The sequence below is a fragment of the Ursus arctos genome, chromosome Y, assembly GCF_023065955.2.
Source record: "Ursus arctos isolate Adak ecotype North America chromosome Y, UrsArc2.0, whole genome shotgun sequence".
Taxonomy (NCBI): Eukaryota; Metazoa; Chordata; class Mammalia; order Carnivora; family Ursidae; genus Ursus; species Ursus arctos.
In genome coordinates, this window is record NC_079874.1 from 27983749 (window position 1) to 28055837 (window position 72089).

General features: G+C 41.3%; 1 protein-coding gene across 2 annotated transcripts; it reads right to left on the reverse strand.

The window, feature by feature from the left end:
- Window positions 1-22388: 22388 nt before the first annotated feature.
- LOC113240768 (odorant-binding protein-like) lies at window positions 22389-31954 on the reverse strand. 2 transcript variants are annotated; one of them, XM_026478180.4, is made up of 7 exons: window positions 31810-31954; window positions 31192-31331; window positions 27185-27255; window positions 24966-25076; window positions 23975-24076; window positions 23502-23555; window positions 22389-22590 (listed from the first exon to the last, which is right to left on the reverse strand). In XM_026478180.4, the coding sequence occupies exons 1-6, from the start codon at window positions 31885-31887 to the stop codon at window positions 23536-23538; spliced, it is 522 nt and encodes a 173-aa protein (XP_026333965.1). In that variant the 5' UTR covers window positions 31888-31954; the 3' UTR covers window positions 22389-22590; window positions 23502-23535. The 2 variants fall into 2 exon arrangements, with proteins under 2 accessions (XP_026333965.1, XP_057171701.1); XM_057315718.1 differs by having other exon boundaries at window positions 22389-24076.
- Between the last annotated feature and the right edge of the window lie 40135 nt (window positions 31955-72089).

Consider the following 72089-nt stretch of genomic DNA (forward strand, 5'->3'; position numbering starts at 1 on the left):
GGCATATGCTTAACCAACTGAGCCACCAGGCGCCCCTCAGACTTTTTTTTTTAAGATACTTTTTATATTTTGATCTATGCCATTGCCCATTGTAAGGAAGCAGAAGGAAATGTTGGTGTCAGACAATGCTCCAACATTGATGAGACTCACTTCCTAAATTGACTGAAATTCAGCAGGAGATATTTTCACCATTCTTATCCGGGCCCTTGATGTGGTATTGTCCTGTTTGGTACATTTTCCAGAGATCTTACTAGGTTGACTCCACACATCATTTTCTATGCATGTTGCCCCAGGGCATCTCCAGCTATGGTGAATTTATCATCTCAACTACTAAAGCTTCCGATAATGCCTGTGGATCTCTTCCATCCTCCTCTACCAAATGGCTCCAGATTTCTGTAACCACCTAGTTTAGCTACTCTGAGATTCAATTGGAAATTCCTTATTAAAGTACAGCTGTATTTCTGGTTTTGATTCATGACACCATGTTGTCTTTCCAACAAGCTTTCATAGGGTCTCTTCACTCTGCTGGGCGAGCCTTCCTCAAGATGCACACGTGCCTGACTGTCCAACTGATTTTATGTTTCTGCTCAGAAGTCTTTACCATGTAAACCACTTCCCATAGAAAATTAATCCAGTATGCCCTGTTTTATTCCTCTAAATGGAGAATCTTGACCAACCAAGGTCTATTTCTCATGGAAATCATGTTCAAAAGGGGAAACACTAACTATTAATACATAAATATAATATGTGTCATGCCAATGTGTGTGTGCATGAAAAAATTTCAGAATTACTGGATGTAGAATTTCTAATGGATTTTCACTTTTATCAAATGTGTGTGAAGTGGAGTTAATAAGATGTGCTAAGAAAGCAAAGATCGTAAAGAACTTAGGGCTTCAGCTTCCTTAATATCGGTCAAGGAGCTCTTTGGTCATAGGACAGAGAGAGAAAGAGGAAATTCAATAAATAACATAAAAACTTACCAAAAAAAAAAAAAGAGAGAGAGATTTGCAAGGTCAGCGAAGCAGTATTGGAAATACATTAAAAGAGCTTAGCATGTGAAATAACTGGGATTGTACATTTGACTGTCCACATTTTTAAAAGTAGATTCTAGTTCAAATTATACCCTAAAATATCTTCAAGGTGATTTGAAAAGCTAAGGGTGAAAAACAGAATGATCATAATTCTTAGAAAATAGCAGATGTGCACCTTTTTGGGTTTCTTTAGAGACTTTTCACTCCTTAAAGCCACAAGCTGTAAAATAGAGTAAAAGTAATTAGATCGGGGCGCCTGGGTGGCACAGCGGTTAAGCGTCTGCCTTCGGCTCAGGGCGTGATCCCAGCGTTATGGGATCGAGCCCCACATCAGGCTCCTCCACTGTGAGCCTGCTTCTTCCTCTCCCACTCCCCCTGCTTGTGTTCCCTCTCTCGCTGGCTGTCTCTATCTCTGTGGAATAAATAAATAAAAATTAAAAAAAAAAAAGTAATTAGATCAAATTTTGGTATCAGAAAAGATACTCCAAACAAAATCATACTCCAAGCCAGCGACTTAAAGAAGATATTTCCTTACACTATTATCTGAAAAAAGTTATCTTCCCAAATTCATAAAATCCTATGAGTGGGTTATCTTAAGCTGTTACCAAACAGCAGCATGTCTATGATGCCTGTAATGTTTTGTACCTGCCCAGCATTCTTAGTGACATTCGGAAACACTCAGATGTCTTAGGGAGACAGACAGCCACCTTTCCTGTTTCCAAATGTGACGCCAGCTTGAAAACTTAATGAAAAATAATGAAGATGCTTCCATACTGTTTGGCTTGTATCTCCTCTCTGTCCATTACACCTGCTATCAACCCCTACTAAAACTGCCACAATGGTCCACTGATTCCATCTAGAAAAATTATAGATGCAATTATGCCAATTATAAGTTATGCCTATAATTTTTCTAGATATCTGTATATCAAGAGATACCAGTTTACCTTAAAAGGAGACAGCTTTTTGCATAAGCCCACATGTGTGGAGTGCATATTATATCAATTCATTTCAATTTTCAGTCACACTGAGCCGAAGAGGTCATTTGATCAGCAGAAATGACATGGCCTCAAACCATGGCTTTGGTGAAAACATAAGCAGTTTCTTCTCCATGTTAATAATTCTGATGTCAGGGAGACAATGACGTTGCAGTTCTCTTGAGTCATTATCACGCGTAAGCATGTGAACAAAATGGCAAAAAATATTAGATTGGCTGTCACCATGGCGGTCATGGGTAACGGTGAGAAAGAATGGTTTAAAGCTTGGGAGTCAGTGGGCATAATACCCTTTACCTCCATCCATGTTGTTGCAGATGGTAGGATCTCAGCTTTTTTTATGTGTAAACTTACATGTCCCCTTTTCTGAGGGAAATATACAAGAGTACAGTTGCTAGTTGATGAAATGTGTGTTGAAGTCTTTGCCCAGTTTCTGATTGGGTTTTTTTTTTTTTTTTTTGGACTTACCGAGTTTAGAGAATTCTTTATGTATTCAAGAGACGAGTGTTTGTCAGTTACATGATGGGCAAATATTTTCTCAAGCCTGTTGCTTCTTTTACATTCATTTAACAGTATCTTTCACATACCAAAAGTGTTAAATTTTTTTCCACATCTTTTGTAGAATATTTTTATACGTTGTGATTTTGGGTGTTAATTCTACAAACTCTGAATTGCCTTAGGTCGTAAGGTTTCCTTCCACGTTTCCTTATAAAAAGTTTCATAATTCTGTTTTACTACTATATGTATGACCTATATTGAGGTTATTTTTTATTTTTTTGCTTTTTCAAAATATTTAGTTGATGTATAGCTCACATACAGTACAGTAATCAGATGTGCGGCATCCTGATTCAGCAGTTACATAGAAGATGAAATTCAGCTTGCTTTTCAATGAGGTGTAAGGTTTGCATGGAGAAGAAATGTTTTTGCTCCAAACACTCCCCCTGAATTTGTTGAAAACGTCTGCTATTTTTTTCCTTTGCTCACTTCCTCAATAATAGTTGGGTATATTTGTGTGGGTATATTTTTACATTTCCTATTCTTTCCATCAATGTGTATGTCTATTTACCACAAAACCCTATTCTATTACTTAGTGTAGCTTTACAGAAAGTCTTGCTGTAGGCCGTGTGAGTCCTTCAACGTCATCCACCCTTTTCAACATGGCTCTTTGTCTAGTCTAGTTCTTTTGCTTTCTATATAAATTTTAGACAAACTTGTCTAGATGACCAAAAATCACTCTTGGCAACCCCATAAGAGACGACGTGTGTTGACTCCCAAGAGCAATTTGAAGAGAAGATCTCTCTACTATTTTGAGTCTTCCAGTCCACTGAACAGGATATGACTCTCCTTTTGTTTGGGTCTTCATGGAATTCTTTCATCAGGATTTTGTTGTTTTCAGCATACACTTCTTGTTCATGGTTTGTTAGACAAGTTCTTGTGTATTTTATCCTTTTGGACAAATGTGAATGGTACTCTGTTTGGTGGTGGTTCCTTTACTTACAGTTGTTGGTTGCTAGGATAAGGAGTAGGATGGATTTTTGTGTCAATCTTGAATTCTGCAACCTGCTAGAGTAAAACTCACTAGATCCAGGAGTCTGTTTTTTGGGAAATCAGTAGCATTTTTTGCTGATAGTATTGTTAGTAGTACTGTTGGTGATTGTGATAGTATTGATAGTACTGATTGTAGTACTGTTGGTGATAGTGATAGTATTGATAATATTGATTATAGTACTGTTGGTGATAGTGATTGTATTGATAGTACTGATTGTAGTACTGTTGGTGATAGTGATAGTATTGATAATATTGATTATAGTATTGTTGGTGATAGTGATAGTATTGATAGTACTGATTGTAGTACTGTTGGTGATTGTGATAGTATTGATAGTACTGATTGTAGTACTGTTGGTGATAGTGATAGTATTGATAACATTGATTATAGTATTGTTGGTGATAGTCATTGTTTTATCTTTTCCTTTTCAGCCTGCAATTTGTCTTTCTTATGTCAATGTTTTTATATTTATTTCATTCACTCTACTTTGGATTTATTTAGCTCTTTATTTTAATAGGTTTTTGGTGGTTGAAACAGATTATCTAATTGGGAACTTTCTTAATTTGTAATAAATATTTGGTTTTACACATATCTCTTTAAGCCACAATGTAGCTGCAATCCACAGATTTTGATATATTTCTGTTTTCACTTAGCTTTGTATTTTTTAAAATGTCCCTGAGATTTCTTCTTTTAAGCAGAGATTATTGTGACTGTGATTTTTAATTACCACATGTTTAGAGATTACCTGATGTTTTAATTTTTTAAAAAAGCCTTCTCAAAGATATTTTGTAGGTAAGAAAACTTGAACTTAAAAAATATATATATATATATGTATATATATATTCTTGTCATTCTTTTTACATATGAAATGAACTATGCATACTTTCAGGAAAAGTTGAAGTGACTTTTCCTATTTTGATGGCTTCTAAAATAGTATCTTTTCCTCAGTTCATGTCATCAAACCTTCTGTTTCTTATTCTTCCTATTTTCTTTGAATGCATTTTGCGTGGGATAAGGCAGTGGGTTGTCCATTAGAATCTTAAGACATTCCAGATAGTCAAGTGAGAACTGGGACAGTAGAAATCTGGTCTCAGGTGATATACTTTGGTAGAAACCAAATATTTAACATTTTCCCTTCTAACCATTGGTATTTTTCTGAGCCTAACGCACTGAGGAAATTAAAGACCACTTAAATCTCTGATATCGTGCTTTCTGACATGATTTCCAGGGTTCTAAGTTTGCACCAGGGACTTCATGAAGGATTGACTTTAGTTTTCAGATTTCTTTTTTTTTTTTTTTTTTAAAGATTTTATTTATTCACTTAACAGAGATAGAGACAGCCAGTGAGAGAGGGAACACAAGCAGGGGGAGTGGGAGAGGAAGAAGCAGGCTCATAGCGGAGGAGCCTGATGTGGGGCTCGAACCCAGAACGCCGGGATCACGCCCTGAGCCGAAGGCAGACGCTTAACCGCTGTGCCACCCAGGTGCCCCTAGTTTTCAGATTTCTTAACCCTGCCTCTGTTCTCTGACTACTGCTAGAATCCATTCGTGTCATGCTGTAAACCAGGTGACCTATTAGACAGTAAATAGACTATTTTACCAGGAATTATAATGGTCTCACTCATGGTGATGACAGAGGCATCCCCATGAGAGATGGAACTTGTCTCTGAACAATAAAATACCACGAGTTCACCACCACATGTGAAAACACTGAAATTCCTCACGGAAGAGCCAACTTACTGTTTCACAGTTCAGTGATTTAGAGCAAGGTATATATATGTATATCTTTGAGCCATTATGACAGGAAATCAGATGGCTCATTGTTATTTCTAGCAACAGAACCACTTTTAATCCCAGCATCAGTTAAATAATATAATTCACTCTCCTCTGTAATTCTGGTGTCCCAGTGGAATGATCCATGCAATAAATATACCTGACTGACTTAGAGTATATATTCGAATCTCCAGAACAAGTGTGTGTGTGTATATGTCTATATATATGTAATAACGTATACATGCATATACAAACATATACACATAAACACACAGATACACCTGTACACCCCCCCACACATATATGTGTATATATATATATTTTATATATAAATGTGTATGTATAAATACATGTATTTAGTTAATTATAAATTTATATATACTTCTAAATATATATTATTTATAAATTATATATTCTATATTTATAAATTATACTTATAGTTATTTATAATTATATGTACTTATATATAAACATTTAAAAGTTATATAACCATAATAGAGTTTATATATATAAACATATAACAACTTTTCAGAAAAACCTAACATGCCGTTGATCACTTATGCCACTTTTCTCAGAAGTCTACTTTCTAGGATTCTCTGTCAGCTAAACCAAAGCATGGCAGTTGCCTTGTGGGTACACATCTTGTTCCGTGGCCTCCTTCTTCACCAACGATGCCAGTCTGCACTAGTCTTGTTAGTAGTGGCACTGATACTGTAAACAGTGTCTGCTCCTCAAGGGATATCAAAGACCGTGGTTGCATGGATGTCCTTGCCTTCATTACCCACATCCAGTGCGTCTGTTTTGCAGACAGCATTTTCTGTTTGAATTAACACATGTTAGTTTGTGCCTAACCCCATAAGGAAAAGAAAATGCATTTTAGTTGACTTTATTCACTCCATATTAACTTTACCATGATTTTTATTTTTAACCCGTAATTATCACTATCTCCTAGTTCTTTGCATGACTCTCATTGCAAAAGAAATGTTGGAATTGATGATGAGAGCTGCTGAGCCAGGGAAGGACAGTCTCACTGCCAATCTCTTGCCCTGGTGAAGATTTCATATTAGAAAATCTTATCCCAAGTATTTCCATAATGTGCTTGCTAGTGTTGCTGAAACATCTATCAAGCAACATGAGCTATTTAGTTGTATGGAATATTACAGAACAAATTTTAAAATTGTTATCTAGTTGTATGAAATATTGCAAAATATATTTTTAGGGTGCCTGGGTGGCTCAGTCATTAAGCGTCTGCCTTCGGCTCAGGTCATGTCCCAGGGTCCTGGGATCGAGTCCCGCATCAGGCTCCCTGCTCAGCGGGGACCCTGTTTCTCCCTCTCCTCCCCACTCATGCTCTCTGTCGCTATCTCTGTCTCTCTCAAATAAAAAAATAAATTTTATATAGATATATATTTAATTCCTTGGTATGTTTCAATGGAAGTGCATGGACTTCAGTTTTAAGTTAGAACACCTCAGAATGTTGCTTATGTAATTGTGGAAGTATCCTTAGTTCCCAGTCTATTCTGGGTATCATTTTTGGATAATTTTTAATGTATTATTATACCTTATCCATGCGACAATCAAATCTTATTACATAACAGTCTTAATTCTACAGATCATAGGGCAGTGAGGTAATGAATCAATTTCACTAGTGAGAAAAGTGAATAGAGCCGAGACCATTGAAAGTAAGCTGATTTGTCAGCCTCGCTTCTGGTGATTGAAACACCATTCCATCTTTCTCGCAAATCTGTGACCATGTGTTTCGCCATGTTTCTGAATGGGGGCGCTAATAGGACTTTGGTAGAGTTCTAAACATCATGCCCTTCTTGAAGAGCTGAAGAATTCATAGGTGGTTGTCTTCTTTGCATTCCCAATTATGTCACATTTCATACCCAAAGTCAGGTGAATCTGCAGGGGGGCCATGGAAGACACAAACCCAAACAACTACTAGCTCTACTTACAACTTTGGTGCCAGGAGCGGTATTTTTCTGAAAGCAGATTCTCATAGGTTCAGGTTACCTGGTCTATGACTATTGTTTGGTGGGATGTATTAGTTTTGATTTTTTTTTAATCACAATGAAGAATTAAAATGACTTCGTATCACGTGGAACAGAGACCAGTATTGTCTCCTGCGCATTGTTCTCTCTCCTGCCTCCTGGTGTAGCAGGGTCCTGGTCTGTTGGATATTGTACCAGTCATCATAGTAGTTTGCTGTGCCCATGGCATCATACTCTGCAGACTAGCAGCTCAAGAGTGGACAGTGACATTGGAGGCTCTGTAAGACATATTCATTCTAGTGGCAGGGAGAATAAGCCCCCAAACCATTCATGGGCTTGCAAGCCCAATGATATTTTTATGGATACACATGTCTGGAGCATGTGAGAATATCCCCTCTAAATTAAGTGATAAATTATTGCATTCCACTGAAATTGTCCCCTTTCAAAATACGCCTTCTGCGGCCAATGTGTTCTTCAGTTCATTCATTACTTTGACCCACACAGCAACAGTTAAGGAAAGCTGCCTGGTTGAGTATAAAGACTGCAGAAGATCAGGCTGCCCTGCCAGGAACTTTGACATTTGAGTAATACGGCTTGGGGGTGGTAGTGGCATTCATGTTCTTTGTGTGGGAAAAGACTTGTGTGTAATCTACGCAAGCCCCAGTAGGAGAACCATCTCGTAAAATGTTGTGAATTAGGGTAAGCGCATTCCATCTGCCATGGAGAATTATGCACCTTCCAAAAAAAAATTACAGTTGACCTTTGAACAACACCGGGTTGAACTGCATGGGTGAACTTACAGGTGGGTTTTTTTTTTTTCCCCAATAAATAACACAGTCCTATAAATGTATTTTCTCTTCCTTATGATTTTCTTAATCATATTTTGTTTTCTCTATCTTACTTTTTAAATTATTTATTATTATTTTTTAGAGAGAGAGCTTGCATGCAAGCAGTGGGAGGAGGGGGGCAGAGGACGCGGGAGAGAGAGAATCCTAAGCAGGCTCCCCGCTCAGCACAAAGCCCAGCATGGGGCTCGATCTCACAACGCTGAGATCATGACCTGAGCTGAAATCAGAAGTCACACACTTAAACAACCAAGCCTCCCAGGCACCCCTCTAGCTTACTTTATTGTAAGAATACAGCATGTATTCTTCTCCCTACGACATGTGTTTGGATTGTGTTAATTGACTGTTTATGTAATTGGTAAGGCTTCCGGTCAACAGTAGGCTCTTCCTAGTTAATTTTGGGGGGGGGAGTCCAAAACTATTTGTGGATTTTCATGTGTGTGTGCATGGGTCCGTACTGCTAACCCCTGCATTTTTCGGTGTCCAACATGCTCCACTTTCCTTGTAGAGATTAAACAGCTGGGGTGGGGCATCAGGGAACCTTCTGTCCCCTCTGCTGTACGCCATGAGTTATATTCTGCCATATAACCCATGATATAGCTCAGAGGCTTGGACACAGCGCCTTTAACAATGGGATCACTTCCTGTTGGATGAGGAACACACCCTCGATTTATCCTCGTCTATTCTGAAGAACCAACCTTGGGACAATTGAATGGCGGCGACCTCAGATTCTGAGGTCCCTGTGGCACTGTCCCTGGTCCCTGTTATGACTGAATCCCAGGGAAGCTTCTCATTCTATTCAAACCTGCCTCTCTGAGTCACCCGGGCTCCCACTGTTGGCTTCAGAAATACCCAACAAACTTCCTGAATGCTAATCTTCATTGCAGACCATTCTTGGGAAAACCAACCTGGGACAGTCATCAATATCCAGTTCCTTTATATTTGCATCTTTCCTTAATTCCTTTTCTCATTAAAGGATCCTCCCACTTTCTCTTAGTTCCAGTGGCTTCTTGTTATTTTAAAATTTCCTAACTCTTTCTGTGTCCTTGATTGCCAGTCCTCACTGGCTACATACCTCGGTGTACAGCCTGGGTTGTTGTTTTTATTTTTTCTCAAATGTATATACCTTACCTTCAAAACCGCTGTTTCTCCCTCATTTGTGGTGGAGGTTAATATGATTTGCTCACAAGGGAGAGAGAAATAAAAGATATCATTACAATATGTTTTCTGGTGTCACTTAGGAAACGAGAGGCTCTTCTTTGAAGTAGTCTGACCATCCAGTCCCATCTGGTAAGCAACACTGGGGGTGGGTTTATATCAGATGATAAAAGTACCATCCATAATATCTTAGTTCCTATTTTCCCCTCTCACCTAGACACCCTTAGGGATTGTACAATTAGTCCTAAGCACAATTATGTCCTGGCTCATTCCTGATGCAATATTACGGATCAGTTTGTTCCAGCAACTACTTCTGTGCATTACAAATGTAATACCTTTCTTCACAGACACAGGTGTCTGTTTTAATGAATTATTTCATCATTTAGGAATCTAGTAACATCAAAAAGGATGTGGAAGGTGAGTGTAAGGAAGGTCATGAGGCCAAGAGCAGCACTTCAGGGACAGACGGAATTCTGAATTGAAAGGAAAGTACTTTAAAGTGGATAGTTCTGATGTGTTGGGATGATGATATTGCTTATACTCCTGACATCAACACCTTCTTCAAGATTGGAAAGAAAACATTAAAAAACGTAGCCGAGCAGATTGATATTAATGAAAAGTTACAGCTGAGAATGTGGAAGAAAAACAAAGCAATTTCTTGGGAACATAGTGAAGAATTCTCATGTAAGACTCATGTCACAGAACCCGATCTGTGTAGGAGATGCACCTGCGGGGTCTGTGTAGACTAGTCCACGGGATGTCTTGGAACCCAACTGTGTAGGAGATGCACCTGCAGGGTCTGTGTAGACTAGTCCACGGGATGTCATGGAACCTGATCTGTGTAGGAGATGCACCTGTGGGGTCTGTGTAGACTAGTCCACGGGATGTCATGGAACCCCATCTGTATAGGAGATGCACCTGCGGGTCTGTGTAGACTAGTCCACGGGATGTCATGGATCCCCATCTGTGTAGGAGATGCACCTGCGGGGTCTGTGTAGACTAGTCCATGGGATGTCATGGAACCCCATCTGTGTAGGAGATGCACCTGCGGAGTCTGTGTAGACTAGTCCACGGGATGTCATGGAACCCCATCTGTGTAGGAGATGCACCTGCGGGGTCTGTGTAGACTAGTCCACGGGATGTCTTGGAACCCCATCTGTGTAGGAGATGCACCTGTGGGGTCTGTGTAGACTAGTCCACGGGATGTCACGGAACCCCATCTGTGTAGGAGATGCACCTGTGGGGTCTGTGTAGACTAGTCCACGGGATGTCACGGAACCCCATCTGTGTAGGAGATGCACCTGCGGGGTCTGTGTGGACTAGTCCACGGGATGTCATGGAACTCCATCTGTATAGGAGATGCACCTGCGGGGTCTGTGTGGACTAGTCCACGGGATGTCATGGAACTCCATCTGTATAGGAGATGCACCTGCGGGGTCTGTGTAGACTAGTCCACGGGATGTCACGGAACCCCATCTGTGTAGGAGATGCACCTGCGGGGTCTGTGTAGACTAGTCCACGGGATGTCACGGAACCCCATCTGTGTAGGAGATGCACCTGCGGGGTCTGTGTAGACTAGTCCACGGGATGTCACAGAACCCCATCTGTGTAGGAGATGCACCTGCGGGTCTGTGTAGACTAGTCCATGGGATGTCACGGAACCCCATCTGTGTAGGAGATGCACCTGCAGGGTGTGTGTAGACTAGTCCACGGGATGTCTTGGAACCCCATCTGTGTAGGAGATGACCTGCGGGGTCTGTGTAGACTAGTCCACGGGATGTCATGGAACCCCATCTGTGTAGGAGATGACCTGCAGGGTCTGTGTAGACTAGTCCACGAGATGTCATGGAACCCGATCTGTAGAGGAGATGTACCTGTGGGGTCTGTGTAGACTAGTCCACGGGATGTCACGGAACCCCATTTGTGTAGGAGATGCACCTGCGGGGTCTGTGTGGACTAGTCCACGGGATGTCTGGGAACCCCATCTGTGTAGGAGATGACCTGCGGGGTCTGTGTAGACTAGTCCACGGGATGTCATGGAACCCCATCTGGGTAGGAGATGACCTGCAGGGTCTGTGTAGACTAGTCCACGGGATGTCTGGGAACCCCATCTGTGTAGGAGATGCACCTGTGGGGTCTGTGTAGACTAGTCCATGGGATGTCATGGAACCCGATCTGTGTAGGAGATGCACCTGCGGGGTCTGTGTAGACTAGTCCACGGGATGTCATGGAACCCCATCTGTGTAGGAGATGCACCTGTGGGGTCTGTGTAGACTAGTCCACGGGATGTCACGGAACCCCATCTGTGTAGGAGATGCACCTGTGGGGTCTGTGTAGACTAGTCCATGGGATGTCATGTATCCCCATCTGTGTAGGAGATGCACCTGTGGGGTCTGTGTGGACTAGTCCACGGGATGTCACGGAACCCCATCTGTAGAGGAGATGCACCTGCGGGGTCTATGTAGACTAGTCCATGGGATGTCATGGAACCCCATCTGTATAGGAGATGCACCTGCGGGGTCTGTGTAGACTAGTTCACGGGATGTCATGGAACCCGATCTGTGTAGGAGATGCACCTGTGGGGTCTGTGTAGACTAGTCCACGGGATGTCTGGGAACCCCATCTGTGTAGGAGATGCACCTGCGGGGTCTGTGTAGACTAGTCCACGGGATGTCTGAGAACCCCATCTGTATAGGAGATGCACCTGCGGGGTTTTCACGCAGTTAGCCAGATGTAAGCTTGACCACCTTGCAAACTGCATTTGGGGGGTTCAATATGACCCCTGTTTCCTTTGCATGGTGCGATGTGATCCACGTTTCCTTTGCGGGGTGTGACGTGGTCGTGCGTTTCCTTTGCGCAGTGCGATATGATTCTGTATTTACTCGCAGAGCAACACATGCACATCTTAGGTGCCATTTTAAAACCGTGATGCAATCAAGCAGTGTGCTTAAGGTGATTGCAGTCACAACTGGACATTGGTTTGTCTCTGCTGAATGCAAATTCTAAATCTGGACTCACTTAGGTCACAGAACCTGGCTATTCCAATGTGCGATATTCGGCAGTAACCTCAGGGGCCACCTTAGAGCATTTATTGGCTCTCCAGAATAGGTGTGTACCATTTTTAGGAAGGCCATTTGCTAGAGCCCATTATGGATGCCTTTCCTCATTTCTGGTAGACAACTTCCAGTATCTCTCACTCACTCAACCCGAACTCAAGACTCTCATGTGTGAATGCATTTATGCACTAGTCTTAGTAATAATGCATATACTTACTTCTCTCCTTAATATAAATAATATAGGTAATAGTAAACGTTTCATTTGCACAGAATAAGCTACAGTACACACCAAAGGCTTTAGCCATTTTGTCTTCTGGATCAACATGGACTTCCAGCATAAATTACCAATATGTAATTTGATTGAACAATAACTTGCATAGAAATTTTACCCAAGATTGTGATAGAAAAAGCAGCATTTTCTAAACTCAATATGATTCGCTGTATTTTATTTTTCACATTCCCTTCAGCAAGAATCTTTGTCTAACGAACCATCCTTGCAATGTGTGAGACTCCGTGAGGAGAGCTACTGAAGTGTAGGGAGCTGAACTTTGTACACATCTCTGTCTTCTTCAGATGATGTGTATTTACAGTCTTCCAAAACCACCAAAACGTGAGCAGGGTCCCCTCAACACGCACAGTTTGTCCGTGATAGCAGACTTCCTTCTTGTAGGACCTGCAGGCATACGACCGCCCTCTCAGACCTCCTCACGAGAGCCGATAGTGAAATTTTCAAGAATTGTGCAACCCCGTTGTCTAATAGAGGCATTATTAAAACCAATTATGTAAACTGACATGTAAATAAATCACATTAAAATCGTGAAGTCAGTACACAATCAAAACATGCCACGTCCTAGTACAAAGTCACAAGGGAGGTCCCACCGTGCCTGTTGACCAACGTTGAACATGGATATTCTGTAATTGTATTCCAACTCGGTCCTGTTGCTCCATATTGATACTTAAAAACACACTTGCCAGACCCTCATGAGAACACTACATTGTACATTGTTTTCCACAAAAATGAAACATTTGGGCATTTGGCCCCTGAAGAGCACAGCATTGGTGTTTGAGCATTATTTGTAGTTAGTTTAAACGATGCATATTGAATTCTGTTCCAACGCCCTCATTCTCTTCAACTAAAGCTCAAATTCTCTAGAAATGGGTTTGAAAGTTTTGCTCTTATTTTAACTAAGCTCATACTCATTCTCATACTCATACTCATTTCAAAGAATCAGGTCATACTTCTCCAACACTTTATCTCATAAAACAACGTTTAATATTTAAGAAATTTGTTTAAAGGCAGACTTGATTATGTTGGCCAAATAAACAACAGAAATATTTTGAAAGAATTGGTATAATTTTAAGCAGTGTTCAGTGCTTCTCCATGCCTGAGAAACTTATGAAGTCAATGCTCTAGGACTTGTTCTTACATACCATCAGTAGCAACATTCTAAACTTGGACCTTATGTCGATGTTGTGTGACAGAATGAACCTTTGGAAACTGAGATTTCTTGTCCAAGATTGCCTTTGTGTGTTCTAGGATCTGGGCATCTAGATGTCTTGGATAGAACTAAGATCATGAATTTGAACACATGCCTGCTCTTGACCACACACACTCATTTGAAGACATCATGCACTTACTATCCACTGTGTAAATATCATTTTCTTTCCTCGTTGCCAGTGCTGTGTGCATTGCGAACTCCCATTAATCCTTAATAACAGCAAACACACAAAACCTTCCTTAATCCCCATCCATTCCTTAACCCTTGAGGAATGGCAAAAGTTACGGTGCCTTGTCATTGCTAAAAATAATAGATGTTTTAAATCTTACACTCATTCCATCTCTGCATACTCTTTGGTGCTTTTATGACTCTATGAATAGGGATTCTCAACCTCAGCACTTATTGCTACATTGCATTGGATGACTCTAAGTTATGGGGACACAGTCCTGGGCACTATAAGAAGTGAAGCATCCCTGGTCTCCACCCACGAGATCCAGTAGCTCCTGACCTTCATCGGACAGCTCCTAAATGTGTCCAGACAGCCACTGGCGACAGACTATGGAATCTCAATCCACATTGAGGACTGCTGCTCTACTCCTTGGGTAAAAACAGTCCTACCTGTTCTTTCTCCTCTGTTCCACACTGGTTTTGAACTGTGCAGGATACAATGTGATTCTCCATTTCCCTTGTGGGATACAGTGTGATTCTGTGTTTCCTTTGCGGGATACAACGTGATTCTGCGTTTCCTTTGCGGGATACAATATGATTCTCCATTTCCTTTGCGGGATACAACGTGATTCTGCGTTTCCTTTGAGGGTTACAATATGATTCTGCATTTCCTTTGCAGGATACTGCGCCGGTCTACTTACACATGGATTTCTTTTTACCATACTGTAAATGTATTTTCCTTACCACTTTAATCACATTTTCTCATCGCTAGCTTACTTTGTTGCAGGAATGCAGTATATAGGATACATAGACACAAAATATGCTAGTCAATTGTCTATGTTACTGGTAAGGCTTCTGGTCAGTAGTAGGCTGCTAGTAGTTAAGTTTTGGGGGACTCAAAAGTTATACCCAGAGTTTCAACTGTGTTGAAGGATCAGCTGTACCTGGTGATAGAAATACAGGCAGAGTTAGACACAGACACAGACAGAAATAAACTTTATATATCCATACACCGTGCACAGATCTGGTGCTTAAAAATGCATTATTCACATTTCAAACGTATAGCTTACCCACAACATTATTATTATTTCTTTCAACACTTCATTTTCTGCACCTGGTATGTTATTCTCTGCATTGGTTTAGTGGTATTCTTATTTCTGCAGTTGGACCAGTTCAAACTTCAGCGTTGAATTTGAGAATTAAACTCTCTATTCATAGTCTAAATTTTTCTTAAAATGTTAATTTCACTCATTCCCATGACTACTTAATTCCATTGCTAAGATTCCCCAAAATTATCTCCCCGAATACAGTCTCTCCCATAGGAGTTCCTAGCGAACTGACAATTAGACAATGAATTTTAATATCCCCTTATTTTAAAACCTACATCCATGCTGATTTCCCACATGAGAGATATAAAATTAATATTTTTGACATACGGTATTCTCCCGAACAAAGCCTGAGTTTTTGCTTCATTTTCTGCATCCGACTTCCTACCCACAGTACCTGACCACACTGAAAATTCAACATTCCCTGAACTCACGATGACCTGTTACAAATCTGTGCCTTTGTGCACACTGATTCTTCTCTTTCTGCGATTCTCAGTTTAAAATTTTATTCAGTGTTCAGTGAGTAAATGCCCTCCCTGTGACGACTGTTTCTCACTCCCATGACTGACACAGGTGTTGAGTTATCCGTGCTTCCGCGTGACCTTTATCATTCATGATTTTTATTATTTCTTTAACTTAGATGTCCATGACCCTGAACTCAATTTTGAAGTGTCGAGGTGAGACATATTTTTTATATTTCTCATTTTTATAACATGTATTTAAGACAGTGCCTCCAATAGAATAAACATTCCATAAATGTTCAGTTATTTTTTTAAAAAGATTTTTATTTATATGAGAGAGAGAGAGACAGAGATAGCGAGAGAAAGCACAAGTAGGGAGGAGAAGGAGAAGCAGACTCCCTGCTGAGCAGGGAGCCTGATGCCGGACTCCATCCCAGGGCCCTGGGATCCTGACCTGAGCCGAAGGCAGACGCTTCACTGACTGAGCCACCCAAGTGCCCCCATAAATGTTTACTTCTTGCATACAAGTATTCATTTATTGATTGAAACTTGTCCTCAGAACGTCAGGGAAATAATATTTTCTGCTGGATTTCCTTTGTACTTTTTTTCGGATTATTACTACTTTTTTATTGACGTACAGTTGACATACAATGTTACATTAGTTTCAGGGGTACAACATAGTGATTCCACGACTCTACACATTATGTTCTGCTCACCACAACTGTAGCTACCAGAAAGATGGATTTTAAAAAATTTATTTAAATTCAATGTAGTTAACGTAGAGTATTATCCGTTTCAGGGGTAGAATTCAGCGATTCATCAGTTGCATATACCACCCAGTGCTTGTACTTTTGTTAAAGATCCATTGTATATTCTTGTCCATTCCCCCTCCCACACCCCCCACACCCCCCCACCCACCCCCGCCGAGAAGCTTGGTTTTCTGTTGTCCTTCCTATTGCCTTGCGTATGTTTGAGAAATATTAAATAAAAGGCAGTTAGGACATGAAGGTTATAGGACTTTCTTTACGAATAAAAGTAAGTAAGACTTAGGCTCCAAAGACCAACCAGTTGTAACAACCTCATAGAATGACTACTATTCCCTGTTCCAGACAGTTTTTAGATTTCCCAAGACCCCAGGCAAGCCACCCGTTCCTCTGAGATGACCATCGTATCAGCACCAAACATTTATCCCTGTCTTCCCCAAAGAAGACGCTTTCATTCTTTTTACTAAAAAGACCTTCCGTGTAAATGCCCAATGACTTCCTCAGAAAACATACCCACAGTTCATTTGCATTGTTCTGTTTTCCTAACAGCTTTTTAACGATCTGATCTTTAATATATGTATCCATTGGCTCAATCATGTCTTCAAACAAGGAAGAAATCATATAACCCTAATTCCCTGATTTTTGCAAGTTTGGAAGGAAGGAAACAAATTTCCTCCTATCTCTGGACATCTGGTGATTTTTCAGGGACATTGAAACAGCCACACAACCTCTTCTTTGGGGGGTTTTTTGGTCCACATTTCCATGTATGTTTACTTTCTTTCCTTAGAAATTTATCAGATAAATACCTTGAAGATATATTTTGTTCTTACCAGAAAAATGAATAGATAAGGGCACTCCTGGCGTCCATGTCATGGGAGTGAAAATGCTGCGAGAACTGACTCACTGCTGTCTGCTCCAGGGTCTTGGCTTGGCATCTGACCTTTAAGGAGAACATGGCTGAACCGAGTCCCCAGCGTGGGTGTCCGACTGGGCACTCGTCTTCATGCTCAGAGCAGAGCAACACTGTTCGTGCCATAGGATCGTCTCCTTTGCTTTCCACCCCCTTCTCTTCGGGTCCCAGGACCTTTATTTTTACTTCTTGCTTTCTTTCCCCTATTCCTCTGTCTAGTGTTCTTTATAACCTCCTGTTGTGGAAGCTTTGAAATAGTTTTCACGGCTCATAACATCCTGGCAAACTTTTCTCCATTGCCTCCCTGATTTGGATAATGATCCCGGCTAACGCTGCATTCCACCCATTACTACCCTCTGCAGCTGTTCTTCTGTATCTCTAATATTCCTGGTTGGTTTGCTTTTTTACTGGATCCTACCAACACGTGTTCCCTGGGAATGCAGCCTAAGATCACCCCATCTTAGGAAGCTCATTCTAACTGCCGATCAATGAGAAATTAAATAGCAGCAAAAGATGATTGCAACAGGTCGGTCTTGGGATCCTGTTAATCCTCTTATTTTCGTCTTAAAGGAAATCATTTGACATTTAGATCCCAACTGTCTTTCACTAATATTACTCAAAACGTAGGTAAGAGAATGATGAGTAGGAATAGAGCCTTCCTACACAAACACTCACACCTTATAACCCAGCAAGTAATGGTTAAGGTACCCTTTTTCTTCATATAGGCAATCTGTCTTCACTAAGAAGTATATTTCACCATGTCTGAGTCTTTGGCCTTTTGTGTTGGCTGCGTCCCCAGTGCCTACAACTGGTTAATGAATGAGTTTGTGTGTGTCCCCGGGGATTTGTTTTTGTTTGTTTGGGTACATTTGGGTCATACCGCTATATAGAAGAGGAGCATTTCTTGTTGAACAGAAATACCAAAGTACCTGTTAAGAACCTAGAACCCAGAGCCATGTCCAAGAGTCATTGGATTAAACTCACTGGAGTAGGCCTTCAGTAGAAGGGACTGTTACCAGCACAGTCAATTGGACAATGAAGCAAGGGTCTAGAAGACACGTCTGGAAGGAAGTAGGAGTCACACTGCATCCTCCACTCTGTGACTAGTTGTGCCTGAGACACACAGAGAAGGGGAAAGATAGTCATGCTGGGTTCAGTAAGACACACAGGAATGTACAGAAGGAAGAAAGACATACGAACTGCTGTCTGGGGAAGTCCCCACTTAACAACAGTTAACAGAGAACAGCAGTGCCTCTACTAAATAATTACCCAGGTGGTATATTTTAGCCTGTCTTCCCAGGCTGCCTCATAGTCTCACCCTGGAAAGCATCGCCAATTTCCCATGAAGGGTCATGCTGTTGGGAGACACTCTGAAGAGGAAAACAGCTCAGGCCAAGAACAGGTAAACACCAAGTGTGAGCCAGAGACAGGGTATCTAAACATTATCTCAGATTTTCTCACTAGAAATTCTCACCCCTTGGAGCACCCTTTAAGTCCATGCTTGCCATTGAGAATTCCTCAAACCCATCCATTTGGAGAAGAAAACATACATATTAAAAAAAAAAAAAAAATCCTGGAGTGCCAGACTGGCTCAGTTGGAAGAGCATGCAACTCTTGTTCTTGGGGCTGTGAGTTCAGTCCCCATGTTGGGTGTAAAGGTTACTTAAACAAACTTAAAAAAAAAATATGTGACATATTCCAAAACCTTCCTAATCCTTCTTTAAGCTTCTGGAAGCTTTAAATGTGCAAAGAGATATGGACAGGATTAGAATGATATTCTATAAATTTCAGAGAGGACAGCTTCCAGAAAGAAAGGTCCCTATTGTCTCTGTCTGCTGTTTACCTTTGCTTTTACATTCGTGTATGGGTGGTTTTCACTTGGTTTTTGTTTGTTCTTTGTCTTAATTTCATTGCATGTGTTTTACTAGATGATGGACATTTGATCCTCTGATGACATTTTACTCTGTCAGGTTCTGGACATAGTCTGTCATCAGAATGTTTAGTGTCAGCTAGGCAGGAATTGCTTTTATCCTCTCTCCCCACTGCCTGAGTTATTCGTGATTATGACCTATTACAATAGTCAAAGCAAAACCCGGTGTCAGCAACCGGGAATCACATACTAGCTCTTCTCAAGTTGTATGCACTCAGTCACAGAAGAAGAGTTGTTAGTTATCTGTGAAGTGACTTGATTTTTTTTGTTACCTTGCAGGAACATATCAGAAAATATAGTATAGTCCAATACACCATAAACTTTTTTTTAAAGATTTTATTTGTTTATTTGAGAGACAGAAAGCGAGTGAGTGAGAGGAGGAGCAGAGGGAGAGGGACAAGCAGACTCTGTGCTGAGTGCGGAGCCAGATGCAGGGCTCAATCCCATGATCCAGAGATCACGACCTGAGCCAAAACCAAGAGTCAGAGCTTAACTGACTGAGCCACCTAGGCTCCCCTCTAGTGTAACCTTTTATCCAAGTTTGCATTATAAAAAATGTGTCTTCTGTACGATTCCTCCTATCCAGTGTTTGAGTGTGTTCAGGAAATATTGATTAGTGTATGTGATGTGCCAACAATGGCCCAAACCTCAAAATTCAGCAGGAATCAGACAGACTCTGCTCGTGATCCAGTGAGTCATCCTCCTGTGAAAGGAGAGAGAACAGAAATAAGCTAAAGCAGCAATTATCAAATATATAACCCGTTCCTAAGTTACAGGATGAAAAATAAAGACAGGCAGGCACATGGAGTGTGCTGGGGTCTTATTTCAGTAGGAGACATTGTTCCCTAGGGAAGGGTTTGAAGCAAAGCTCTGACGGTAGTTGGAAGAGTAAGTTAAATGTTTATCTGTGGAAAGAACATGCTGGGAACTGACAATAGAAAATGCAAAGGTGTTTTGAGAGGTTAACTTGGTTGAATGCATCAAAATTCTAAATGTGCACTCACTTTGGTGAGGCATTCCCATTTGTAGAAAGTTTTAAATTATTGATACACATAAAAATTGTTCACTGCTTTGTTGTTCGTAATGTTGAAACATTAAAAATAAATTTAACAGTGTGATGGCTATGACACATTCAAAATGGAAAATGTAAGAAATTAAAAATAATAACTTAGATCTCAGTGAATCAATCTATGGATAAATCTCTAAAAAACTCCCTGGAAAAAAAAAAGAAGGATAATATTCTTTATATCTTCTCATGTTTTCTATGTGTAAAACAAAGACTGCATTCCAATATATTAGTATGTTTGTGTGTTCATGACAATGCATGCATATGTACAATGCAGAATTTATACCCGTCTCTTGAAAGTGTCCAGTGCTGGCCAGCAGGCATAAAGATGCAAGTTGGGACGGGAAATACAGTTTTTTAAAGATTGATTGATTGATTTTAAGAGAAGGGTGGGTAGGGAGGAGCAGAGGGAGAGAGAGAAGCTCAAGCAAACTCCCCGTGGAGTGTGGAAGCCTGATGGGGGCTCCATCTCACAGCGCTGAGATCATGACCTGAGCCAAAATCAAGAGTCAGACACTTAACGACTGAGCCACCCAGGCGCCCTGGGAAATGTTTTAGTATGAACTTGTATGTTCATGTATCTATTGATATCTGTGAGCCTTGGGGATTTAGGTTATGCTGACCTCATAAAATGTAGGACAGTTGTCTTCCTTTTGTCTTTCTGAAAACTTTATCTAAGATGAGTGATCTTCTGTTCTTTGCATGTTTGAAAGGATTTACTACTGAAATCTTTTGGACCAGCAGCTTCTTTATGGAAAGTATTATGATGGCACATTCAGTTTCCTTAGTAGATAAAGGACTATAGAGATGTTCTTTTTCATCTTGTGTCAACTTTGGTAACCTATCTTTCAAGAAGTGTATCCATTCCATGAAAAGTATTAAACTGGTATAACTTTGTTAATAGTTTTCCTGACTATTCATGTCTGTAACATCTGTGGTGACAGTCCCCCTTCCCTTATTAACATTGGTCACACACACACATTTATGAAGGAGAGAAGGAAACTAGGCAAAAAATATGCAGATTCTGCCTTTTATTCTTTCAAGTTTTCTGTAATTTTTATGACATAATATGTACGTGTGTGTATTATACACGCATGCACACACAATCACATATGGGTGTGTGTATCACATTTCATAATTTTTTAAAACTCGTTTATGCCAGGGTTCACCTTTCAACATGCCTTACGAGACTGAAGTTCAATTCACCTACTTCACTCTCCAGCAGTTCCAGACACACTATGATGACAGGAGTCAGAACTCCAAATGCATACACTCTTTTATTCAAGAAGAATAATTCAAACATTTTTTTATTTATATTTTCCTGGGGCCTGGACTGGGTCTCTGAGCAGTATATATTAACCATTGGAATAAGGTCTGCATCCAGAGTGCTGATCTCTGCAGTGGTGAACACCTGGGTTATCGTGGATGGGTGATCCATGTGTTCTGCCTATTACAATGGGAATGGCCATTCCTTAGAAATCCTAGGGTCTACGTCTCTTTGAAGCATAGTGGAATGGCACACTTTAGATCTTATGTACTGTGTTAATGGCTTCCCAGTTGAGCTCTCAGTCTGACTGTTTGTGCAAGCACTACACCGACTCCATGATCCTATGGATTGACCAGGTCTCAGCCGGTGCCCCATCTTGGATGACTGGTGATCCTATTGTAAAGAAGTATCCGTTCCCCCATCAGTTTCATTAGTGATGTTGCTGTGATAGTAGGCATTGCCCCTCGATTATGACTCATGGCATCATAGACTGTCTGTATAAATCTCAGTGAGATGGACACATGCTCCTTTCCTTGTGGTGGATAAGATGGTTCTAGGGACTTTTTTTCTTGACCAGACTGCCTCGTCCCATGACAGTAAAAATATCCATCAGCCTTTCCTCTTCCCCTCATGGTTTAGACCTTTTTCTCCCTCTCTTTGCGACACATCTATAGCACATTTAATCCTAATGTAAATTGTCTCTGATGGGATGTTAATCCTATTATAGCCATACTTTCCCGGATAGTTGTATTTAAAGTGGATATTTGTGTGTTTTTAAAAGTAAGTGACTTTCTGCACAAACACACAGGTACAAGATACATATTTAGTCAACTTATTTAATCATTCAGAAATTCAGTAATACCAAACAGGACCTGAATGTTGAGGGAGAGGAATGAAATGGCAAAAGGAAGCATGCTTATGAAGATAGAAAGATGATGTCAAGCAGAAACAAGGAATATATTCTTCGTACTGTTGATCCTGATTCCATGCAGAAGATGATATGCCTGTTTCTCAGTGATACACTCTGCAAGTGGAGAAAACAGGACAGAAGATTGAGTTGAGTTGACTGTATGATAGCCTGACTGGCATGAGCCTCAGAAAGTATAATGTCAAGGGTTGGAGGAGCTTTTAGTTAACCCAACGCACAAGTTCCACAGGAACATCAGACTCTCCATCCCTACGATATAGGAGGACCCTCTGGAATTTTTTCATGGATGTACATACGATGGGACCTTTCATGATTAGGATCCCTTTCAGGACTTTGATAACTTCAGAACACATGTTCATGGGGATGGTACATCAAAAAGGATTTTACAGGATCTCTGATGAAGTTATACTCTGCTCTTCCAATTCCAGAAGCTCTGTGTCTTGAAGATGTTATACTCAGCCTGGAAGCTGATGTCTCTGTTTGCTCATTTTTCCTCCATTTCTTCCCAACAACAGCCACAAAAGGTGCACTTTAACCAACACCAGCATCATGGTTTGAGGCTCATCTTACTTTAGAAATTTCAAAAATCACACTTTAAGCAAATCTTGGAGGCATGTGTCACGCAGCATGGTTGGGGGGTCTCCAAAGCAGCTGCTGCAATTATGCAAAATTGCACCTGCCGTATGCAGGAATAGTGCAGAAGGAATAGTGACATGTACGGACAACCCTCAACTCAGACCTGGATGGAAAACTCATGGTTTTTCCAGTCATCCCCACCGACTTCTGGAATCTCCTGCTTCTCTCTGAATAACTGTTGTTGGCATGATTCTTCATGATCTGCTTTGTCACCAAAACTGCTTTTTAGCATGAATCACCTCATCCTGTTTGCAGTCTCCTAGGGCTCAGGGTAAACACAATAACCTCATGTAACAGAAAGAGTTCTCTACTGTCCAAATTATTGGGCGAGTTGACATAGCTACACTCACAACAGGGTCATTCTTACTTACGATATTTAGGAGGAGTTGGGGATCACTGTTTTTATTAATTGACAGGACAGTCATCTGGGGACAAAACAAATACAAAAGGTGAAAAAAGAAGCAACCAATCATGACCATTTCCCAGTGTTTGTAAGGTTTTCTTCCTTTTTTAAAATTTTAATTTGAAATTATTTATTTATTTATTTATTTGAGAGAGAGTGAGAGTGAGTGGGGAGAGGAGCAGAGGGAGAGGGACAAGTAGACCCCACACTGAGTGTAGAGTCTGATGTGGGGCTCCATCCCACAACCCTGAGATCATGACCTGACCTAAAATCAGGCGCTGCCACCCAGGTGCCCCATGATTTCTTCTTTTAAATAATGGATTTTATGACAGATAATTCATGGAAGAGAAAATTGAAAATGAACCAGTTTGTCTCTTCATAGCACATTTACATATCAGGTGAGGGATATATTCAGGAAAAAAATATATGTAGTCACATTACCAGTACCAGTGACCTTTATAATATTTTCTTCTGGAATATTCCTTTGTCTAGTGAACTGCTTGAATTTTTCAACAGCTTTCTCATCAGCCTGAGCTCCTCTGCCTGAAAATCACAATGCGTAAAGCAGAAATTGCCCATTAGAGCCCTTAGGAATTTCTGAATACAGAATGAGAAAAACATGAATGGGGAAATCTCGTCTTTCACTGAGTCTCAAACAATTACCGTTGACCTTGTCTCAGTGTCAGCTGCCTTACTTAGATGGATAAGAGCCATTAAACCCTGTCCAGCTGCATAACCGTGCACTGTCCAGCATCAGCAGCAGGACTCCCGGGACGTATCAGGAACTTCATGAGTCTTGGACCCAATCCATCAAGAATATCCGATCTACTACATCTCTGCCTATGCCTCAGAATCTGTATTGGACATGCACGCCTGGTTCTGGACCCAAATTGCAAGCATGATTCTCACCTTCCAGACAAATAGCTGCCCCATCACACGTAGTGATGAGAGACAGCTCTTTTTTTTTTTTTTTTAATTAAAACCACAGTTGTCAAATACCTTTTTCCAAACTGAAACCTAGTATCCCAGAGACTACAGCACCCATTTCAATGTCCCTGTGTGGTTATTCAGGGGTTTCAACAGTGTCACAACAACAATGCATTCGAAGGACTAAACGTGTTGTAGGTTTATTTTAAAAGCTTCAGCTCCAAGGCTGTAGAGTGTATTTTAAAAAATGGTCATAGATTGAAGGAATTGGGGTCAACCTGAAGATGGCCATGGCTTAATTTTTAAATACCTCCCACTTCTACTAACTCTTGTTTACACTTTTCTTTTTAGAATCATTTCAGGATCCTTGACACAATGGACATAAAGACTTAGGCCTCGTTTGCAGAATCAGTAATGTCCATAGGTACTGATTTTCTCAATGAAAATGCCGACAGTGGAAATGTCCCTTATATGGCCATGACAATTGTCAGGATGTAATACATACCAAACAATAAAACTATGTCCGTGGTGTTTCCTTCTTCATCCACGTTGACATCATAGCCTATTATACTATTTGGGGTCATATCGATAATTTGGAAATCATTGGTCCCCTCATCTGTGAGAGAGAGAAAAAATATATATATATATGTAAAATTTATATAAACTTATATAAAACTTATACATGTGTGTAAAGCCTTGCCTTTGTTTGTTTATTATAGATTGGGGTTATCGTGGCATAGTTAGTGTACTGGAATGATATTTTTATACTGGTCTCTGTGTCTCCCTGGCAGTGTAGTGAACATTAACATTGCTTAGGACGATGAGAACAAGGAGGGTAGGGGACACTTTTCCTTAGTGCCACCTTAGTGCGACCTCCTTAGAACAAGGAGGGTAGGGGACACCACATTCGTTAGTGCAATTAAAGATTTCACACCTCCCAGTTTTACTAAAATTTAGTTCTCTGAAACATGTTGCAATGACCAACATGGCTTTAAACAACACGACTTGGGGTTATATGGCATATTATCACATACAAGGTTAAAATCTCTTCATATTTGCCTTATCCCAGCAATGAAGTTGATTTCTGTTTAGATCAGTTGGCATTCAAAAGCATGCATAACCGTATACTGAGTGTCTGCCCCTTAATCTAGGTGTATCACTTAACACATTTATAGTTGCCACGGACATGTCCATTTTTATTAATATGGTTGTACTTGTGAACACAGCACAGGTGGTGACAATCTAAACAGTTGACTCAGATCCCACCTGCAGGGGACACCTTCCTCTCTGGCTATGCCCATCCATCCTGCCATGTGTATAAGAAAAAGAAAAAGCATTAATGGACCTCACATCATCACCACACCTTCCAACATGCATTCTCTCTTCCGACCACAGTGTACGTAACACCTTATTTGAACCACTCCTCGGGATTTTATCTGAAACTCTGCTGGTTTGTGTGTTCCACTGAACCAGCATGGCGAAAGACCAAGGAGTCCCGGATGGAACTTCACCGTCACCCAGACAAGTGTGTAAGTCTTGCCCAAGCCTACTCTAGCTCCATGAATCTTGGGTTACGTTGGAACAATTTAAATAAGATTTTGTGCATCTCTTAAGATTCTTAGAATGATGACGTTATAAAGGAAGCTTTGTAGAAATCTCATTACGTCGGTTTGTAAAGGTAATGCAGGTTATGGAAGTGGTGGGATTGAATACATCAGGGCCACTGCTGGCTTTGTGGCTTGCTTTCTCCAGAACAGAGCTGGGCAGGTTACAACTCCTAGGTCCCAAAGGTCTGCTACAGTTAAGTCCTGCTCCTTTTGTTTCTATCCCTTCTTAAATTGCTGTGTCCAGATCTAGTTAAAAAGGGCTACAGAAATGCAGGAAAATGAAACAAAAGGTGATAGAGAACGTTGATGACTTAGGCAAATAGAAAAATCATATACAAGTAAGAAAAATGAAATTGTAATTTTAAAAAATCTACTGGTAACATAAAAGTGACCAAAACGTGTAGGGAAGAATGGTAGGCATGTAATTCACTTTATTTGCATATATTTTACTTAATTACATACCCATTGTGCCATTTCTTATCTCAGACAAGGGCTGCAACCACAGATTTACACGTTTTAATTTCAGTCAGGTATTTAGACATTAGGCCACTTAAAATTTGGAACGTTGTTTAGGATCCTTAGAAAGAGCTCAGGGATCTAAATCTTAACCAACATCCCCATTGCTTTAGACAGAAGCTGAGCTTATGAAGAAAATGTACCTGGTGTTTGAAAATCACTCTGATTTCCTTGGATTTTAAGTTAATTACCCATGCATGGAATGGAATAAGAGGTTTTAAGATGATATTTTAAAGTGTATTCCATTAAAGCAAAGTGACATCGATATGTAAACTCAGGATAGACCCATTCGATTTAGTTCCTAAGGTCATTTGAACTTACCTGGAAACATTTTCATGCACTTGAGAACCTTACGAAGTAAAGGTCCTAAACACACACTCTCATCACTCACTGAATAATACTCAAAATTAGGAGAGGCCACCGAAGCCCTATCATTGAACGGTCTATGCGTGACAAAATAAAGTACTTGGAAAATTTAGGGGCGTGTGCCCAGTCATACTTCCGATCATTCGTCAAACTAGAATTCAGGTATACAGAGTTCCAGAGAGAACTTGAGACTAAGATTTCAACCTTAAGATATCAGTAAAGCGCATATACTTACAATCAACAGTGATAGCATTGTTTGTTCCTATTCCTCCCACAACAGATTTTTCTGTGCATTGTCCATTAATCCTAAAAAACAGAATGTCTTTACGTGGATGGATGAAAACAATCAGACTTTGGTCCATAATTAACGTTTTCTTTCATTCAACTGCACAGAACCCTATATGAGGCACCATTTGAGTGCCTAGAAACAACGTGACATTCGAAAGAGAAGTAGGTTTTCTGGGGCGCCTGGGTGGCGCAGTCCTTAAGCGTCTGCCTTCGGCTCAGGGCGTGATCCCGGCGTTACGGGATCGAGCCCCACATCAGGCTCCTCCGCTACGAGCCTGCTTCTTCCTCTCCCACTCCCCCTGCTTGTGTTCCCTCTCTCGCTGGCTGTCTCTCTCTGTCACATAAATAAATAAACAAATCTTTAAAAAAAAAAAAAAGAAGGTTTTCTGCGATCCAGTATGACCTGGCAAGGATGTCTTTGTGTACACATGGAATTAGACCAATAGTTCTAAAGACAAAGAGCAAATGCAAAACAGGTCATATTTAAAACCAATTGAACATGAAGAAATCTGAAATATTAGAAAAGAAGGGAAAAAAAGAACATTCCCCCGATTTAAACATTTTCTGGAAGCAGAGAGAAATAGCTGTCAAGGCAGGCCTTAGCCATTCTTACAACAGTGGCCAAGATTTCTTGTATAATAAACAGAAAGAATCACCCCAAAAAGAAAAGAAAATACGGGTTTAATTTAATCAGAACCACAAACTTCTATAAAAACACCACTAAGAAAATTGAACACCAGGCCACATATATGTATATAAAGACATTACACAGACACACACAAGCACACACAAATACACATGATACACATATGTGATATACGGAAACTATATACAACAATTATATATATGTCAGATATATAACAAAGGATTTTGTGTGTGTCTGTGTGTGTATATGACCAAAAATATATATTTGGAAAAATAGGAAGAATGCACACAACACAAATAATAAAAGAGGAAATAATCCAGCTAAAATGGGGCAAGTTGTTGAAGAGATATGTCACAAAAGAGGGACCACAGGAAACCGTGGTCACTGCTATGAGTTATTAGGGACATGCAGAGTAAGACAATGGCAACATCCCACTTGGCATTCATGGGACTGGATAAAATCACAGACGAAGTCGTACCAAGGTTTTGAAAGAATGTGTTCCCATTGAATTTCTAATGTATTACTGGCGATAACCCAAAAGGTGCTGTCGCTTAGAAAACAATTTGGGGGGCGCCTGGGTGGCACAGCGGTTAGGCGTCTGCCTTCGGCTCAGGGCGTGATCCCAGCGTTCTGGGATCGAGCCCCACATCAGGCTCCTCCGCTAGGAGCCTGCTTCTTCCTCTCCCACTGCCCCTGCTTGTGTTCCCTCTCTCGCTGGCTGTCTCTCTCTCTGTCAAATAAATAAATAAAATCTTAAAAAAAAAAAAAAAAAAAGAAAGTCCTTAAAAAAAAAATTTTGGGTTTCCTCTCATTAAAGATGCTCATAGGCCATGATGCAACAGTTGGACTGCTGCCCAGGAGAACTGCAAATACATGTCGATGCAAACATGCGTCACAAAGCTGTGCACGCTAGCCTTATCGAAGCTATCCCAAATACCCGCAAGGTGGAAACATTATCCAGTACCTGGACAACGGAGACGTTGTTCCTTACACAAAGTACTTTAACTTGGCAATGACAAAAGGGACTGTTTGGCCGGGCAGCCATGTGGATAAATGTTGAAAGCCTTATGGGGAGCGAGAAAAGCAGCAGGAGACGCATAGTGCGTAATTCCACGGTGTGATGTTCTGCAGCAGGGGAGAAAAGCACGTCAGGTGTTCTCTATGTGGCCACCTGGGCAGACATGAGGAAAGAAGCAGACTTTGTGCGGTGATGGAAATGTCTTATATCTTGACTGGCAGTGGTGAATGCATGGACACATATGTGAAAACTCACTGAACTATGCCTTCCCATGCATGCCTGTGATCACACGTACATGGCACTTCAGTCAACCTGATTGCAGAATGAGGGGCCCCATGTAAAGTCAGCTAAACGCAGACGGACATAAAAATTGTAAAACTGACCCCAAAAGATCATATGGTATGCTTTAAAAAAAAATTGAAAACTGACAGGTATATCTGTTGGGATACAATGTATGTGTAATTTGATTAATGTATATGTAACATATAACCAACCATATCATATATTATACGTAATCAATTATGTATCTACTCAGAGAGGATGTGTGTGTAGTTTCATTACATGTATATATAAAATAACGAACCGTATTGTATATTATACATGATCAGTTGTGTATCTCTTGGGATCGGCTATGTGTGTGTAATTTGATTATTCAAGTATTATTATTGGAACGCTCACTCTACTGCAGACATATATATGCATTATAATTACTATATATTACTATGTATTATACTTGTATAGCATGTTTATAGTTATCTAACATGTTATATAATTATAATAGATCAATTATATTTGTATACTTATAAACCCATCTCTCCAAACATAACCCTCTTATTTTACTTTCTTGAGGCTCATGTGTTTTGTTTTTTATCCTCCAGAATCTGTGTCTGAGCGTGAGAAGGTGGAGAGAGAGATTTTTGGATCCCACTTACAGCTTTAGAAGTTCAGTCTTCAGAAACAGACTTCATTCAGTTTCTTATAATGTGTGATTTTTCATATATGTTCTGAATCCCTTCATCATTGGAAAAATCATCCTCCGTTTTATTCCTGTTCCAGTTTCTTCCCAATTCCTAACAGATGAACACGTCTCTCTGCTTATTTTCAGCCCTTTACTCATGTCTGTCCTCCAGCCGGTCAGTTTGCTCAGGTATTGCTAAGTCTAGCAAGATTTCCTTCACTTCCTCCTCAAGTCCCCGCCTTGCAAAGTTCCTCTTTTCTTTATACTGCCCACTTTTCGAACTATTAAGCCACCATCCGTTCCCAGTACAGTTCTATCTGGATTCCAAGGACTGCAAACAGTAAAAATTAACAATTCACTTTCCACCTACAATGGAAATACAGGTTTTAATCTTACCGGCATTGGATCTGTTTGCATGATTCGGTGCTTTGGGATGCCCTACATTTCTTTGATTTAAATAATTCCTCCTGCTTCATTTTGTTATCCTCAGATTCTTCTGCTGAAACTTAAAGGTTGGTGTGGAAATTATTGTTATTTGCAGATGAACTCATCAATATGTGGTTACAGTTATCTCCAATGTAGCAATAAAATTCAAGGGTGTGTGTGTGTGTGTGTGTGTGTGTGTGTGTGTGTGTGTCTGAGAGAGACAGAGATAGAGACAGAGAGAGAGATGTCTGCAGGTCCTCACATTTTCTCATTCCGTTTAAGGACCTTTCTATTGATCTGTGTGCCAACGTTTGTCCTGTTTCTTCCTTCTTTGTTTGAAAATCCCAGTCCACCTTCTAAAGCATCCTACACATGCCCTGTGCCTTGTGATACTTCATAGATTCCCTGGCATGCGATCATTGATCATTTTCTGGTGCTCTCATTTCACCTACACTTTATTCTTATGATAGAATTTCACGCATCATATTGTTACTAGTTTATAGATCTATATCAGACTCTATTTTGACCATGAAGGTAAAAAAAAAGTTTCCTCATCTTCTCTTAGTCTTTTGAGTTCTTAATAAAATGCCTATCGATTAGTGGGCGTTTTATAAATAATACTTGAAGTAGCAAAGGTTTTGGTGAATTTCACAATTTAATGATAATTAAAATTTGCTGCTTGTGAGTTCTTCAGGGTAGAGAATGATAGAGCCAGTGAACCCTATGGTCACAGAAGCTCCATGAGAATCATCTCCTTAAAGCAGGAAGGGTGTGGTCAATTATAAAGAACTGAGACAGTCACACTCTTCAACATCATGCAGATATTACATTGCAAACATAGAGCTCAGATGCCCTCTGAGGGTCAGGCATTGACAGGCGTTTTTGCTCTATGTGATTTTTACTTACTTGGCGTAAAAATGGAAGGAGATTTGCCTTCTCGCCATGTCCACCTCAATACGTCTCATGTAACCCTTGAACGGGCCATTGTCGCTGATCTTGTCAGGGTTGCTGGCTGCCAAATACATCGTCTCCCATTGTCCTGGAAGCTAATGGCAAAGTTCCCATCAGTAAGTTTACTCAATTTCTTTTTATTTTCTCCAACATCATCCAGTATGGCTTTCCCTTCTCTTTTGAGTCAGCCCGGAACTAACTTCATTGAACAACGCAGGATTTATAAACTGGGAAAACCCAAGTCAACAGCAAAAGAACAAATTGATATATTTCTAAAATAGCATACTCATTCTTATCGAATGCAAGACCTCAGCCCCAGCACTGGTTGGCTGATGCACGTTCTCTTTTATAAGTATAGTAGAAATGTATAAACCGCCAGTTAGTAGACCATAGGAGACACATACAGTAGACATGTGTAAGGAGCCTATTAACAGAGGGATTCTCAGTTTCCAGGTAGACAGCTAAGCTTGGTGCACATCAATTTGGATATACATATAAAAACCCTCAAAAGACACACACACACACACACACACATACACAGACCTCCTTGTCAGGTCAGCCAGTTCATGGTACCTGTGTTAATTGATGAATTAGGGGTAGCTGGGCATCACAAACCACAGCAAGTACAAGAGACAATAGTAGAATCTTCATGTCTCTGGCACTTCTTGGTTCCTCTTCTGGAGAAGTTCGGGGTGGGTTTTCCGTTGATGAGATTCTGAATTTTCATCACTTTATATAGTATATGTCTGTGAATGTGGCAATGTTTGTCTACTTGTCATTCTTTGCAAGAGATCATTGTGCAACACTGAAAACATCCTGTTTGGCAGAGACGTATTCCAAAGATCTGTGAGATCTGGGGCATATTGCTCATTTCTTTCTTACCTGGAAAAGACATTCAGAAGCTCAGTTGACCTGTAGCGTCATTCAGGTCAAGCCTGCATATCTCATGTCACACGGATACTCATGCATTCTTGGGAAGAAGAAACGTCTCCTTCCCTTTTTGCCAGATGAGTTTCAAGGAGATCACCTTCCTGCCTCAGCACAAATGTTCCCTATTCCTTGTGGTAAGATGGAAGGATCTATGTGTGGACTTTGACACAAGCCAACTCATAAATGCAAATGCCAAGACCCAAGTGTGGAGACATGTGATCTTCCTCTTTCCCAGTCTGTGAAATGGGTGAGCAAGCCAGATGAGCTTCTTCACAGACAAAGCTGTACAAAGTCCTGACCATGTCTGTCCCTCTGGGCTCATTGTGAATATTAGGTAATTATGTATCTATGGAAAGCTCATAGGAGACTGTTTAGCTTGGAGGAAACAGGTCTTGAGTTGTTATTAATATCTTTGAAGAAAACCAGTGAGCCAATCGATAAAATAAGAGTGTTTTAGTAAGCTGTTACCATCGTCAGTTTGTTCAACATTAAATGAACTTGCCACTCATCCTTACAGGCTAATAAAATGAATCAACAAGAAAACAGGCATCTTGCAATCCTTTTGCTCACATTTGGTCAATTATGGAATAGAATAAGTGGGCTGTGGGATAAGAACGGAAAGACTGGAATGTCCAGAATAAATGAGTATCTTTTTAAATATGATAAGACCAGGGTTAATACGGTCTCAAACCCAGTCTGTGACACTAATCCCTCAGGAAAGGTTGACTTGTGTCCCCCTCCAAACTCATGTGTTGACATCCTACCTGCCAGAATCCCAGAATGGGATATACTTTGGAAATGGGATCATTGTGAACATGTAGTTAGTTCAGAGCAGGTCATGGTGGACTAGGGTGGGCCCCTAATCCAGTATGGCTGGTGTCCTTCTAAAAGCGGAAATTTGGACGCATGTGCACGTGGAGCACGTGGGATGATACTGCCACAAAGCAGCGACCTTCCACTGGCAAGAAGACAAAGACACAGCAGACCCTCCCCTAGAGCCTTATTGGAGACCACAGCCGCGTCCACATACCCGGTCACACTTCTGGCCTCCGCATCTCTGGGATAATACATCTCTGTTGCTCTAAGCCACCCGGTTTGATTGATTGATTGTTTCTACAACAGCGCTAGCAAACTCATACAGACTCAGGATTTGATATCAACTTTGACTTAGGCCACATAGCTAAGTTCCTTGCCAAGTCTTTCTACTTCTGCCTGAGCCCAGTGAGCTCTTTTCTCTGAAGCTAAGAACTCAGTAGGGCATGAGAGTTCCAGTTCTCACGCCAGCTGTTTGGAAGGTGTCAGGAGAGCATTCCTACAAATGACTAAGCACCTTCAGTCAAGTAAAGGACAAGACAAACAATGGATTTTCCTTGTTTTTTAGTTTCCCTCACATTTTTTAATCAACATTGAAAACGGAGACAGGTTAAAGTTATTGACTCGATTTATTTTCTTGGCGTGACCGTGTGGTCTCCACGTTCTTGGAAGGTCTTGTTTCCTCCAGAGATCTGGTTATGCTCTGGGCACAGGACAGTCTGTTCTATCTTGATTTCACACATTCTTTTTTTTTTTTTTTTTTATTGATTCTAAAGATGCTTTCTGTTCTCTCACAAAAGGCAACAAAGACAACTGATGAGGGACTTCCCTGCTGGAAGAGTGTAATTAATTGCCCATAGTGTGGACTCAAAAGACTGTTTAAGACAGTCATTCCTTTGGAGTAATTGTCTCTCATTTGGGCTTTGACATTTTGTCATCTTTTGATGAAAGTATCTCAGGACCCCTGCTTCTTCAACTGACCTTTTGCTCCAAGTTCTAAAACTGGCCAGTTTGGGTCATTGAATTGGACTCTTTCATTTGTCTCTCTCTCTGCTTTTGGAGCCATTGTTACTGTTCTGTATTTTGTATTTCCCTCTGTGGGTTATCCCATTTCGGTTGCCTCTTGCATGAGAAAGAAGTCAGTCATTTCTGTATCTGACAATGTTCTGTCCAGCTTCATCCATTTTGAACATTATGAGATGGATACTACTCTGTCATCAATCAACGTGGGGATGGAATTTATGTAATTGAATGTTGTCCTCTGTGGTTCCCTTGAAATACTCTTCACTTATCAACATGCCATTTGGGTCTTAATTATATAAATTACCTAGGTATATTCACTCAACACATACTAAAGTACAGCAGATATGGTACACTGGAGGCTCAATTATTAATATTCAAAGGATTCTAGGTCTCCCTTCTCTTTTCCTTTCCTATAAAACTGGACTGTTTTAGATATCTGAAATGACTTTTCAAATACACAAGGCACACCCCACATCTTGTCCGCCCACCACGTTCTTTGCTTTCTGATTCTCGCATTTCTTTGGATATCCATCAAGACTCTGGCAATCAATTCAATATTCTTATCTTTTCTAGGTTTATCTCTAGGAGTCTAGGTCTCTTCTGTTTGCCTTTCGCATTTTCTTATCTACATATTCATGGGTAAAGTATCCAATAAACACCTGTCTACTCTGTCCGGAAAGGCTGACACCACATAACCCTTAGCCAAACCCGTTAGGTTACTAGCCTCACTACATGCCAAGAACAGAAAAAGGTAAACATCTGAAAGACGTCTTAATTTCTCTACATATCATTTCACTTTTCATATAAAAATCTTGATGTGAATTCCTCATGGATTCCCCACCAGCACCCAGGTGTTCAAAGTCAGAAGGATGATCATTACTCATATTTTGAGATCTGTACTCAGTGCATTTAGGTGACCAACTCATCCCAGTTTTCCTGGGAGTGTTTTCCTGGTTTTCACGCGGACAGTCTTACATCCTAGGAAAGCCCACAGTGCCAAGCCAATGGGGACAAGCGATTGCCTTGAGAGTAGTGATTAACCACTGGAAATTCCAGACCTTCCCATGGAGATCCTGGGTCACTTGATCTGGGGCATGGCTTTCTTACCTGTGTGTTTTTAAGAGTTCATGGCATTGGTGAGAAGAGCCATTGTTTTTGCCAAGTCTGCAAAGTGCTATGTAATTTCCCCAACTTTCCTTACCAACCCTAGCCTTGTCCACACACTACCTGCAACTATACCATCCCCTCCTCAAAAATACACATGGGCATCTGGGTGACTCTGAAAGTTGGCCACCAGTCCTTGAGCCTAAATGCCACTGTCACTGGACAATCAATGTCAAACTTAAATGCTTCAAGATTAACCTTCTCCTCCCCCATTTTACTACATCTTCCTCATAGGCTCTGCCCTTGGACAGGAGTGTCAGCTGCTTTTTCGTGTTATTCTCTTGTGCTGAAGCCCCAGTGCCAAAAATTCCTGGTGCACATAGGAGGGGGTAGGTTTGCCAGGCAAAATACAATGTGCCTTGTTAAATCTGAAGTTCACGTACAGTGTGGGCATACTTACCTGGAAAGAGAAATCTCCGCTGTTTATCTCAAATTCAAATGTACCTGCCCGTGTGCATTTGTATTCACTGAGTCTGACTCATGGGCGTATGGAGGCTGAAAAGTCTTAACAGGTGCAGTCAGAAAGCTGGAGACTCAGGAGAGCCGATGGTGTAAATTCCAGTCCAAGGGCACGGGACCTGCATCCCGTTTGATGTCAGGAAGAGAGAGCAAATTTTCTTTTTTTTTTTTTTTTTAAAGATTTTATTTATTTATTTGACAGAGAGAGACAGCCAGCGAGAGAGGGAACACAGCAGGGGGAGTGGGAGAGGAAGAAGCAGGCTCATAGCAGAGGAGCCTGACGTGGGACTCGATCCCGGTACGCCAGGATCACGCCCTGAGCCGAAGGCAGACGCTTTGACGACTGCGCCCCCCAGGCGCCCCAAGAGCAAATTTTCTTTTATTCTGCCTTTTTACTTCTGTAGCCAGCCTCAGCTGCATGAATTCTGAATGCCACACAGAACTGTAAACCCGGTCTGTAGATCAGATCTCAGTCTTTACTGGGTCTAGATCTGGTGGAACTATAGATCCAGTCTGTAGATCAGATCTCGATCTGTACTAGATCTAGATCTAACGGAACTGTAGATCTGGTCATGGACATTATGTATATCTGGACCTTATACATTCAAGAATGTCACTTTTTTCTTTTTTTTTAATAATAATTTTTTATTATGTTATGTTAGTCACCATACAGTATATTCTTAGTTTTGGATGTAGTGTTCCATGATTCATTATTTGCGTATAACACCCAGTGCACCATGCAAGTAGTGCCCGCCTTAATACCGATCACTGGCCTATCCCAGTCCCCCACCATCCTCCCCTCTGAAGCCCTCAGTTTGTTTCCCAGAGTCCATAGTCTCTCATGGTTCATTCCCCCTTCTGTTTACCCCCCTTCGTTCTTCCTTTCTTTCTCCTACCGATCTTCCTGCTATTTCTTATGTTCCATAAATTAGTGAAACCATATGATAATTGTCTTTCTCTGCTTGACTTATTTCACTTAGCATAGTCTCCTCCAGTCCCGTCCATGTTGCTGCAAATGTTGGGTAATCATTCTTTCTGATGGCTGAGTAATATTCCATTGTATATATGGACCACATCTTCTTAATCCAGTCATCTGTTGAAGGGCATCTCGGCTCCTTCCATGATTTAGCTATTGTGGACAATGCTGCTATGAACATTGGGGTGCCTATGGCCCTTCTCTTCACTACGTCTGTATCTTTGGGGTAAACACCCAGTAGTGCGATGGCTGGATCATAGGGTAGCTCAATTTTTAACTTTTTAAGGGACCTCCACACTGTTTTCCAAAGTGGCTGTACCAACTTGCATTCCCACCAACAGTGTAAGAGGGATCCCCTTTCTCCACATCCTCTCCAACATTTGTTGTTTCTTGCCTTGTCAATTTTTGCCATTCTAACTGGCGTAAGGTGGTATCTTAGTGTGGTTTTGATTTGCATTTCCCTGATGGCTAATGATTTTGAAAATTTCTTCATGTGTCAAGAATGTCACTTTTTTTCATCCACCTAGAAGGACTTTTTGCCCCTTCGCAGGGCAGTATTGCCCCCACTGAGAACGCATCTGCTAGAGAAAATCCAAGTGATGAGTCGCTACTTGAATTCCCACATTCCTCTCCTTCACGGATGGGGTATATTTCAGCTCTCCAAGTGTGCACAGCAGCAGGAAAAACACACATCAGCCCCTTTCCTCATGCACTTTCCTCTCCAGAAATTCTCTCCTCTCTCTGCCTCTTCAAGCCTGCTTAGCCATAGAAAATCCCACCAATCCATCCATGCAGAGATGGCAAAAAGAATCCGTAGACCTCTGGGACGCGTCTCTCCGATGGCTGTTCTAACTCCAGGAGACACACGTGGCAGGCAGTAGCCGTAAGAATGGGTGTCGATAGGACTGGAATAGTCTCCCACACTTCCTGCAAATGTCAGAGGGGGCAGCTTCCTGCCTGAAGGAAAGGCACCACTGTGTCTCCCATACTTCATGCATTGGTTTTAATTTGGTTAGCTTCCATTTGTTTCTCAGTCCTTTATTTTAGTTTCAGGGTGTGCATTTATTTTACCAAATGATGGGCTTTGCCTTCCTGGGATGATACGGCACTGAGCACTGTTCTTTATTGCAGCGTTTATTGTCAATGAACTGTGGATTGTCCCCCCCCCCCCCCAGTAATGGTTCAATATTATCTAGTCCCACATTTGAAGAAAAAGCCCCTGTCAGCACAAGTAAATCACAGTGGAAACGTGTGGAAAGCTCCTTTTCAAACCCTTGCTAGCAGGATATACAGGTGCACTCAGGAGTAACACCTCCCCAAATATTGTGGCCGTATGCTGGTGGTGTTAGGAGACAAGTCCATTATCTTTCTTGGTGTCTCCAAGTGTTTAAAATTAACTATTAGAAAGCCTAGCAGAGAGCAATGTGGTCACTTACCCCCATGTATGCTGTCCAAAAAAAAGGGTATTTTCACAAGTGCTCATAGCAGGTGTTTGGTGTGCAATCAGTGGGTCGCTGTTGAGCCCAGACCAGGTGAAGACCATTGTTGTTGGTCTGTAGCGGAGAAAGCAGTGACCCACACAGGTACGATTCCCAGAGCTTCTGTTCCGATGAGGGGACACAGGAAATAAACCATCAATGGAGAAAATTGCAAGTATTAATGCACATGGAAACATAACCCAGGAAGCCAGGCAGGGAGTGGTGGAGGGGCATTTAAGCAGAGATCCGAAAAGACGGGAAAGAGAAAGTCATGCAGTTATCTGAGTAAAATGATTCCAGAAGGAAGGGCTAGTAACCCCAATGTTCTTTTAAGTACGAATTTTGGTAAAATATACAGAAGTTATAATTTAGCATCCTAATCATTTTTAAGCATACAGTTCAGTAACGTGAAGTACATTCCCATTGTTATGCAACCATCTCCAGAATTCTTGCCAAGTTGCAAAACTGAAACTCTGTCCCCATTCAACACTGACTGTGATGAAAGGAGTAAGTGATGTAACCCGATAGGATAATAAAACTTCTCTTACCGCCCCCGAAGGCCAGGATTACAGCACAGTCTTATCTCTAGATTTAGCCGCCAGGCCCTTGGAGCCCTAGAGTCCACTTGGCGTATTTACACTTCAAGGAGGAAAAATCCCATGCCCTTATAGCCACTCGTAGGTGATAAAACTATTGGGGTCTCCCAAAATCCTAGAGAGATTTCATTTACACCCAAAGGGCTGTCGTAAGAGGACCCCTCACAGCTCCCTATTCCCACCGTGTGCACAGAGAGAACTATTTTTCCCTACTTCCTAGGCTGTAGGGTGCTAGGCCACTCACTCGTACAATTGACCTGTTTCTCATTGCAGCCACACCAGATAAGGGCTGGGGGCAAAAGGTGAGGACACACTCATTATGTGCTGTGACATTTGCAATAAGAACTCCATCTCTGAATCATAACACCTTGTGTTCACATTCAGGGTACAATTGATAAAAACTCCGAAACACTAAGTGTCAGTAAGCTCCCATGGTTATGGCAGTATCAGACAAAATAATGGAAAATGCAAAAGGGGAAAAAAAAGGAACACTGGAAAACAGTACAAGATGAAAAACACCAGGAAGGTCTAACAACTCTAAAAGTAAATGTGATGAACACTAACTTCTGAAGTCACCATAGCATACATTGACTGTTGTATGCATTCACAATTAGAATGGAGGTTTTTTTCCACGATTGTTTCAGGACGGAGGGACAACGGAACTAACATATCACTAGAAACAGGAAAATTTGGAAAACAAAATCCATCAAATTCAGCTAATTAACATATCTAAAACACTGCACAGAACAGTGCAAGAACTCTTGTACTTCAAGAAGCAAACCAGAAGTTTTTACCTGTTTAAACTTAACGGAAGTTTGAAGGACTATAAAAGAGTAAAATCATACAGATTATTATGCAGCTGAGTAGGGGAAGAATGCATGCATAGAAAGTCTAGGTCAGTTGATCAAACACAGCTGTTCCATTTGGGGTAAGACGTACATAAAGCGATCATAAACAATAAATCGAGGCCATTTCTAAGCCCCATAAGCAATAATTGGTTGTAATTTCCTAGGGCTTCACTTTACATCTGTGAGACCAGGTATGTACAGGAGTATTGTGGAACCACTTTGGAAATCTGGCCTTTACCCGTAGAATTGAAAACCACTCGTGCGTTTTGAGTGGAGAAATGCCATGCTTCAACTTCAACTTTAACAAAAGTATACAGGTGATTTCTTGACTGTCGCTGGGCAGGGTGGAGGGGGCAGCAGGGGGACCGCTCTGGGGTCTTGTTGAACCGCACATCAATGAAAGTGAGGGTGTTAGCGCAGGTGGGTGGTAATGGTGTTCCTCACGACTGCTGTCTAGTTTCTGCAAACACTTTCAAGGACGCCCCTCATGATCTGCTTACGGTTGCATCTAGTGAGAGATGACGAATAGTCAAGGAGCATCACAAGATTTGGAAGTTTGGAAACTTCTCCTACTCAGACACTAAATGTGGGTACGCTTGGGGTACATGGTGTTGAGCTCACACTTGGACATTTCACGTGTGAGAAATACATTGGATGTTCTTATCAACCACTTGGCTCACGTGTCAAACACCCGGTATCAGCGGTGGTTTGCTTGACTCGATCTTTATTTTGATCTCACGGCCACGCAAGCCGTGCATGTCTTCTCATTGTAGGGCACAAGCTGAGGAATAGCTCTTGATGTGGCATGTGTCCGTTCTCATGGCAGAAGGAAAGAACAGGAGTCACCTGTGATGCCCAAAATCTTGTTTAAAATTTCTTCTCAGGGGTGGTACTAGGCATGCCTGATGCAGAACAGCTCCTGTGGTAACAACATGACACTACCCGTGGCATTTAGCCATGGGAGGTCCTTGAAATGTGGGTACACCCCGGTCAGTCATGGGGAAACTTTTCTTTATATTTTGTCTCACCTACACTCCTTACATAAGCCTCATAGGCATTGGAGTGAATTCAGGAAAGATTTGAAAAGGAGAAATAGTCCATGGGTTGACTCGCTTGAAAAATTTTGCAAGAAGAAAGCTGAAAACATGGCATATTTGGACAGAAACATATACTAAATAAACTTTTTTTTTTTTTTAGTTAGCATGTCAAAATAAGTAGCACAAGAGAAACACATAATGCAGGAGACTGAAAGAATCAAATATAGCAGGACCATATTTTGTAAAGCACACCCTTATTTTTGCAAACCTAAAATCCTTAAATCAACAGTAAACAATGGGTGGTGACATTTAAGCTAAAACCTCAAGTTGAGCAGAAGTCAACTAGGTAAATGTCACTGGTATAGGGCTAATAGATTGTCTGGAAGGAGGGGTGGCTAAAGGGTTGACCAGTTGGACGTATAACAAATTACTCCGGTAATAATATAGTGGCTTCAATGCAATTGTTGACTTCAAACTTATAAGAGGATTTTTCTCCTGTGGAACTTAGAGAAAGTGCATAATCTCCCATTTCAGCGACAAACATTCCCATTTATCTACGAAATGTATGTTTAGGCCCCATTTGGTTGCCCTGATCCCAGCAAGAGTAGAATGTTTGGTGTTATTTGAGCATATTCGTAACCAAGCTGTCTACACAGCAAGATGCGAACATGTAGATTGAAATTACCTTTGAAAACAAGACACCGGGGCTGAGTTTCTTTGTCAAGTGGAAAAAAAATAACTTCCAGCCCCATAGAACTGCTCTTTTGTGTTGGGTGTTAGGATCAACCAAGCACGTTTCGCAGTGGCTCAGGAGGCCCTAATGGTAAGTTTCCATGTAGTTGGAAAAATCCTTTGAACATCTCCATCCCTTGTGTGCATATACACGAACATAAGGGTCCATAACTCTGGGGGCAGATGGCCAGAGTCGGAACAACAGTCCGTAAACACAACATGGCGATCGCTAGCCCCCCTTCCTCATTTCCCGAGTTCTCCCACAAACTCTAGATTAGAACGAATATGAAAATATTCAGAGCAAGAACCTGACCAGTACCGAGAATTCCCAGTAAGACACAGCTGCTTTAAATCTCGCTCCTGAGGCAAGGTGTCCTATTCAAAGGACTTGGCTTCCCAAACTTCATTCAATAAATCCTCCTCCACTTTTAAGACTTGTTTACGAACACACCAAATGCTTGTTTGGGCTTATTTTTATGGTTCCTTAAAAAAAAAAAAAGTTTTAAGCCTCTTTTTTTATTGTGATTCAAATAGCTTCTCAAATCCTCTTTCCTTGAGAAGTCAAAAATGGACAAATTTCTATTTCCCTCTTTCATTCTATTGGAAATTGCATTTTTGGTGATTGTGTTCATTGCATCAAAGACTCTTGAATATTGTGCATACATCTTTTTTTTTTTAATGAAACTCTCTGCGTGTACGAAAATTTCCTATAAAACATTCCTTATGAAATGTAGTTCAATAAAACACTGTTTATTTTTACTTTACTTTTATGGCTGTTTATGGTTATAAAAAGGAATAGAATGACAAGGTCTGTCTTGAAATGCATTTCCACGTACTGCTGGTAGAGAGGACAGTATTATATAGAAATTCAATAAACCTGCCCAAATCATCACTATCTTAAATATTAAATTCCAGGAATCAGGGACTGTGTTCAGATTTCTTTGTATAGCAGACATTCTTATAATTGAAAGGTTAGCTCCATAGGTAAAATAGAAATATGTTCAAATTGTAAGTCTGTTTTAGACATTTTTGTTGGCATTCCACTTACAATATAGTTTTAGTGAGACGTACCAATGGCCAAGACCGTTGTTTCAAATGAGGGAGCGATTAGTTGAACACAGTTGTTTATTTCCTGAAAGGGAGAAAGAAAAAAATTATTAAAATAGATATTCCAGGGATTTCTCTTCATACTTTACATAAAACAGACCACAAAAAGGATTTCCAGACTTCTCCATAATGTGTTCATGGAAAGGTTTGGCCCAGCCAAAGCACAAAGGGCGTAGAGATATGGAAAAGGCGTAACTTTTGTAGACTGCACAGTACTTTCCAGAGCACTTCTGTTGGAAGGCATCGCCTGGGCACAAGGATTCCAAACAGACCAAGCAAGCATCATGACGCAGACAAATCTCGAGACGTGTGTTAGCACTTGCAAAATTCCGGAGTCTTCCCAGAAACAGCTTGTCCCCCAGCATCCTCTGCCTTCGGAGGTCTGACTGGGGTCCCCCACATTCCTCGGCCATCCTTCTCTTACCCCTCTCTGCCTGCCCTACATGTCATCCTTCATCCAACATTGCAAGACCCCTGCATTGCAGCCACTGTGGTGGATTCCTTCAGTGGCAGCCCGGGGATTTGCCCAGTGGGCCTGTCTTCTGTTCCTGCATCTGAAAACAAACATTCAGCAACGTGTCCTGATGTTCCCTTTAATGTGCGTGGGCCTTTCTTTCTGGAGTGGGCTTCCTCCCGTTGTTCAAGGCTCATTCACCAACCACAGCTGCTCTCTCTGCTTCCTAGGACCCAACCACTCAATGACACCTGACATAATAAACACGTATTTACTTGTTTGCCTGCCCCCCCACCCCTCCAAGGAGAGGGTCATCTAAGCTTTCCCAACACCGTCTGCCCCCGTGCCTATCAATCGACACGTGTTGTTTTGTCTGGCTGCTTGCCACGTTTCTGTGTGCAGCTGTGGCTTTCAGAGAGGCCCCCCGCCATGTCCCCACGCTCTCCTTGCGTTCTCACAGTGTATGCACACAGGCTTGCTGCTCTGCACGTGGCCATCTGGACATGGGAAGCCTCTCCTTCCCTGGGTCCCGCAAGTGGACAACTCCTGTTGGCTTCTCAAGAGGGTCTCAGGTGAACTTGTGGGTTACCAAGAACAAACGCGCATAATTAATTTGCCCTTCCGTCGTATATTTTAACCCCTCGTCCTGCCTGTTCATCATGAACTCTGTTCTTTGCCCTTGTTCCCTTAGCCTCTGTTTTACCTCAATTAAAATTAGCAACGACGTCCTAGGCTCCAGGCTTCTCCCTAAGGAAAGCACAAAACACTTAAATAATGATTCTGAAAATCCCGCACATTCTCTATTGATTTATTTCAGTGATTTATTACTTCATGTGTTTAGTGCTTCCTTCATCTTGTGCTGGGTTTAATTTGTCCTCTTTTTTTTCTAGCTTCATAGAGAGGACTTTGATTTTAATCCTTATAAAAAATCTAATACGTGCCTATAAAGCTGTAAATATCCCTCTAATGACCCCGTTAGCTGCATCCCTCACATTTTAAATAGGGTTTTTAATACTTCCTAGACTTTCTTCTGTGACCCAGGGGCTGTGCAGAAATAGTTGACTTGGGGGCGCCTGGGTGGCACAGTGGTTAAGCGTCTGCCTTCGGCTCAGGGCGTGATCCCGGCGTTCTGGGATCGAGCCCCACATCAGGCTCCTCCGCTAGGAGCCTGCTTCTTCCTCTCCCACTCCCCCTGCTTGTGTTCCGTCTCTCGCTGGCTGTCTCTATCCTGTCGAATAAATAAATAAAATCTTTTTAAAAAAAATCTGAAACATAAAAAATAAAAAAAAAAAGAAATAGTTGGCTTGAACTGCCGAATATGCAGGGATTTCCCAGATAATTGTTTTCATTGATTTGTAATTTAATTCTGTTCTGATCAGAGAATATACTTGATGGGATTTCAATGTTTTAAAATGTCCCATTATTTATTTTATGGACCAGCAGATGGTCTGTCTTTGTGGACACTCAGGAGCACCTGAAGACAATGGTGGTGTGTTCCATGGCTCTTGGGTGAGTAAAGGTCAGTCTTCCAGACGGTGTGACGGGGCTGCTCACGCCATGCCTACCCTTATTTACACCCTGTCTCTTTGTTCTATCAGTATTTACTACATGATCAGTTATCTACACTCCGTCTACGGTTCTGTCAGCTCACAGGACGTTTGCACACTGAGTCTGTCCTTAAGGATTCGCCCATTGTTGACTTTAGAGCCCGTTCTGTCTCTTTTGAATCCGTTATTATGTGCATACATTTTTAATACTTTTCTGTTGTCTTGACGATTGGACCCATTTATCATTAGGAAATGTCCTTTCTTTTGCCCATATCTATATATTCCTGAAATCCACTCTGTCTGCTCTTCACATAACTAGCCGAGCTGTCTTAGGACCAGGGCGTGTGTACTATGTCTTGGCGATTCATTAATTTTGAATGTATGGCATTCTTATAATTAATATGAATATCTTACAATAGCATGATGGTGGATTTTCACTGTCATCCAGTTCCTGTATTACAAAGATGGGATTCATATGTCTAGGTCATTTCTATTTTTAATTTGTTGAGGTGTAACCTACACTGTGAACAGCATCCATTTACAGTGTACACTTCAGGGAATTTGGGAAGGTAGACACATCAGCATAACGCAGTGCTTTCCATGATGAAAGCAGAGAATGTCCCCATAACCCTCCTACTCCTTTCCAGTCACATCCTCCTTCTGTAAGAACCCCTAGGCAACCAACAGTATGTTTGCTCTTGCTGTAAATTCGATTGCACATTTTTCGAAATGCCAGATATAGGAAATAAGACAGCATGTTCTCTTCTGTCTTTGTCTTTTTGGCTCAGCGTATGGTTCTGAGAGTCCTCCATGGAAATGTGTCAATAATTTCTGAACATAAGTCCCTTTGTAATTGTCTACATAAATCACATTTTTGTCTGGCCCCAATTCGTTGCATGGCCAAGTTCCTTCCAGCTGAAGCAGCCTTGAATATACTTGAAAAATATTTGTGTGTCTTTTGGTTTCCACTCCTCTTGAATGAGTACCTAGGAGAGGGATTGCTGACGTATATGGTAAGATATTTTTAAGTAGACTTTATTTTTTAGAGCACTTTTAGGGTCACAGTAAAACTGAGAAGGTACAGAAATTTCAAGTTCTGGGGCTTGGGTGGCTCAGTCAGTTAAGTAGCTGCCTTTGACTCAGGTCATGATCTCAGACTCCCAGGATGGAGCCCCACATCAGGCTCCCCACTAGGCAGGGAGTCGGCTTCTCCCTCTGACCCTCCTCCCTCTCGTGCTCTTTTTCTCCCTCTCAAGTAAATAAATAAACTGTTAAAAAAAAAAGAAAAAGAAATTTCGGATCCTGTCTGTTTTCAGACCACCACCAACTGAAAACCAAACCGCACCATCCACAACACAATTTGTCCCAGCACCAACTTGCACCTTAACCCTCTCCTTCCTTTTCTTGCCAGGTGGTCCTCAGCTGCCTGCGTCTCATGTAGCAATTTGCCCACCCCCTTACACCCCGAGCCCACTTAAGAATGTTCTTCTTGGGGTGCCTTGGTGACTCAGTCAGTTGGGCCTCTGACTCTTGATTTCAGCTCAGGTCATGAGCTCAGGGTTGTGAGATCAAGCCCCATGTAGGGTTGCATGTTGGGTGTGGAGTTGCTTAAGATTCTCTGTCTCTCTCTCCCTCTGCCCTTCCCCACTTCCCCCACGGTGTGTGCATATGTCAAAATCACCGACTCTTGCCTTCAGCACGTTGCTTTGAAATCTTGTTTTGTCGTGTTTGGTCACTCAAAAACTACAGATGTACTGTGAATTATTTTGCAAGGTATACAGCTACTCTTATCGCCTTGCCTTTGCTCGTGTGCTTGTCCTTGTGTTCATACGCATGCCCTGGTGCCCATTGGCTTCTCGAGTTATTAGAAACTATGCTAGTGAGATTTGCTATCTCCAGCTATGTTGGCGAGGAGCACACTGCACCCTTTGCCCAAAGAACCACCCGTCCTTCCCTGGTTACTGGATGTCCTTCTTAATGAATTGGGTCAACTGTAATCTCTTTCAGAAATATTCCCTTACGCTTTATTCTCCCTTATGTAGACCTCTATGTGTGTGCGTCCAGCACAACAATATATCAGTATTTTAATGAAATAAGTATTTTACTTGAGCATGTGGTTACAGTCCTTGAGGGCAGAAACCCCAAACCTGTTAGATTTCTTACTTGAGAACCTAAACTAAGACATTATATAAATGCTCACATTTTATTGATCATTGAAATGATAATGGCTGAGGGGCGCCTGGGTAGCGCAGTCGTTAGGCGTCTGCCTTCGGTTCAGGGCGTGATCCCGGCGTTCTGGGTTCGAGCCCCACATCAGGCTCCTCTGCTGGGAGCCGGCTTCTTCCTCTCCCACTCCCCCTCCTTGTGTTCCCTCTCTCACTGGCTGTCTCTCTGTCAAATAAATAAATAAAATCTTACAAAAAAAAAAAAAAAGAAATGATAATGGCTGAATGAGTGACAGAGATATTTATGTGCTGTATTTGTCAACTAGAAGAAAACTCTACAGTACACTTAGAGCAGTCTGGAAGCAGGAGCAGGACGTAGGGAACATCCAATTACCATTGCAAAAGACGGTCGGATGCAACAGCAGCTCAGTAAACCACACTGATAATCTGGGAGGCTCGCAATGTGATTTAATCTAGGTTATTCATATGAAAGTGAAGTTTATGCAATGGATAACTCAACCCTGCAAACTCTGTCTACCTTTTTATTTATTCTGCTCCTCATTTACCTTGAAAACAATGTTGACAACTCTGTGTAAGCAGGACATTTTCAGACACATATCCTGGTACATTTGGCCGCTGAATCATTACTTCATTGGGTTTCGTAATAAGGATCTGGTAGACTTTGACCATGCTGGATAGCTCCGGGCATTCTAGGGAGATAATCACGGTAGCAGGCTAAACAGAAAAGAGGCAAATATTAGGACAGATAATAATAGGACCTAATGTCAGAAGTCTGAAGGAAGTGTTGCACTCCCCTGTAGAATGTAACTCTTCACAGCAAGATTTGAGCTCATACAGGCAGAAAAAGGGTCAAAGGTGCTTATAGACACTACATTTTATATATACTCGTTTCTCTACCACGTTAACATCTTCAGTACAGAAGTTCCTCCCATGAAAGAAGGAAACAGAGTCAAAGTACAATAGCTCAAGAAAGAGATGGAAAAAGTATAGCAGCATATGGATCATAAGTGGGTGGAAATCAGTAATGAACAAAAGTCACGGAGTGGGAGATGAAATTAAAGAAACACAAGAAAGACTAGATCGTGCAAGGAAAACATGAAAATGAGTTCAATTAAATATAAACAAAAAGGCATTAAGAAGGGTTGGAGAGGCTGTTTCTAAAAGACTTGGAGGCCAGGAAACAGAAAACCCCCCAAAACCATACTCCGTATTGCATGTTACAGATAAAATTCCAAACTACCTGTCTGAGAACACCTAACATCACTCCTTGAAGAGTCTCGTGTCATGTCAGGGGTAATTAACCAGGCATACGTTAGAAAAAATACTGAACACAGTACAAAATATCCTTGGCGAAAATACTAGGCTGAGCAATAAGGATTGAGATTTAGACTGGCCTCAGTTTCTCTGTAGTGATATTGGTGCCCTATCAGAGTAGGTAACACAAAATACAAGTAAGAGAGTGGGAGCCAAATGCTTTTTGCATCAAGCCACGCTGTGTCTTGAGTGTCAAGATAATTGTAAAATTATTTTCAGTTAAGAGGGGCGCCTGGGTAGCGCAGTGGTTAAGCATCTGCCTTCGGCTCAGGGCGTGTTCCCAGCGTTCTGGGTTCGAGCCCCACATCAGGCTCCTCCGCTAGGAGCCTCCTTCTTCCTCTCCCACTCCCCCTGCTGTGTTCCCTCTCTCGCTGGCTGTCTCTCTCTGTCAAATAAATAAATAAATTCTTTAAAAAAAAAATTATTTTCAGTTAAGAAAAACTGACGACATAACGTAACCATGAATATGTCTTATGGCACTTCCGGAGGAAATGATAAGGAAGTATCCATGAATGAGAAGGAAATCCCAAAATGCTTATTCTCACTACTAGCATCAATATTTACCATGTGTTAAAGGAATTAGGAATGCCAATACCAATGCAAAGGGCTAAAAGTATAAGGAACCCTTACAAATCAATTCCAAAAAAACCAAACAACTTGATTAAAAAAGAGTCAAAGGACTGGAATCACTAGAATATGAGTAGATATTTCTCCAAAGAAGACATCACCCATCATCAGGGAAATGCAAATCAAAACCACAAAGAGATATCACCTCACACCTGTCAGAATGGCCAAAACCAAAAAGACAAGAAACAACATGTGTTGGGAGGATGTGGAGAAAGGGGACGTCTTCTGAACTGGTGCAGCCACTGTGGACAACAGTACGGGGGTGCCTCAAAAAGTTAAAAATGGAATTACTGTAGGATCCAACAATCCCACTTCTCGGCCTTTATATTATGGAGCCTTAAAAAAGAAGAAAATCCTGTGATGTGAGACCAACAGGGATGAACCTGGAGAGCAGCGGACTACGTGACATTCGTCAAGTCACAGAAGGGCAGAGAGTGCATGTTTCCACTCAACACGAGGTACCCACAGCTGTCCAATGCACAGAAGCTTCAAACCACACAGAGGTGGCAGCAAAGGGAGCAGCAATGGAGAGGTGCTGGTCAATCCATGTAGAGTTTTGGTCATGTGGGACGACAGACTTCTGGGTCATCGTGCTCACTGTTACATAACATGGAACAAGTAATGCATGAAATCCTAGATAAGGTGCTATGATATGAGACCATACTATAAAGAAGTGTTAAAATAGATTATACACACACAAGTATATATAGCAGTATCTTTTACCTATTTAAGCAATAACAATTTAGAATCTATAATTGAAGATAAGATCTATTTTATGATAACAACAGAAAGCTTAAATTTGGAACATATCCCGAATATGGATAGGACAGAAATATATCTGAGGGAGTGGAGAGTAGCCTTGATCCAATGTAAAAGTGTTGTGGGTTAATGGAGGAAGAAATGGAACAACAGGATGGCACGGGTCCTTCTTGAAGGTTTCCCTATATTATATAAAATACACATTTATTTAAAACTTAAAAAAAATAAAATATATCTTTATTAACATCAAAAATACCAACAGAGTAATTCTACAGAATATGCAATACACTAACCCAAGAATGACCTGTGAACCTTTGAAAAAGAAAGTGTAACTATAGGGATATTAACGAAACAAGAGGTTGATCATAGAACAATGCCTTAATAATGCAAGCTTTATATTTCTGGTGTTAGACCGGTGTTTAGCAAAATAAGGCAGAGGAACAGGTGAGAACACTAAGAAATATACTCAAACCTAGGTAGGCAGACACATTTACCTGGCACTTGTTTACAGGAACATGGACCTTCCTTGGGTGCGCAGGGAAGCAAGGTTCTAGCTGGGGCACCTGTCCTTGGACCCTGCTGGTCAGTGGGGCAGAGGTGGACAAGCAGAATCCAGAGGGAACGAAGGAAGAGAAGAGAGAGGCAGGAAGGAAAAGGGAAGAAAAGCACAAAGAAAACTTGTTTAGAAAGTAAAGAAACCAAAATTCTCCACCCACTCCCTGAGAGGAAACTAGAACCCTTTATCCATTAAACTCATTGCAAAGTAGGTATTTTATAATTTCTTCCTTTTAAGGAAATTGCCTCTTGAGGTATGAAAAGCCATGCGCAGTGACAGCTGGCGAACACACCGGAGGCAGTCCAGGAGCACGCCCTGTCCTGCAGTGGACTCAGGAACTGGCTCCTTCACGTGCCCTTGTGCTGAGCCCCTGCTTGCAGACTGTCACCTCCTTGAACTCAGTCCTTGGGGAATCCTCCCCTGGGATTCTCAAGTGGTAACAAATGAAGAAAACCCATCGCATCTTTATAACAGAAACGTCACCTGCCACGTTGGGAAGCTTAAGAATTGCTGCTTCTCCATTTGTGTGCAGATGTCTTTAAAAACATGCTAAATACAGAGGTGTACTAAGGAAATAAGAGCCTGTATTTATTTCAGATATGTAGTAGTTGTAAGGTTTACCTTCCTCTGAGAAACAAAGTTATTAGCAGACCCTATGTTTACTTATACAAAATGTGATTTAATGGGAGAAGAAACAGATTGAATTGTTAACAACAGTCATTTAGCAAATCTTGAGAAGTTCAGATTGATGAGAAAAGTATAAAAGCACTGTTCTGCTTTGTTTGTAAAGAGATAAATCAGCCCCTTTAAAAGAAAATAAAGACTAAAACTTCAGATTTATGGTGAACAAATACATACCTATTGCTATTGCAAAGCATCACTTTTAGTAATTCTTAATAGTTAGTAATTCTGAAGATTATCCCAGCTCATTTTCTGCTTTCCCCTCGATTTTTCTGCAAAGCTCAAACCGCTGTAAAATATAAAGTCTATGAAAAGAAAGCAAGAACCCAAACAAACAAGGCAAAAGAATGTTATTTCGAGATAATTATTTGAGAACAAATGAAACCGACGTAAATATGTGTCTCAGATAAAAGGTAAAAGGCTTAACCAAGGAAAGAAAAGAAAAACAGAAGCAATGGGGACTCAAAGGATAAAGTGTGTATAAAGATTAGAAATAGACTTTGCTGTATGATTTGAAAATGTCCAGTCATATCAAGAAATAGAATTAGGGCTCCTGGGTAGCGCAGTCGTTAGGCGGCTGCCTTCGGCTCAGGGCGTGATCCTGGCGTTCCAGGATCGAGTCCCACATCAGGCTCCTCCGCTGGCAGCCTGCTTCTTCCTCTCCCACTCCCCCTGCTTGTGTTCCCTCTCTCGCTGGCTGTCTCTCTCTGTCAAAATAAATAAATAAAATCTTAAAAAAAAAAAAAAAGAAAGAAAGAAAGAAATAGAATTAGAACCTGCTGGAACTGGAGAGACCCAGTTCCAATGACCTCTTCCAGAAAGTGTTCGTTTTGGTGCCCCTGAGACCCCGTAGCACCTCATATGTCCTATTTTTTAGCTTTTACTTTTTGTTTAATTTATTCTTTTTCATTTGTCCTATTTTTTGGTTTAGTCGATGTTGCAAAAACCAAATTACAAAGAAAAGCATTGTAGTTATAACGTGTCCGCTATTTAGGACTTTAAATGTGTGCTTTTGTTTCTTATCATTGCTTTCATAGAATACCTGAGATTAGAACACATGTTCTTTTTTTTTTTTTTTAAGATTTTATTTATTTATTTGACAGAGATAGAGACAGCCAGCGAGAGAGGGAACACAAGCAGGGGAAGTGGGAGAGGAAGAAGCAGACTCATAGTGGAGGAGCCTGATGTGGGGCTCGATCCCAGAACGCCGGGATCACGCCCTGAGCCGAAGGCAGACGCTTAACCGCTGTGCCACCCAGGCACCCCAGAACACATGTTCTTTAAGAAAGGATAAATGAGGCATGATTTTTGCCTTTCCTTTCCTTTGAAGTCCTTAGGAATCCAACAGAAAGAGAAAAATTAAGAGTGGACACCATAAGCCACAGAGGGTACAACACACCCAGTTGGTTATGGGCTTTGAGATGGAGGGGAAGGAGCCAATGTAAGAAGCCACTATAAACCTCAGCCAGAATTCAGATTTCCCCAAAGAGCTACAACCACAGCATGTGAAATTATATGGCAGGGTGATCTAGGAGCCCTCGGAAGAGTTGGCACAATATCACCTTATACTGAGATACCACTTTGTCACCGAAGACCCAGCCTGCAGGCCGAGAAAGTCTGAGGCGAAGTGAACTCAAAGCAGAATGCAAACCATGGGTGAAATGAAGAGCTTGAGATGCACAGGTGTCAGCGACAAGCCACACAGAACTGGAATACCAGATACCGAGGGGAGCCATGCCCCAGCACAAGGGGATGCCAGGCCGGTTGTGAGGACGTTCAAGAGGACCACTGAAGTGGAATGCTCCAGGGCCTTGCCTGGTACACTGCCCAGAGCCTGACCCTCCCGTAACATTGGGCCATCATATGACACCATTCCAAGGTGGGTGATGATTATAAAGGAGCCAGTAGCGTGCTCACGGAAGGATATCCCTGGAAGGAATCCATAGCAAAGACGTAAGAAAAATGCAGATGAGAAACGCACATGAAAGAAAGGAAATGACACAGTTGACCCTTGAACAACACAAGGGTTGGGGCACCCACCACTGTGCAGTCAAAAATCCGTTCTCTAAATATCTTTGGATTCCCCCAAAACTTAACTACTCATAGCTTACTGTGGACAGGAGCCTTACTGATTACATGAACAGTCAGTTAACACAGAGTGTGTGTGTGATATGTATTGTACTATATTCTCAGAACAGAGAAAGCTGGAGAAAAGAAAATGCTACTAAGAAACTTATAAAGAAGAGAAAGTACGTTTACAGGGCTGTACTGTGCTATTGAAAAAATCTGTATATAAGTGGATCTGCACAGTTGAAACCCGTGTTGTTTAAGGGTCAACTCTATAAGGAAACAGAGCTCACCAAGTTGCTCTCCGCACACTCAAATAAAATACACTTGGCGTGATCTTCTTCAGAGAATCAAATGACATAAACTCGTTTCAAAGGAAAACCTTAAGGGCCCAGAAGAGGGGCAAACTGAACAGAGACAGGTCAGTACCGACGTGGAAGGTGCAGTTGAACACTATGGGAAACCGTGCAGGTTGTATAAATACAGCACAAAGAGCCACCATAAAGAAGACAGAGAAGCGGGATCGAAACCTGCAAAATTAAGTTGAAAATAGCATAGACTTAAAAATAATGTCAAAAATAAGAATGATCGGGGCGCCTGGGTAGCTCAGTCGTTAAGCGTCTGCCTTCGGCTCAGGGCGTGATCCCGGCGTTATGGGATCGAGCCCCACATCAAGCTCCTCTGCTGGGAGCCTGCTTCTTCCTCTCCCACTCCCCCTGCTTGTGTTCTCTCTCTCGCTGGCTGTCCCTCTCTGTCAAATAAATAAATAAAATCTTTAAAAAAATAAATAAAAAACAAAAATGGTCAAATCACTTGTTCCGAGAGAAAAGAACAAAACAATTCTAAAATATCCACCTGAAGTTACTGAATTGTGAGACATAAAATATGACAGAAATATTCAGCTGTGCATTCGAGAGAAAGATAATCAAGTCTCATAAAAAGAGATGAAATAGAATGCATCTCACATGTGCCCAGAGTGACCTCATCAATGAGATAAGTGTATACCAATATACGTGTGTGTGTGTGTGTTTATAGATATACATACACAACTCAAACATCGCGTGTCCTCCTACGACCAGTCATGGGTACACAAACTCAGGGACCCGCATGTCCTCCTACGACCAGTCACAGGTACACAAACTCAGGGACCCGCGTGTCCTCCTACGACCAGTCACGGATACACAAACTCAGGGACCCACGTGTCCTCCTACGACCAGTCACGGGTACACAAACTCAGGGACCCGCGTGTCCTCCTACGACCAGTCAGTAATAACCAGGCTGTCCTAAGTCATCTTCATATTTCACTTGCAAAAAGTAATAATAATAAGGGATAAATCTTGTATTTAAGAATGTTTTTAATTCCTACATAACTGCTTACAGACATTTTAATGATTCTCTTTCCCCAAAATATTACCCTTGAATACAGTGTTATATTCATGGAAAATCTGCAGAATTTAACATGTGTGAAATCTGGGTCTCCTAGGGATTAGTTATGGTGTTGATGTCATTACAGTATGGAAGTAAAAACGTAACACTTTATTTTCACAATTGACTTCCTTACAGAAGACGTGAAAGGAAAAGTAATTCTGTATGGCAGCCTGATTTAAATACCATGATGGTTGGAGTAAAAGAGGGAATGGGACGGCCTGCCCTTTCTTGTCATAGCTATAACTAAAATCTTTTGAAGTGAAGAAATCTGCATACACATCCTACGGTATAGGTGATATGTTCCGAAAGCAAGGAATCTTAAGGAATCATGTATTTATGGTGACGTAGTAATGGAAACATACATATTCCCAAAAGTCCACAGAAGTACCTTCTTGACATGCGCGTCCTCAAGGTGACCAAGAGCCACTCGTGCTCAGAGATGCAACGAAGATTCTCATTTTCCTCCTAGGAGGAAACAACACAATTCACAGTCTGTTGTCTCCCCTCCTGCACATACTCGTGGAAATATTCAGCATCCAAGACACTGGAGAGCAGCTGGCCTGAGGTTGGCCATGCTAAAGTAATCCATAGTACCTTTGTCTGCTATTCCCGCGTGCTGGCCCAGTCCCCTGTTGGGTTCCTGAGGCCTGCTGAAGAGTGCTATGAATTTTGGAGGTCACTGTTTCCATCAGGGCTGAGGTGTGCTTTTCTTTGCTGTGATGTTAAATTGTAGAGGGGCAATCCCATGGTGTGGCTCTGTGTAGCAACTATAAAAAGTGTCCATCAATTCTTTTCCATCAACCACATCAGATAGGAGGTGGTAGAAATCCCCTCCCTATGAATCAGGGATGGCCTTTGTCTTCCCAGACCAATTGGATGTGTCATCAGTGATGCTGTATAGACATTTACAACCTGCAGGTTTTACCTGGTTTCTACACAACACTCATTTGTGAGGTACTTCTTCTTGGGAATGCTGCCCTTCACTCTGTGAGAAACCCAAATCCCATGGTGAAAGCACATTTTGGTGTTCTGGTCAACCCCCTTCCCCAGCCTGAGTGCTGGTTTCAGTAAACACAGTCATGGTACCAGGCATAGGAGTGGAAATGCCATCTTGTACATAGACCATTACCCACCTGTTGGAGTCTGCCTGAGCACAGACAAGCCTGCCCATACTGGACCCTTCGTTTTTAGATCCCCCCCCCCACAAAATCCATGATCAAAGGTAACTGTGAAGTCCACCATGGGAAATGAGACCACCATGTCTATCGCAGGAAATCACCCTTGCATTGCCAATAGGGGCTCACCTGTAAGGCTCTGTGGCTCTGTCACCACCCTCCAATTACACATCAAGGCTTTCCTTCTTGAAGAAACATGGGTGGGAAAGTAAATCCCCCAAAATCATCAACCCAGCTGGGACCTCCTCATGAGGGCAACATGCCCAGTGGCCCAAAGGTAAAAACATCACAATGCTGGGATCTGCTCACAAGGGAAATGTCACAAAAGGCCAGGACAGAGGGGCCTCCAGCATGCCTGGGGGGCAGTCCTGAAGCTAGGAAGAGGAGGCTGGGCCACAGTAGGGCTCTCGGGTAGACGGGTCCCCTTAACGCAGGACATTTTAGATCTTGGTCATCCTTCCAAGTCCATAACAGCTCACTACATGAATAGAAATAAGGTGTGCATGACATTGTTGCAGTGCATGAGCCTTGAGGTGGAAAAATGTATATACACTCAAACATTTGTAAATGCTCCCAATGTGTTCATGTCTGATTGTGTTTGCGTGCATAGAGCATAAAGACGGGCTCTGCTGTGACTCCGAGAGCCAAGTGGCAGATGCTTTCATGACACACAGCAGCTCATATTCATGCTCATCTATGGCCCTTTATTTTTTTCTATCACTTTCACTTAATTCTGTTTTCCCCGTGTTTCAAAAACTCTCCTTGACGGCAACACCATAACGTGGAACAGAATAGAAATGAAACAACGGTTTTCATCTTAAGAGCACAGTCTTAGTGAGAAGAAAATCACCTTACGCTGATTATAATAAGATCCAGAGGCACCTGTCAGGGAGATGGATGAAATCAGATGCTTTCTGTGTATGACTATTACACATTACTTTATCTTGACGACAGTGCTTTGTACGTATTTGTTTTGCCTGAGTAAAGGACTCAGGATCAACATCACTTCATGACATTTGTTTGTAGGTGATTTGAGGGAAATGAAAGCCTGTTATCTTATAATATCCATTTATGTTGTGGCCCTTCACACGGTGTGCAGTAAAATCAATGTATACAAATAGTATTCATCATATTGCATATAATATACATCAATTACCTGTAATATTGCATTATATTTATTATATAATATTTAACAACATATTTTAGTAATGTATTAATATAAAATGGTATACATATTTGTAATTTAATAAAGAATTGCCTACAAATATTTGTGCCTTCCAGTTCATAATCTTTTTAAAGATTTATTTATTTATTTTAGAGAGAGAGAGAGAACAAGCGTGGGAGGGAGGCACAGAGGGAGAGAGAAATTCAAGCGGACTGGCAGAGCCCACCGTGGGGCTCGATGTCACGACCCTGAGATCATGACCTGATCCAAAACCAAGAGTCGGATGCTATTATATATAATATATTAATATTCCTATTATCATTAAAAGGATAAAGGTGTGTGCAGGTGTTCTGTGATGTGCACACTTGGAAAGATGCTCACATTGCATGTGAAACACCACCTCTGCAAGCACTGGTTTTTTGAGCTTTGGCTTTCAATTATAGAAAATCATCTCTAAAGGATGCTCACGATTTTTAAAACAGCAGCAGAAGAAGCAGGTAACAAATGTCAAAGAATAACCAGGCCTTAAAAAACAAAACAAAACAAAACATGACGGTCGACTTCAAAACCAATACCAAGCTCGGTGTGTTCAAACAGGTATTTAAAGTACAGGTGGCATTAGACTATGGTATTCTGTTTTCCATGTTTCTCCGTAATCTTTAGAAACTATGTAATAATGTCTCTCTGACCATTAGTTTTCTCACTGAGTACAAGGCACACATCAGCGCACAAGTGTGACCCCTGGTTCGATGTACCTACCTGGGTCCAGAGCATCATTGGTACCACCAACCACATTCCGTTTCCTTTCAGTGAAAACACACATAACTCAAAAGTTCAGTGTCGTTAGATTGGAAGTGCCAATGCGATCAAATATTTGGTGCTGTCAGGCTGACAGTTTGCATTCCTTAGTTTTTATTTATACTTCTCTCAAGGAAGCTGGTGTTTCATGGAATTAGAAACCACAGAAAGCAGTGTGGGCCGTAGAATTTCTGTTTATCTGCAGGCGATCGTGCATGAGTGAAATAATGCAAGTTAGCATGATACAAACCATCTTCCACCTTACATCAGGCATTTTTCTTTTTCATGCAACATCCGTAGTGTCATTCAGTACCAAATATCACAAGGCAGCCGTGGTGTCTCATTTAGACGGGATATACGTCTATCCTTTTAATACAACTGTTGCTTTCTTTGAGTTCTGTGCCTAAGGTTGAAACATGGTGCTGGGACAGATCCTCCCTCTTTCAACCCTGGCCCAGTAGTGGAACCAGCACCCACGTAGCACTGAGCATGCCTTGGGAATTAGAAATGCAGGGCTGAGGTCGGGGGAAAGCAGGCGTAACATCTGGGACCCACAGCTCAGCTTTGCCAACTGAATTATCTCCCGTCCTCTTTGATCACCTCCCACCTACACTGTTTCCTAATCCAACAGCTATTCCCTTTACACACAGGATGCGCTTCCAAGTCTAGTCATCCTGTCTTCTGATTCTACTGAGGGTGTTGTCCTGGAACTCAAATGCGTTTCCTTTCCCGAAAAGGTGCCATTGCAAAATTCCTCTCCACTCACAGCTGCACCCTTGGGAAGAAAAAACCCTAGCAGAAATTTTTTAAAAATCTCTCAGGAGCCCTAAATACCACAGTCCCCCAGGGATGTGCCTGTGGTAGTCCTGCCCTTCCTTACACGCTAACATTTTCTCCATTAAAAAAAAAAAAATTGCATTCATTTTTCACAACAAAATCCAAGATACTCTGTATTTCTTTTTTTCTTTTCCACTCTAATGCAGATGGTGTCTATTTTTTTTCTTCAATTATACATTTATATCAAAATGCAAGTGAGTGTAGATACTGACTGTCATTTCGTGGAGTGGGTACTTTGGGGGAAGGAACTGAACCAGGAAGCAAGTAGTAAAAATGATCATTCTTGAAGAAGCAGAGTGTCCCACCATTGGCTCTCTCCCTGTGAAACAAAACTAGCAAAAACCCAAACCAAACCAAACCCAAGCCATCTGGGAAGATGGAACTTCACTGAACGAAGCTAAGAAGATGCCGTTCGGTAGAAAAACCTGGTGACCGCAAAAACCTCTCTGCCCCGACCCCATACATTGGAACACCAGCTCTTGGAGGTAGCAGGAGATTAACCGTCACTGACAAATGAGCAGAAAAACAGGACAGACAACATTGAGAGGAAGCTGCTTTTAGAATAAAATCAAAAGGGACAATCAAAACCGTCCAGCTACAGAAAATGCTTCCCAGAATACCTCACACAGTAGAGAAAAAACTAACAGAGAATAAGGATGTTAATGAAAGACCATTAATCAAGTGTTTCCTGATTACAAGTGCATACAAAGAAAACCAATAAAATCAGCCCCTTACAGAAAGAAACATGACTTATTGCCTGTTTTCCTGATTTGCCTGTTTTTTGCTTTCTGGCTGGTTAATGTGGGTAAGATCTTGACATTGTGCACTTGATGTATTTTCCAACTGTTCTCCTGTTTTGGCTTCCACTCCTGTGAGCCGTGGGTAAATTGGTCATTACTCATCCTTTGGATTTTTAAAATCAAAGACTTTGTTTCTAAACTTTCGCTGTTGTTCCTTTTTCACATTATGCTGATTACTTTTGATAATCTTGTGCTTGGTGATGGATTTTTCATTACCCTCTGAACGTTTTGAAACGTTTCAGACCAGATTTTTATCTTCGGTATAATTCTGTAATAATCCCAATATAGGACGGCTTTGGGTCCTGAATGCAGTGTTTGGTTCTTGTCATTCAGAGAGGGTTCTTCTCTTTGATGTTCCTCGTTCATTTTGTGATGTCATATTTGATTCACCATCATCTGTGGCATGAGCATGCTCCAGGGCAGTTCTTTTCCTCCAGCGATGTTTGCTTTTGCTTCTATTAAGAGCAAAGGTAAATACTGACCTAAGGCCAATGTAGCTCCTGCCCACAGCTGTGCCTCCTGCAGGATTCTCAAGTCCTGCTCCCACATCGTGTTGGCTGGGCCCCAGCTTGAAGCTCCCAGTCCCATCTCTCGTGTTGTCATATAACTCCAGCAAACAGACAAAACCTCCAAACCCTTGACTTTGTCCACTGAGTACATGTTTGGTGTTAACTCATTGGATTTCATGTTTATTAGGTGTTGCCAGTTTGATTTAGTATTACTTGCCGTTCTTGGAATTTGCTTTCTTTTTACAAAGTTTTCTTTTATTGTGGTAAGAACACTTAACACGAGGTCTGCCCTCTCAACAAACTTTGAAGTGTACGAGGCAGCATTGTTGACTCTACCGTACGATGTTGTGTAGTAGATCTCTAGAACTTACTCGTCTTGCCGAACTGAAGCCTCCTGCCCGTGGGCTTATGACTCACCTTTGCCCCCTTTCCCTGCCCTTCGCAACCACCATTCCCATCTTTGATTCCATGAATTGGACTATTTTAGATTCCACGTGGAAATGGGATCATGCACGATTTCTGTGATGGGTTTATTGCACTTAGCGTTATGTCCTCAAAGTTCATGCATTGCTGGTCCAGAGTGCAGAATTGCCTATTTTTTTTTAAAGGCCGAAGAGCATTCCATTGTGTATAGATAACACCTTGCCTTTATCTGTTCATCTGTCAGTATACATTCAGGTTGTTGCCACATCTTGGCTCTTGTGAATAGTGTCGCAATAAATATAGGGGTGCAGACTTCTCTTCAAGATCCTGATCTCCATTCCTTTGGATAAATGCCCTGGGATATTCTTTTGCTTGTTAAGAAATATAGCAATTTTAAAGGGCACGCTTGCAGAAATTTATGCAAGCTCCATTCGTTCTGTATTAGAGGCCACTTCAGGGAATCCACTTTTGTATCCCCCAGAGTCCTCCAATGTGCCCCTCCAAATGCTGTGCGAGATTTTCTTTCAAAGTACAGATCGATGCCAAGACTCATTTTCTTATTCCCTGCACTTACTCCGCTTGCAGAATATAAGGGAAACTCCTTGACGTGACATGCAAGGGGCTCTGTGATTTGTCCCTTCCATATATTTCTTTGACTCACTCCTCCCCGCCCGCATGCACACCAGACTCCAGTTGTGTTGGACGACACAAAATACCTATCACGCACATTCCACATCAGCATGCTTTACTTAGGAGGGTGCTTCTGTTTGGCACTCTTCTCCATTGCTGTCGGGCTTTACTATAGAAACGTTAAACCCATTCCTTCTGTCTTTGGGGCACACAGATAATAAAATCACATTTGTCATCCTCTCTTACAAGTTGGTGCAGCCATATGATTGAGTTCTAGCCAGTGACACGTGGATGAATACTACTTACCTACCTAATGAAGAAGTACCTCCAAGATCTCTGTACGTGTTCTTTCGCGTTCCTTACCTGCGATCACTCGGTCTGGGCTCTGGACGCTGCACATACCCATTTGAAAACTGAATGCTATGTATTTAAGATGGGATTTCCTAAAGAATCATCTTGTACGGTGTGTTCTAGGTGCACTAATTCTGCTAGGCTTTATCTGAGGATCCCTAAAGCCAGCGCATTTCAGAAGCATCACTCTGGTCTTAATGTGGAGAAGAGAAGAGAGAGAAAATTTCGGCAGATCAGGCTCCTTTGTATTGAGACGGTATTTACAAGGAGTGAGGAAGGATCTCTTTTTTATGAGAAACAGTAGAGCTGAATTATGGTCACTCCCACAGACAACTAGTACTTCCTTTCAACTGAAAGGCGACCAGTTGGACGATAATACAGCTCTTTGGACATCCCTGGAATTGCTATAGTTTGTCCTTTGTATTAATTAGTAGTAGTCAAAAGGATATCAGGGTATATTTTCTGGAGAATATCTCTATGGAAAGGCTGTCTACTACGTCCGCCACAACGATGCAGAGATTTCTGGGCTTCACAAACTTACAGATTCATAACCTGTGCAAGGACAGCCTGTGATTTCCTTCTTTATAGGCTCAGGCAATTCTTGCATGTTCTGAAGTTTGGAAACCACTGTCCAAGCAAAATACCTGACCCTCGTATAGTTTTTAAGCCGTGGCCCCCAACACGGTCCTTAGAATCGTGCTCATCATCAGCTTCATAATATATTGCAAATTATCAGCCAGATAAGTATCGATGAAAGGGTTCATTTATACAAATAATGCAGTTTGAAATGGTGAGGTTCGGAGCCAACAGCCAAGGAAGAATTCTTAAGGCGTCTTTGGTGCAAAAAGATGGTTTTATTAAAGCACAGGACAGGACCCATGCACAGAAATAGCTGCACTGGGGTTGCAAGGAAGAATTGATTATAGACTTTGTGGAGTTGGGGGAGGTAAAGACGGAACTTTGCAAAAGGACTTTCATACGCTAAATAAGACTCTCAAGATCCTGGAGACCTGGCTGTCGTCCAGCTGACGCTGTTCTTCCCTCATTAACGTTAAAACAGTTGGGAGCTTCCTGGACCAACGTTATACTCTGCCAACCTCACGTACTTGTCAATGGGCTGCAGGTTATAAGGACATTTAATTTCATCTAAATTTCCTTCTGCGTTTGTTTTCCACATTACAAAGGGACACATCTTTCTTTCAACTTCACAGTTATGCTGTGCGTACGGGCGTGTTGTTTTGAAATGTCCCTTTCGGGTTAATTTCTTCATCTGTGAAATAGGTACTCTATCTATTGAGATGAGCCACCAGGCAGTAGGGAACTTGAAATCCTAGTCCTGCAGAGCACTAAGTGGCCTTCAAGATTACTCCAATTTTGTTCTATTAAATATTTATAAAAAACTAAATAGAGAAGGAAATGATTCACCCTGTGTCCACCCAGACATAAAAAAGGGGTGAATGTGGTACTAAATCCCGTGTCTTCTGATGCACGTCCATTGCTTTGCCTCCTAAACCATCTTCCACGAGTCACATTTAAATCCGTCCCCTACAGCAGACAACATACAATTCCTCAATTACACGTTGTGTAAAAATTTATTTTCCAAGCACGGCTCAGAGGATTCTCCACAGGGGCGAGTTAATCTGCTTGGGAACGTCTGCCTCACTTCACATCGAGATGCTCCCGGCTTCACAGTCCCAAAGTTGGCGATTACTCACCTCATCTCTGCAGCCTAAGCTGATGGAAAAAATGAGCTTTTGTCACCTAACTTCCCTCCCAGCACTCCTGTAGAACGTTCAATCAGCAGTGATCAAAACCTGAGATTTAGTGCAACTCAGGAACGGTTTTAAGTGCAAGCTTCCATTTTGGTGGAGTTTAACAGGAGTGCTTTCTGATGTTAGAATCTATTAATATCAAAAAAGTACATTTCTTCTCTAGGTTGGATTGTACCTACTTATATTACAGAAATTCGGGCATCTGTACTGGTGGCAGGATAAACATTGAATAAGCATCCCAGGCTGTAACACTCTGTGGTCACAAAGGATTTCCCAAGACCTGTTTTCTTACAGGTGTTTCTTATTCATAGGTATTTTAATTATGTCCACAATAAAATCACAATGTCATAAAAGATAGTGCCATATTAAATAAGCTGCGGTAGAGAACCAGCTTTCCAAAAAAGTCATCATTCCCTGAAATAGTTTTTTTTTTCTCTACATAGTGGGAAGGTTTGATGAACATGGATCAGTATTTATTGAGTACTGTGTTGGTTTGCTAGGGTTGCCATAACAACATACCACAAATGGGACGGCCTCAACAACAGATATTTGTTTTCTCCCTGTCCTGCAGGCAGAGCGGAGACTGGTTCCTCCTCTGCTTGGTGTGTAAACCCCATGATCTCCCTGTGTCCTCATGTAGGAGGACATGGGAGGATCAGACATTGAATAACGTCCCTCTGCATCTCTGTGTCCTCATCCTGTCGTCGTCTTTTTTTTTTTTAATAATTTTTTATTATGTTATGTTAGTCACCATACAGTGTATCCTTAGTTTTTGATGTAATGTTCCATGATTTATTACTTGCGTATAACACCCAGTGCACCATGCAATACGTGCCCTCCTTAATACCCATCACCGGCCTATCCCATTCCCCCACCCCCCCTCCCCTCTGAAGCCCTCAGTTTGTTTCCCAGAGTCCATAGTCTCTCATGGTTCATTCCCCCTTCTGTTTACCCCCCCTTTCTTTATCCCTTTCTTCCCCTACCGATTATCCTAGTTCTTATGTTCCATAGATGAAAGAAACCATATGATAATTGTATTTCTCTGCTTGACTTATTTCACTTAGCATTATCTCCTCCAGTGCCGTCCATGTTGCAGCAAATGTTGAGAACTCGTTCTTTTTGATGGCTGAGTAATATTCCCTTGTATATATGGACCACATCTTCTTAATCCAGTCGTCTGTTGAAGGGCATCTCGGCTCCTTCCACAATTTAGCCGTTGTGGACAATGGTGCTATGAACATTGTCATCCCCTCTTCTTATTAGGACACCAGACCTGTGGGGCTGGGGTTTACTCCTAATGACCTCAATTTACTTTAATTACTTCTTTAAAGACCATAACTCCAAATACAGCCCCATTCAGAGGTATTGGGGGGGATCGGGGCTTCAACATATACACTTTGGGTGACACAATTCAGCCCATTCCAAGTACCTACCTCTATAGGTTGGTGTGTGCTAAGTACATTTAGATGTTCCAAATATGACAAAGTAAACAGAAGACAAGGCAGCTCCCTGATAAAATCTACATTCCAGTGAGGAAGATCGAAAGTCAACAAACCATATGCAGATCAGATGAATTAGAGTGTCTCAGAATGGGACGCCAGAGCTGAGCCCAAAAGGACCGGCTGGGGTAGCCATGCAAAGTCCTAGCAGAGGACGATCATAGACAAAGGAAAAAGAATTTGGAAAAAAAAAATGGGGGAAAAAAATCTTTGAGATGGGAATGGCAACTTCAAGGACTAAAAGAGTTCTAGAAGATATGATAAGGTTAGAGAACAGGGAAGTAGGCTGTTACCACCATTTTGGGGTTAGTAAGGTATACTATGTGTTTGGAATTTCTTTAAGTGTTATGGGAAGGCATTGGGGTTTGAAGTAGAGGGTATCATGCTTTGATTTATATTTTGAAATCATCCTTCTGGCCGCTGCATGGAAAGTGGAATGGTGTGTGTGCTGATACTGGATGTGGTAATCCAGGACTAATGTAGGACTTAACAGCTTTCATGGCTCATCAACCAACTGGACGATAGGGTTATTTACTAAAAGGAAAAACCCAAGGAAAAGGACACTTTGTGGAAAGGCAGGGAAAAAAATCAAGACTTCTGTTTTGAAAGATAATGTCGAGCTGATGATGTCACATACAGAAAAGTTTTAGTATGAAACAGTGGATTCGATATTTCATAATATATCCGTGTTCAGAGTTCAACTTTCTTGCATCATGCCATTCAAAGGTCACAATGTTAAATAACATCAGTTATCATCTTTATGCAGTTATTGTCATACATGTTACTATAGTCAATATTTAAATCCTCACCAAAGGTGAACGGCACTAAAAAGAGAAAGAACATATGATCTTTGGAAATGTATGTGAAAATACTAACAATTTGAATGTAAGACAATACAGAAACTCAAAATGAAAGCCAAAATTTGAATTGAACCTCTACTCCTTTTTTATTTTTTAGTTGTAGCATACTGACTTATTATTACTGTTATTATTGAAATATATTTGGCATAGAACATGTAAATTTAAGTTGTGCAACATACCGATTGCATATCTTTACATACGGTGCTATGATTACCATTGTGACGACAGTCACCTCCTCTCACCTTTATACGTAGCGCCTTAGCGTGCCTTTCTTTGGAAGTGTGCAGTCTTCTCTCACACTTCTCTCTAGTTTCTGGTTTTGAAAGACACGTAAGCACTTCATGCTATGCTAACAGATGTTTTCAAGATATTTAATTCTTCTAACATTTAAGATGGCTGCCTCAGCAAAAATATCCTACTATCTACTTGAACCTGTATTTCTGGGAAGCATGAGAGACACATTGGCAACTGGAAACACCCACGGGGACTTCATGCATTCATTGATTCATTCATGTATTCAGCATTTAGTGAGCACCAACTCTGTTGTTAGTAAGGTAATACAATAGTCATGGCAGGAAATCTGAGAATCCCAAAGCAGTTTCTACCATTTCCACCTGTGCACGATCCTTTTCAGTTCATTGGGTTGTAGAATTCATAAGGTTACACACATATTCCCCAGCTAAGACAGTGTCCAGTACATTGCAAATAATACATAGTGTGCGGGGCATTGAGTGAATTGAGACAGATTTTTTTTTATATAATTGTTCTCTTTTATGAAAATGTGTTTGAACTATCCCATTCTAACATCATCTCTACCAGGAAGATTTCATTAAAAAATATTCACATAAAGAAAGTTGTACATGTAAACAATCTTTATTGGTCATTAGGATCCTACCATCATTTTCACTGCATGGATTTTGGCAGTATGCCATATAAAATATAACAGTCCCCCAGTTTTTCAACACCTGCATCATTTTTAAAAAATGTTTACAGCAAACAAATACAAGAAATTGATTTTCTCTAAATATGTCAGTAAGAATGAAATCTTAACAATAGTTTTTTATTGGTTTCCAACTAATTATCGGAATGATAAGTAAGTTTTCCCTAACTCTACAATCATACTTGAAAGAGGGAGAACAATAGGAAAGTGTCTTATTTAAAGAATTTTTAAAGAGTGTACAGAACACTTGTACTACCGCAGTGCTAAATCGATGACCTTGGGCAAGTCCTTTTTCTTTTAACTGCCTCATTTTCCTAGAAAATAAGATGATCTCAGTGGTTGCTTCCAGTACGATGAAGCCACGCTTCATGCGGAAGGGGAATAAACCTAATGGACCCAGCGAAATAGTATTTATTTCAGGAACTAAAACCAGCTGAGCATGAACAGAATGTTCCTGCGTTAACGTTTTATTATCTGCACACACCAGGTTGCTTCGGGGACCTGTCAGTTACAGAAATCTGGAAGTTAATGAAACAATACTTGTGCAGGGCTGCTGATTCTGCAGTTTAATTATTACATTAAAATAGTCATTTGAGAAATAGTTAACCTACTTTGTTTAACAGGTCCTTCTTTCAACACAGGTGGTTATTATTTTGTATTTTCACTTTTGCCAACTCAGTTTATATGGACTGAGAATATGTTGGTAAGTACCATCCGTTGGTTGAGCACCTACATAATAAGGAATGTTACAATGGAGTAGATGTCAGGACTCTTCATTTCTATAACTTGCCCAACAGTCAAATCATCCATGGATCTTTTTTTAAATAAAAATAAATCTTAGGTTCTCATCTCAAATATGGAACTCTCTGTGTAGAATGTATGCCTGGATTTCTTACAAAACTAATGGGTCCACATGTCAGGGTGTGATGGTCTCTCTAATTAAGTGGGTGCTTACCTAATAACACAGTTGCTGATGATTACCTCATCCATTCTGGAAGACCTGTCCCATGGCTTTTAATGATGCAGCCATACAGCTGTGGCGCCCTGTATGCTACACCACGGAGGTGATGCATGGTTCAAGGACACGGCTCAGTCCTTAGGATGGATAACTTACTGAAAAGAATTAAATATGCAAAATGACACATATAGTTAGCTAGATGATCCCTCTTAACATTTGAAATAAGTTTATATACATATTTTCTACACGAGAAATTTGAGATAAGGTTCTTCTACGTCCAAGTCTGTTTACGTGTGAACTTAAATATCATTCGACATCTGCACATTGCTGTTGTTCAGTAGGGATGTTCATTACCAGCTTCACGTTTTTCCAAAAACATAGTTACTCCTCTATGTTCCAGACTTCCTAGTCATCCATAAATACCAGCTCTCTAACTCCAACACGTACTACCACCTTCCTGCACAAATTAATGCTTCATTCATGCATGGGGATTAGCTGTATGCTTGTGTGTGCCCACGTTTTCCTTGAGTGCGTGTTCTGAATTTGTAAACACTTCTATGTTTAATCTTCAATTGTGTCAATTGCATGATTTCTATCAAGCAGTCAAAGCACCGTTTAGTTACCTTTATCCTGGAGTAACGCAGGTGGACAGGCACAGGTACCTCTCCCAAGTTTTCTTAGCTATATTCATTTTTTTAAAGATTTTCTTTATCTGAGAGAGAGAGCACGAGCAAGGCAGGGAGGGGGCAGAGGGAGAGGGAGAAGCAGACTCCCCACTGAGCAGGGAGCCCTGTGTGATATGGGGCTCCGTCCCGGGACCCTGAGATGGTGACCTGAGCTGAAGGCAGATGTTTAACCAACTGGACCACCCAGGTGCCCCTTAATTTATTCATTTTCATGTGAAGACTATGCATGTGAGCATATAAGGAATGTTGTTCACCCAAGTGTCTTATAGCCAGAGTTACATCCTGTACATTGGGCACTGCCTATATTTTTTAAAGTACATTGGGTGAGCAGTTCTTTATCTGAGAGAGAGAGCACAAGCAAGGCAGGGAGGGGGCAGAGGGAGAGGGAGAAGCAGACTCCCCACTGAGCAGGGAGCCCTGTGTGATACGGGGCTCCGTCCCGGGACCCTGAGATGGTGACCTGAGCTGAAGGCAGATGTTTAACCAACTGGACCACCCAGGTGCCCCTTAATTTATTCATTTTCATGTGAAGACTATGCATGTGAGCATATAAGGAATGTTGTTCACCCAAGTGTCTTATAGCCAGAGTTACATCCTGTACATTGGGCACTGCCTATATTTTTTAAAGTGAGGGGTGAGCAGTTCGAATTTACTTGGCAAATGCACTTTAAATAAAAATACTTGATGTTCTGTAGGAAAGATGTGGCTAAACAAGCCACCCGTAATTCCAAATGCCCGGTCTTCATCCAGTGCATTTCTTACGATGCTGTCCCTCCTTCACCTAGTTAATGTCGACCCAACACATTTGGTCTCAAATTTGATGCATCTTTCTGGGAAGAGCCTTGCTGAGTCTGTTTAATATTTTTCTTCTCTTGTTTGCAGTATATTACTTTTCACTTTGTTCCCCCTCTTTGTTCCCCACTAGAAGAGTGGTTCTCAGACTTTAGGTAAGAATATTATGGAAAGCTTGTTAAAACACAGATTCCAGCAAAAGCACCTGAATCAGAAGGTCTGGGGTAGGGTCCATACATTTTAATTCCTAATACATCCCTAGGTTTATTAATGTGCCAAACTGAAGACCCCCACTTGAATTAACATGGCACTATGACAGAAAGAGGGTGGGTTGCACGCATCCTACTAAAATTTGCATTCCTAGAGATTATTACCGTGCCAAATGTAAGAATTACTAGCTTCTTCAGCCACAGGAAGAGGGGCAGCTTGTTAACTGTATAGACACAGAATAAAAGTTAGCGATAGTTGGCCCATTTGTTGTTCTCTCTCACCTTGTTATTTCCACATGTTTGGCTTATGATAGAATGGAAGCATTTACAATAAATTTGGGGATATGTTATTTTGTCATAATATGTAGAAAGGGAGGCCAAATACAAAAAAAAGAAAATACGCTAAAAAAAATACTCTGTGTCTTGATTCTATCACATTTTTTCTAAATAAGACTTTCAAGTTATTAAAAAAAAGAACAAGATGGAAACTTTATGACTTCGGTATTCCACTTGTGATTCTGTAGGGCAAAGAAAGTCATTTCTGCATATCCTTGGGCATTCTTTTTCAAAAATCATTTTCTTAACCTTTTTCTGAAGCTAAGAATTTTGACATGACATATATATTGACTTGGGGCATGACATTCAACAAAAAAAAAGTTAGGATATTCACCCATTTGGAAGGTTTCAAAGGCTATAAAAGTATAGTATGTATTTCCATATCTTACTTTTTATTACCTAGACTTTCTGATATTTTTTTCATTACTATTACCTTTCTCCACTACAAATGTTTGGAGAAACACTTACTGAAATCTACTGTTCAGGGATTTATATCTTGAAAAATAATTGAACATTCCTGTTGTCCGAGTTGTGCATATTAAATAAGTACACAACAGAAGCAGCAGTGACCCAGTTTTTGTGGTTTGGCATTTCTTCCATGTGCAGCTATAGGACAAAATTGACCTCTAGCCTCAGAAATCTCCTGGATTTGCCTTGAAGTTGTAAAAGTTGTTAATGTGATCCCTGCACACACAAAGCAAAGACAGCATGCACGTCGCATCTTTTGACTCATCTACTGATAACTGCTTGTGCTAAATTTATTTTAAATCAAAACAACGTTTCGTCAACTGAAGGCTTGAATTAAATTCACTGAGCAGACAGTGAAGGGGGCCTGGGGTAGAGGTGGATGCATCCCTCTCAGGTTTTGTGTAAGTGGCTGGAGTTTATGGGGATGCTTTGCTTTCTGTGTGTACTTCTAATGTATTCAATTAAACTGATTTCTCAGGCAGCTGTCAGTGGCAGATCAATGCCTGTCAAACATCAGTAATTAAATGATAATGGGAGTTAGAACCTGGTTATATTTGGTTTTTTGGAACTGCCATAACAACGGGCCACAGAACAAGGGGCAAAACAACAGAAATCTATTTTCTCACCATCTTGGAAGCTGGAAGTCTGAGATCCAGGCGGGGCCAGGTCTAGTTTCTCCTGAGGCCTCTCTCCTTGGCATGTAGACACTGTCTTCCCCCTGTGTCCTCACCTGGTTGTCCCTCTGTGTATGTCTGTGTCCTAATCTACTCTTCTTCTTTTTCTTTTTTAATTTTAATTCCAGCGTAGACACACCCTAGTGACCTTGTTGTACCTTAATCTCTTCTTGAAAGGCTCCATCTCCATATAGAGTCCCATTCCAAGTTCCTAGGGGTTAGGGCTTACACTGTGAATTTGGGTGGATACAGTTTCACCCATAACACTGTAAAAACCCAACAAGTCCTGGAGTTAACAATGCAAGGAAAATTGAGCAAGGATCAAATCTTCAGGCCTCCGTGAAATCAGAAGAAAAGCTGAAGAAGCACTTGCTACATATTGTGTTCAACAGAAAAAGGGGAAAAGAGGAGAGGAAGGAGCTGGTAGTGGAGGAGGCAGAGCGTAAGCTTCTGCATAAGTGTTCATCTCCAGGAGTGGGCTTCACCATGGGTGAGCTTCATGAGGGAGCCTCTCCATGAGTGAGCACCTTCACTAGGGACCACCTCCACGAGGGAACACCTCCATGAGTAAGCCTCTCCATGAGTGAGCACCTTCACTAGGGATCACCTACACTAGGGAACACCTCCATGAGTGAGCCTCTCCAAGAGTGAGCCTCTCCATGAGTGAGCACCTCTACTAGGAAACACCTCCACGAGGGAACACCTCCATGAGTGAGCCTCTTCATGAGTAACTCCATGAGTGAACATCTCCATGGGTGAGCTTCTCTGTGGGTGAGCACATCCATGAGTATAGCTTCCCATGAGTGAGCCTCTTTATGAGTAAGCATCTCTATGAGCAAGCATCTCCGCCAGGGAGCAACTCCATGGGTGAGCGTCTCCATGAGTGACCTCCAAGAGTGAGCGTCTCCATCAGTGAGCCTCTTTATGAGGAAGCCTCTCCATGGTGACCACTTCCACTAGGGAGTACATCCACGAGTGAGATTCTCCATGAATGAGCATCTCCATGAGAGAGTAACTAAATGGGTGACTATCTCCATGGGTGACCACCTCCAAAGGTGAGCACCTCCATGAGTATAGCTTTTCCATGAGTGAGACTCTTTGTGAGTAAGCATCTGCATGATTGAGTGTCTCTATGAGTGAGCACCTCCCCTAGGGAGCTTCTCCATGAGTGAGCACCTCCATGGATGAGCTTCTCCATAGGTGAGCTCCTCCATGGGTGAGCTTCTCCATAGGTGAGCTCCTCCATGGGTGAGCTTCTCCAAGGGCGAGCATCTCCATGAGTGACCATCTCCATGGATGAGTTTCTCCAGTGGGTGAGCACTTCCATGGGTAAGCCTCTCCATGAGTATAGCTTTTCCATGCTTCCTTAGTGATAGGCACTGATGATGATGTTGTCTTCATTTAATCTTTCAAGATGACTCTGGTTTGAAGGTGTATTTATGACATGCACACTACCATAGGGTTTTAAGCAATATTTACCAAATCATTCAGGAACTGTGCAGAGCACTGGAAGTATAATGATGAGTCAGAGAAACTTCCTCATTTCAGAAAGCTATAACCACTCACTCAAATGGGATCTTCTCTCTCGGTGTGTCTCTCTGTCTTACAGACTCATGCACATTCACTCACACACATTTCATAATCGTGCTACTTTTCTGGCTGAAAATATTTCAAACTCATGTCTTGCAGAGGCTTTCCCTCCAACATGGGAGTATCAGTTGAATAACTCACTAGGATGACTCCTTTCAAACAAGGCTATATTATAATGTTGTCAAAACTTAGATAATTCCATAAATGATATCACAGAACAAAATGCAAGTGAGCCTATCTGTACTAAATTAGAAAAGCTTAATATCCTTCTTCAATAACAAAATAAACTTGATATGTCCCCTGACGTATAAAGCATTAACTGGCTTGTATATAAAATTGTGTCTCAGGAAATGAAGCTAGCTGAGAAGATGTAAACAAAACAGAGTTAATTGTAACATATCCAGGTTGTGAAGTGACCAGCAAGCTGTCACAATGAATTTCCTAGTAAAAGACAAAGAGGATTGTGGATATGAAAAAGGTAATAAAAGATTGTGGAGTGTTTAACGTGAAAGAACTCTGAATGCACAATAAAAGACAGTTACATAAACGCATAGCTACAAGATAACCTTCACATTTTAATGAGAAAAATTGGCAGTTTC

What these genes read in the sequence shown, in the direction of transcription:
- LOC113240768 (XM_057315718.1), bottom strand. Translation starts at nt 31,887, where the DNA reads ATGAAGATTCTACTATTGTCTCTTGTACTTGCTGTGGTTTGTGATGCC. An exon ending in TCCTTCCATTTTTACGCCAA is followed by an intron (nt 27,256 to 31,191) that starts GTAAGTAAAAAT and finishes TCTGTTTTTTAG; the next exon opens with GATTAATGGACAATGCACAG. An exon ending in CAATGCTATCACTGTTGATT is followed by an intron (nt 25,077 to 27,184) that starts GTAAGTATATGC and finishes TCTCTCTCACAG; the next exon opens with ATGAGGGGACCAATGATTTC.